At 45.7% G+C, this 71,822-nt stretch overlaps 3 protein-coding genes across 6 annotated transcripts; all 3 read right to left on the minus strand.

The window, feature by feature from the left end:
- Positions 1-8,484: 8,484 nt before the first annotated feature.
- On the minus strand, positions 8,485-26,278 carry cd82b (CD82 molecule b). 2 transcript variants are annotated; one of them, XM_030365165.1, is made up of 9 exons: positions 26,052-26,278; positions 23,557-23,629; positions 22,256-22,328; positions 16,964-17,088; positions 15,787-15,861; positions 13,599-13,697; positions 12,897-13,070; positions 10,777-10,860; positions 8,485-10,640 (listed from the first exon to the last, which is right to left on the minus strand). In XM_030365165.1, the coding sequence occupies exons 1-9, from the start codon at positions 26,195-26,197 to the stop codon at positions 10,563-10,565; spliced, it is 927 nt and encodes a 308-aa protein (XP_030221025.1). In that variant the 5' UTR covers positions 26,198-26,278; the 3' UTR covers positions 8,485-10,562. The 2 variants fall into 2 exon arrangements, with proteins under 2 accessions (XP_030221025.1, XP_030221026.1); XM_030365166.1 differs by lacking the exon at positions 26,052-26,278 and adding an exon at positions 23,922-24,089.
- Positions 26,279-26,878: 600 nt separating this feature from the next.
- Positions 26,879-55,858, minus strand: LOC115550295 (tumor protein p53-inducible protein 11). 2 transcript variants are annotated; one of them, XM_030365167.1, is made up of 8 exons: positions 55,652-55,806; positions 52,369-52,464; positions 38,591-38,730; positions 32,509-32,567; positions 32,258-32,306; positions 31,176-31,272; positions 29,892-29,993; positions 26,879-29,603 (listed from the first exon to the last, which is right to left on the minus strand). In XM_030365167.1, exons 3-8 carry the CDS (start codon positions 38,717-38,719, stop codon positions 29,470-29,472), a joined length of 570 nt encoding a protein of 189 aa, XP_030221027.1. In that variant the 5' UTR covers positions 38,720-38,730; positions 52,369-52,464; positions 55,652-55,806; the 3' UTR covers positions 26,879-29,469. The 2 variants fall into 2 exon arrangements, with proteins under 2 accessions (XP_030221027.1, XP_030221028.1); XM_030365168.1 differs by lacking the exon at positions 52,369-52,464 and having other exon boundaries at positions 55,652-55,858.
- A 9,632-nt stretch (positions 55,859-65,490) lies between these two features.
- si:dkey-29p10.4 (E3 ubiquitin/ISG15 ligase TRIM25) lies at positions 65,491-71,368 on the minus strand. 2 transcript variants are annotated; one of them, XM_030366419.1, is made up of 8 exons: positions 71,320-71,356; positions 71,035-71,289; positions 69,748-70,649; positions 69,294-69,389; positions 67,927-68,175; positions 67,431-67,453; positions 66,774-66,928; positions 65,491-66,383 (listed from the first exon to the last, which is right to left on the minus strand). In XM_030366419.1, the coding sequence occupies exons 2-8, from the start codon at positions 71,273-71,275 to the stop codon at positions 65,824-65,826; spliced, it is 2,226 nt and encodes a 741-aa protein (XP_030222279.1). In that variant the 5' UTR covers positions 71,276-71,289; positions 71,320-71,356; the 3' UTR covers positions 65,491-65,823. The 2 variants fall into 2 exon arrangements, with proteins under 2 accessions (XP_030222279.1, XP_030222278.1); XM_030366418.1 differs by having other exon boundaries at positions 71,035-71,368.
- Between the last annotated feature and the right edge of the window lie 454 nt (positions 71,369-71,822).

Genomic DNA, 71,822 nt, shown 5'->3' on the forward strand with positions numbered 1-71,822 from the left:
GACTGTTAGAAAACACAGAAACACTACAAGCAGCTTCTATGGATATGGATAAGGACGGCGTAGACCAGAGGCTTTACATTTACATTTTGCAGACACTTTTATCCAAAGCAACTTACAACGGTTCATTCACACTTTAACACACCGACAGCGGAGTCCACCACACATGGGGAGCAGTCAGGGGGAGGTGCCCAGCTCAGGGACACCTCAACACTCTAGCTAGGAGGAACCAGGGATTCGAACTGGCAACCTCCCGTGTTCAAGTGAGCCCGCTCTACCTCCTGAGCTAAGGCGGTCCCAAGGTTGCGTCGTTGCGTTTCTCGGGGGCGAGAGACTGGGGTTGTGAGTGAGAGAGCAGGGCGGTTTATGCGGCGTGATGGCACATGGCTTAATCTGCTATGGAGCAGCCCCCCCGCCGCAATTTGTAGTCCATAATAAACAAGGCCATGTGGGCTGGTACAGCCTGCCTGGTGCCAGAGAAAGCCTCACTTCTGTATTAAATATTAGATGTGCGACCGCCTTTGGCGAGACAGATGGGAGCGTTTGCTGGAGACCGCTTTGGCGGAAGATCAGAGGGGAGATAATCCTGGAGTGAACTTTTCAGGGGCCACCTCTCTTTGGGGGTGTGTGTGTGTGTGTGTGTGTGTGTGTGTGTGTGTGTGTGTGTGTGTGTGTGTGTGTGTGTGTGTGTGTGTGTCTGTGTGTGTGTGTTGGGGAGGGGTCACCTTTTTGTATATTTATGTGTGTTTACGTTCTTATCTGTGTCTTTTTGGGTTCATATTTGTGTTCATGTTTACGCATGTGTCTTTGTCAGTGTGTATGTACGCATCCACGACATGAATTTGTGCAGGTTCACGAGGTGTGTGTGTTTGTGTTTGTGTGTGTATGTGTGCGTGGTGACGTATGTGTGTGTGTGTGTGTGTGTGTGTGTGTGTGTGTGTGTGTGTGTGTGTGTGTGTGTGTGTGTTTGTGTCAGTGTGTGTGTGTGTGTGTGTGTGTGTGGGTGTGTGTGTGTTTGTACGTGTGTGTGTGTGTGTGTGTGTGTGTGTGTGTGTGTGTGTGTGTGTGTGTGTGTGTGTGTGTGTGTGGGGGGGGGTATATTTGTACGTGTGTGTGTGTGTGTGTGTGTGTTTGTGAATGTGTGTGTGTGTGTGTGTGCGTCAGTGTGTGTGTATGTTTGTATGTGTGTGCGTGTGTTTGTGTGTGTGTGTGTGTGTGTGCGCGTGTGTGTGTTTGTCTGTGTGTGTTTGGTAGGTGAAGGGTGAAGGATGGGGAGAGGGGGGGCAAGGTTGGTGCAGTTGAAGAAGAGACGATAAACGAAGAAGCGAGCGGAGTCAGGCGCATATAAAGTGAAGAACAACCGCTCTGCAGCCAGAGTGCTCTGAGCGTCTGGGCCTCTCCGGGGCGGCTGACACCTGCATTATCATAGGTTAATGAGAAGCCCGGCCCGCCGCTAGCTGCAATCTCGCTAGCCGCCGCGCCTGGGCTACCTCCGCCATCAATCAGATCAACCGTTTGGCGCCCATACTTCTCCTGACGCCACTGCGCACCACACCATACACACACACACACACAAGTACACACACACAAAAAACACACACATGCAAGCCCTTGTATGCACGCAGCCACACAAATAGATAGCCACACACACACACGAAAGCACTCACTCACACACACACACACACACACACACACACACACACACACACACACACACACACACACACTCAAGCACTCATTCACAGACCCACGGATACACACCCACAGATATGCATTTGGCCACACACATACATCCACAGACACACACACACACACACACACACACACACACACACACACACACAGAAACACACACACGCAGCCACAAACACACACACTCACACGACAATCACACACACACACACACACACGCACAAACGCACACACATGCAAGCAGTGTGTGTGTGTGTGAGACGCAGACGCAGAGAGACGCAGACGCGCACACACACACACACTAATACTCATGCAAGTATGCAGACGCACATGCTCACACCCACACTCACACCCACACACAAAGACGCACTTAAACACGCGCACACGCCCGTAGTGTTTGTGTGGGATTATTGTGACGCAGTAATGATCCTGTGATTCTGTGATCCCTCCACCCTTCTGAGTCTGGTTTCTTGTGTAAAATATGATACAAAATTATGAATCTGAGAGGCTTTGGCTGCAGCCACCGTCTCTCAACGTCAATGCGGTGGCGCCACCCGTCTCTCTCTCTCTCTCTCTCTGTCTCCCTCTCTCTGTCTCCCTCTCTCACTCACTCCCTCATGCTCCCTCTCTCTCAGCAGAGTGGAGAGGACCTGGTGTCTTTTCACAGACTTGTAGTCCTGATTCCTGGCTGTCCGATGCTGTCATGCATCAGAGTGGTCCCTCGGCCATCACAATGGATTAGTCTGACAGTGGGCGAGTGAGTTTGACAGAGACGGGGAGAGAGAGAGAGAGAGAGAGAGAGAGAGAGAGAGAGAGAGAGAGAGAGAGAGAGAGAGAGAGAGAGAGAGAGAGAGGGCTGGTGAGAGACAGAGTGAGGTTGACAGGGAGAGAGAGAGAGAGAGAGAGAGAGAGAGAGAGAGAGAGAGAGAGAGAGAGAGAGAGAGAGAGAGAGAGAGAGAGAGAGAGAGAGAGAGAGAGAGAGAGAGAGAGAGACCAATTTAGAGATAGAGTGCACATCTGTGTGCCAAGCCATTGGACAGGAAATGAGGCAGGGGGGCACCTGATGATATCCTGATATTATTTATCCATCGTAATCTATCTTTCTCACTCTTACTATCTGTCTGTCTGTATATTTATCTATCTATCTGTCTGCATATCAATCTATCTACAGAGATATATCTATCTATCTGCTTATTTATCTTTATATTAATCGATCTTGTCCATCTGATCTATCTATCTATCTATCTATCTATCTATCTATCTATCTATATATATATATATATATATATATATATATATATATATATATATATATATATACCTATCTATTGTTCTATGTATGTATCTCTCTTTTTGTCTATCTATATATATGTCTCCCTCTCTGTGTGTCTATCTTTCTATCAATCTATATATATATATAAATTGGTCTCTCTCTCTCTCTCCCCCCCTCCCCCCCCTCCCCCTCTCTCTCCCCCCCTCTCCCCCTCTCCCTCTCTCTCTCTCTCTGTGAGTGTGTGTGTGTTTGCGTTCGGGGGATGGAGGGAGGCCCCGCCCCCAGGCCGCTCGGCGGCCGTTGTGTCGGAGCGTGGCGGCGGTGGAAGAGGAAGGCTGAGGCTGCCAGGTGGGTCACGAGGTTGAGGGGGGGGGGGGTACCTCCGCTACACTCCTTCCTCTGACACCCTGAAAACAGGAAGCAGTAGAGAGGGGGTTGGTGGTGGGATAGTCAGAGTGGGGGCTGGGCTGGGGCTGGATTATACACACAAACACACACACGCACGCACACACTCACACACACACACACACACACACACACACGCACACACACACACACACACACACACACATACACACACACACACACATGCATGTACATACCCTGGCACAGAGTTCTGACACCACATTCTACAACAACACACACACACTCACACACAAAAGTAGAAACACCTGCGAACACACACACACACGCACACCAAACATACAAACACACACTTGCACACACACACACACCGACCAACACACACACACACACACACACACACACACACACACACACACACACACACACACACACACACACACACACACAGACCTTGGTACAGAGCTCTTACACCATATCCCGAACTAGCACACACACACACACACACACACACACACACACACACACACACACACACACACACACACACACACACAGGCATCAACATGCTGTTATCATCTGTTCCATGAGCGTAACACACTATCGATCCAACCACTGTCTGCTTGGAATACATAATTGAGATTAATATTTAAGTGTATTGCATCCCACCCCAAGGTCTAGTCTCAAAGAATCTCCACACATCAGCACAGTTCCAGCAGATCGCTCTAGGGGGCGACCTTCTCTCCGAGCATGTGGGGTTTCAAGTCTGTATAATTTTGATGACTTATTAAACAGACATATAAACCCGGTCCCTTAACAAGCCCGTTATGTTCCACTTCCTGAGTCCAGAACTTGGAGCTGGACCCGACCTGGGACTAGATCCTCCTCACTCCAGGACCACCTGGTACCAGTTATGACGCGACAGAGGCTGGTGGGTGGGTCTCACTTGTTCAGAGTTCACCTAGACTCTGCATAGCCTCCCCCAAACACCCCTCTTACGCATTTATTGTATGTTGCACTTAGCAGTGTAGCATCTTATCCTAGCAATCTTGTATAATACGAGGAAGGGGTTAACCTAGCAATTGTACGTGCTTGGCACTGTGTTCTATGCACATCCTTACTGTACCAACAGCGATATATTGTGGTTTCTCTTTCCTCTGACAAATGTACTTATTGCATTGTGTCATTTAGCATCTGCTAAATGACACAATGCAATAAGTACATTTGCTAATTGCCCTGAATGTAAATGTCCTACCCTCAGCTGATAGGCCCGGAGTAGTCCACCTGTAGGTGTAGGTATAGGCCTGGTTGGGCCAGATGCCTAACCCCTGAACCAGCTCCTTAAGGGACTGGGTCTGCAATCCACTGGAAGTGGCATTGGATAAACGCCACGTCTGCTAAATGGCTAGTCCTGGATGGAATGGAGGTCCCTTCATTACTCTGCAAGGTCTGTGTGTGTGTGTGTGTGTGTGTGTGTGTGTGTGTGTGTGTGTGTGTGTGTGTGTGTGTGTGTGTGTGTGTGTGTGTGTGTGTGTGTGTGTGTGTGTGCTGATGGGTCTAGCAGCAAGCCGTTTGGGACGTAGCCCACTTTCCCCCCCCCCCCCCCCCCCCCCCCAACATAAACGCTGATGCGGTTGAATATGCATACCAGGGTTGAATATGTGCGGCTGGATACAGATGTGCATGGTGCCTGCACACACATACTGCTTCTCTTACGTATGCAGTGCTTCTTTTATGTATACACATTTTCATGCATGGACACACAGACACGCGTTGGGGGGCGCACATACACGCACACATAAACTCACACACACACTGTATATTTTGAAAATGTCCTTGGAATGTATAATGCAGTTGTGAATAATGCCCTCATATCGATTCGAGAAGAGTGCTGGCATACTGGAGGTGCTATGCTGTTTTTCTTCCACTTAGCATGTCAAATCTTTTCATAATGACCCCATACAAGCCTATTCTGACCAAATAGACTCCTTCAATGGAGAGATGCAGAGAAGTGTGTTTGTTTGTTAGTGTGACTGACGATATAGTGTAGGCCTACTGTACTCTACAACAGGGGTCCACAACGTTTTCCAGGCCAAGGACCCCCAAACTGATGGGGAGATGGAGTGGGGACCCCCTACTTATATATTGTATACAATTGTGTTTGATGTTAAACTGGTCCTATAGTGCCATGTACAAATGTACCTTGTTATTTTGCATTCAATACTAAGATATTCAAATAATACACAGGTTCATATATTCATGTTTTTATTTTAAACATGTGCAAGGTACAGTGAGTAGCCATGACACTGCCATTCATAAACATAACATAATAAACTGATACCTGCCAAGATCACCAATGTCTGTCAATTGCATGTAATCATGCACAAAAGCTATTCAAATTGACAATTTTTTTCATAAAACAAATGTGGAAACGAAAATTAGCGATGTTTGCTGGTGTCTTTCTTAACACTCCGCAAGTAGTCCAGTAACTTTCAACCCCAGTGTGTCCGGTTGCTAAGCGACGTCGACGTCTATGGCGGACTATTTCTCTGCTGATCGCTTATTTTCCCGATAATGACCGGCGTTCTGTACATTATCCCTTACATAACAGCACTCTATCTCTCCAAACAGTCTTGGCTGCGCACTCTCATCCAAATATGTATTGTTTGCAGAGGAGGAGGGGGTAAATATAAAGACTGGACGAGAAACTTGTCTCTGTGCTGTCCTTCTTCTTAATTGAAGGAGCAGGCAGAGAAACGCTCTCTCCTGTTGGGCTATCATTAAAATCCAATTCCTAAAAATGTCGCAGCCAGTCCAGATGTGTCAGGTCGGCGCGAGATAGGGCTGAACGAGTAATCGAATTCAAATCGAAATTGTGATGTAATAGGACGCGGTATGCAAATCGCAAAGGCTGTGAAAAGAAAAAAAGGGATTTGTTACCGTTACTGACTGGAAATCAGTACGATTCATTTATTTTTATTTTATAATTCAATAGTTCAATAAGGAAGTTTATAATATAAATTAATCTCAACACATCGGCCTGGCAGTTTTTATGTTGACGGCTTCATGTTGTGTTGGTCATCATACTAAAGAATGATTTATTTCTTTATTAGTGAATAGTACACAACGTAAGAAACTTAATAAATTATAAAAATCGCACATTAAATCGCAATCGCAATAGTGATAAAAAATAATCGCAAATCGATTATTTTCCCCATATCGTTCAGCCCTAGCACGAAAGACATACGAACGGACGCTTACCACTTTTGTAAATGCCATATATATAGCACATTCGGATCGCATGATAGGTATAAACACACACATTGTTTTCCGGGAGATATTTTGGATGCACTGAATTATATTCTATATATCTGCTGCTGAGTAGCGTGTCTCTTGTTGCAGAGACAGTGTGGAGCTTCCTGTAGCGGCTTTTGAGATCCATTCCGGTTAGAAATCGGATCAAAAGTGTCCATGTAAACGCGGCTAGTGTGTTGGATTCATGTTAATGTGTATTTAAAGACAGTTCAATTTGTGGAAAAAAATGCATGGGGAATATAAAAAAAATGTCTAATCAACCAAAACTTTCGCGACCACCCTGCAGTACCTCCGCGGACCCCCTAGGGGTCGAGGACCCCCTGTTGAAGACCTCTGATCTGCTCTACAAGTTATGTTTTACTTTAGGATTCCAGGGTAAACCGCAATGTTCATGTATTATTTACGACGTTTCTATAGCGTTAGAAAATAAATTCTTGACGAAATGATTGATCGATTCGGAGGCTAATGTGAATCGACATGCTGTCTGCCCGGGGCTAAATAAATGGGCACCCGTCCACATCGGAGGAGCGGGAGGAGGGAAAAACCACACACCCGCACTATCTCAAATTAAGATATAAGGCCTATCATCTGGTAAGGAACTAAATAAAAATATATTTTGTGATTACATAATTACGATTGCACACACTTTCTATATGTAACTATTAGACCTATTGGTGTTATGATCGCATATTTTATTCAGAACATCAGTGTTTGCCTGTTCAGACGGGGTCTCTTGAATTTGTGCATCTCTGATGTGACGCTGTTGTCAGTGTTCTATTGTTTCATCGTGACTACACGCCCCTCAGGGACGATTTACAACTCACTTTCTATCTAGGGGTGACTAGAGAAAAAATACTTCAAGGGATCTGTGTTTCATTTAGCGTACAATTTTCTTTTCTTCTGTTGAGTCCCATTGTCGAAGCGTTCAGTGTGATCCCGCATGTGAGACCCTCGCTTGTCGTTCAGTCCCGTGTGTTTTCCCCACTTATTAGAGACACACAAACAGGGGAAAGGGGGACATTATTCACCAGTAGGCTTGCTTGACAAACCACCAGGGGATTTTATTAACTCCCCACCAAAAATCCACGCCGGCAGGAAGTCACTCACCTTGGCTGAGGTGAGGTAAGAGATGGACTTTGATGAATGTTGCTCTCAGATTGAAGTGTGTCTCTTTTGAGGTTCAATGCACCCAGTGGAGGGAGAGGGGCGAGGAGAGAGGGTGTGTAGGGGGGAAGGAGGCAGAGAGAGAGAGATAGGGTAGATGAGGTGTGTGTGTGTGTGGGGGGGGGGGGGAGATACACCGCTATCGTTATTGCAACGTTTTCATTGAAATGCAAATGTAGGTGTCAAATATGCATCTCAAAAGGTATCGAAGTGAAGCTCAAAGAATCACATTCTTACTCTCAAACTTCTTCCTTTGTTTGACTCAATTTGTAATCACTGCAGTGAGTTGTTTATGTCTAGGAGGACGCGATAAGAGTAATTGCCTTTAAATCTTTGTTGGAACAGTCAGATTGTTCTCAACGCTCATTGGTTTCATTATCAATGAATTACTATCTGATATATTAGAAGACAAGAAGCGTTTGTGGCCTCCTTTGTTTGGTTTAACCATTGATTTTAGAGAGTTTGAGACCAATTACTCAAAAATAATAACAGCCGAATCTATTCTTGAATAATAAGTGTTCTTCAATCCGACAATTGATGTTACATCGCCACCGTGTGGTCTATTTATGGATAGCAGCTTCCTAACAAACTACCTTCCCAAAGATATAAGAAAATAACCATATAACATCATATGAGTTGAGCACACTGGTTGTAGAATTCAATGTTATTAAATACTAAAATATATTTCTGTCTCGTTTATTGACAAGTCCTGATAATACAAAAAAGAAATACAAAAAGAAACAATTAACATAAAACTGGGACACGATATGGTTATTTTGCACAGGGCATAACGTAAAATAGGTGTAACAAAATACAAAACCTTCATTTTTTTTTGTTAAATTAATGTGGCCGGTTCTCAATTAGTGTCTAGTTTCGCCTTGTTTAAATACTGATTTGATAATCGGCCTATACTTTTCCAGGAAAACATGTTATTTGGATTTTCTTTAGACATTTGTGGTTTCCACAGACAAAATGCATTTTTAAAGATACACATGTGATGATCATGTCAAAAACAATGATGCGCACAGCAGCTCTATAATTAAAATACAATAAAAAGTCATAAGATAAATCAAATTTCTTCCCTATTATTTCCTTTTCCTGTTATTTCTTTTGTTTGGCGAAAAGTGTTGAATTTTAATAAATCAGTCATTACCAAAAGTGTAGCGAAAAGCCTGAAAAAAATGAAAAGTTAACTAGTTCCCGCTAGAAAAAGCCACTTCAAAAAGGAGGTGAGTTGGAATGGAGATAACAGTCTGACAAACTAAAATATCGGGCTCTGAGTTCATATTTGGCCCTCAATAGTGCTGTGGCTGCCGAGTCTGTACATCATTAAAAACACAGGAAGGGAAACACAAAACAACTCAAACAAAAGGTATGTGGGAGACCACTCTTCCCTTGCAAAAGCGCTGACCGCGCAGATGAAGGCAATAATCCCTTCGCATAGTCATATATATATATATATATATATATATACACACAGTTGAAAAAAGTGACAACATGAAAATAATAATAATAACGATGATAACTCACTGGATGCAACGTGGACACACATAAACGCACACACACACATAGTGCAGGTCTCCACGCAGATCTGGTCTGGATGCCGGAGACCGCCCAGAGAGAGAGAGCCCGGGGGGAACGCGAGGTGGGTGGTGTCAGAGGTCGGCTGGGTGGGTGCTATTGGCAGGCATGGAGGGTAGGCTGTTATGAGGCCACCAGGTAGAACCCAAGGCCTCATTCCCAGCAAGCCTTTCACACACACACACACAGCACTGGAGGTACCCCCCCGGATGTGGGGTCACAGACTACAAGGGGTTGGGGTTACGCTGGTGTGACCCCGGACCTCCACCCACTGCTCCTACGATGAAAGGAGGCGCTCTGATCGCAACAAATTTCCCTTAAACAAGAAATCCGATGTAAAATGGATTTGGTATGTGTTTGGTATGATAACGAGTTGGAATGTTCGTTTTGGAGCAAAAAAGTGCATATATAGCGTTTTGGTAGAATCGGCTAAAAACAGCCAACTTAAGAATGTGTCTATATGCACTTTTTTGCTCCCAAACGAACATTCCAACTCGTTATCACACTAAACATATCCCAGATCCATTTTACACCGGATTTCTTCTTTAAGTGCTCTTTCTGCCTGGCTAGGGAGCCAACAAGTGTCCTGAAAGCGATACAACGCAAGGATCTACTCACACGTCAATATTAACGTACTACAAAGAAAGGACGCTACAACTCTTGCATCCCACCAAAATAAACAACGACTCCTTTCATTTGATTTCTACAATATTTCATTCATGTGGCAACGTGAGGCCAACGATTCATTCCATGAAGTCCACGAGTCCAGCTGGACTGAGAGGCTTCCACGAACAACCACGCACACACACAAACACACACACACAAACACGTGCATGTGGGTGTGGGTGTGACTTAAAATAAGAAATGTACACAGCTGTCTGCTCAGAGAGGGTGGTGACAGCTGCTATGCCGTGTGTTCTGTGTATGACTGAACGGTAGAGGGACATATTTTGTCCTGGGTGTGTGTTTCTCTTTAAACACACACGCACACAAACATGCAGGGAGATAGAACACGATAGAGGGAGTGTGATGGTGTGGGAGAGGGAGGAGTTCTCCGTGTGTGTGTGTGTGTGTGTGTGTGTGTGTGTGTGTGTGTGTGTGTGTGTGTGTGTGTGTGTGTGTGTGTGTGTGTGTGTGTGTGTGTGTGTGTGTGTGTGTGCTACAGCTGGTTTGAAGCTCAGTATTTGGGGACTTTGGAGTAGTCCTCCACCACGACGCTCTTGCACAGACACATCGACAGGATCATTCCCAGGAGCTGCGGGCACAACACAGACTGGTCAACACAGCTGTCGGCACACACGGCCACACGCGCAGGTGGTGGTAATTATGACAGATAACCCCCCTCTCGAACACATCCTTGTGTGTACTCGGACACACACAGGGATACATACCTCCACGACAGCGACTGCAACACAGATTCCAAGAATAACTCCCATGTTGTCAAGGAGCCACCCCTCCACGCTGCTTTCACAGCCCTAGAGAGAGAGAGAGAGAGAGAGAGAGAGAGAGAGAGAGAGAGAGAGAGAGAGAGAGAGAGAGAGAGAGAGAGAGAGAGAGAGAGAGAGAGAGAGAGAGAGAGAGAGAGAGAGAGAGAGAGAGAGAGAGAGATAGAGAGAGAGAGAGAGAGAGAGAGAGAGAGAGAGAGAGAGAGAGAGAGAGACAGAGAGAGAGAGAGAGAGAGAGAATGCAGGTTTAGAACATCATCGATAGCGGGTTGACTGTAGAGGTGACTCTCTGCAGGATACACTGCCGGCTACAAACACAAAAACAGTTGACTGAGGGCATAGGGTACATTGGTACTGAAGAACATGGTCTCCCCAAAGGTGGATTAATTACAGATAATGCATTCTAAATCACTGGCGCCGACAGCCCAGTGCCAACACCGCGTGGACATTGAACAGATTAGTCCATAAAGTACTGCAACTGGTCCAATTCTAGGGAAACAACGCTGTTTAATAAGAGTTGGACCGGCTTGTCTTTTTTTATTGTAGGAAACAACTTCTACCAAAACGTACAACAAACACAAAACCAATAGTCTTCGTCTACGCTGTTAGTGTAAGCGGTGCTGTTTTATAATGACTGGAGTATCTACTTGTGTATTAGCAACCAAGTACATGGACTGAAGATGTAGGCAACAGATCTGTTTGATCTGATTTGATTGATGGGTAAAAGGTATTATACAAGGGCTATCATTGGCTTCAGTACATTAACTGATGTCTCCCTGATCCAAAGCAGGAATACATTTTGCATCTAGTTATTTGGTTATCACAATCGGCCTATGCTAGCATTTTTCCACATTATCTTGTACTGGAATGTAAATAAATTTTGCTTGCGCCCTGCCCTGACAAACACCTACACCCAACTAAATAATGTTTGCCAAGGTGGCCGGTTCCAAACTGTCAACGGCTAACTGTCAAAGTGTGCACGCACCTTCACATAAACAGATTAAAAAAAAAGGTTGAGGAAGGGAAGAGAGATGAATGCAACGCGACTGACGAAGGGGAAACAAGGGATTAAAATGACAGAAGCATTTACACAAGCACGCACACACACATACACACACAGACACACACACACACCAAAACGAACAGCACAGAGGGGGATAGGTTCTGACGGGGTTTTGAAGTGACTGGAGCTCCAACATCAGGCCTCAGATGACGGGCGCGGGAGACAGAGTTGCATGCTGGGAGTTACCCCACGGACTGGTCCAGTCATGTCCTACTACGTGTATGAAGGCATGCGGCAGCAGCACACTCACCAACAGACAATGGGCCAACGTGCCAAGCGTTAATTATATACTGGTTTCGTGTTTCTTCGAGTTGCAGCAGGACGCGATTTTGATATCAATAACGGACGTTCACGCTCAGGGTTTATCACTGTGCCTAGTTCTTATTTCACACTTCCTTATCATTGAGACCATATCAACGTGTCAATTATTTGGCACATGCACGAATAACACAAGAAGAGTTGATGAGAGACACACAAACACACACACAAGCACGCACACTAGTTTTCAAAGCACAGCGCTGCAAGTTTTGCATGCATCGCTTTCTACTAAAGGTCCAGTACAGGAAGTCATATTCAAATAGAGACTTCAGTGGAAACAACAGTGACTAATTAGATTATAAGATGCCAGCATCTGGAAAACGTACAAATTTCCTCCAGCGTGGGCCCTTCGCTGTCAGTTATAAAGCCTTAAATAGAATACGAAAATAGATTTTGGTGAGTCAGGATTTTGAGTAGCATTTTCAGAACATCCAGATATTTCTAAGCTTACATTTCGCAATGAATATCGGTCTATCCATCCTAACTAAGTGACGCTCTCAAATTCAGTGTCGGAAGTAAAGCAAAGAAAACTCTCCTTTGAGACCTCAGGTGTCTGTTCATCTTTCTTTTCAGGCCATTGTAAGTCGCTTTGGATAAAAGCGTCTGCTTAATGCCCTAAATATAAAGGTAAAAGTAAATGAGAGTTGAAGCGCGTGATTTCACGGGTGGTGTGTTGGTCGTTTACCGTTTCGAAGACGGGCAGCTTGGCAGAGAGGCTGTCACACAGGCCGCTCTCCGCCACCGATGTGCCCGGCTGAGTTTCGTTGCGGCAGGAACACGAGTACATGAAACCAGTGCTGTTCTTGATCACCAGGTTCTCCGACCAGTTACCCGGGCCACTCCAACCACAGCACTGCATCTGTGAGGGGGAGAGGGAGAGAGAGAAAGAGAAAGAGACAAAGAGAAAGAGACATATGCTTGATTACATAAAAAACATGGATGAAGAATAAGTACAACCGAAGGAGCAAAACTAAACAGAAAAAATATTTATGTATGGGCATAATAAAAATTTGCTCCAGATTGTTGGGAAAAACAGGCGTTCTCCTGGCGGTGGCTAAGGCTGAAGACTGCCACAGGCCAGAGCCACACATGGCAGGAGACCCAGAACCAATGGGACTGAGGGCTGGAAGTGAGGGATAGAAAGCCTGGAACTCAGCACTCTCACAGGGCAGACCCTTGCTTGTTTACGCCCCGAGCGTCAGCAGGTCCGAGTTTGGGGATATTACTTGGTGTGTGTGTGTATATGAATGTGTGTGTGTGTATTCCTGTGCGTGTGTGTTAAGGGCCCCAAAACGGCTGCCCTCCATCCACTCTTCTAGGCAGAGTACCTTCGCATACATCTAAACCTTTTGAAGGCAGCGAGGGCAGCCTTGTGGACTCCACTCACCGTCTTCTGAATGTAGTCCCAGGTTTGGTCCGTGGTTTTGTTCTGGCCCGTGTAGTTGACCAGCATGCCGTTAATGATGTTGGAGAGCTCCGTCTTCAGCTGGAGGGACACAGTGAGGGCGGGGGGGAATACGGTTAGGATGGGAAAAACTGAGCAGTGTTTGGGCTGCTTCGACGTTCCGATGGTAATCACTGTAATTAAAACGCCTCCGTGCAAACAGGTACGCTCTCACGGACGAGCCCGGGTGTGTGGAGGGAAGCAACACGGCATAAAGAAAAGGGAAGCTCCAGTCTGTGTACAAATAAAAATAATAAAAAGTTGCTTGCTGCTTTGTTGTTTTATGTTTTTATGAATCGAACCCGAGTTCCGGCGCTGGTATCGGCGTGACATCAGATGGAGCCCTGCTCAGGGGACTACGCTGCATCATGAAAGCCTGCATGGCGGCTCCCCTGTGTGTGTAGGAAGGGCCAGGGTGGGGCCAGAGCGCGGCGCTGCCTCCCCCAGAGCCGGGAGCACCTCGCCCAGGCCCAGCGTGCCGCCCTGCCCTGTGGTCAACCCCAAGTACAGGGTGCATGTGCTGCATCACATGCATGTGTCCTTTCCCTTTCCCTCTCTCTCTCCTACACACACACACACACACACAATCACACACACACACACACACACGAACGCACACATACTTGCACACGCACGCGCATAAACGCCCAAACACACAAATGAATCATGCACACACATGCCTAAACATGCACACACACCCACCCACACACACACAAAGGCACAAATTACCAAAAACACAAACTAACACACATTCATACACCCACATGCGCACGCCCACATACACACCCCTATTCACACAAAGAACCAACAAAAACATCCACACCCACACAGACAGGCACCCTGCCACACACTGTCGGACAGAGTGTAAAAACGCACACACACACACACACACACAGAGCGTCAGAGGAAAGGTAAACATGTGAAGGGCCCAGAGCGGCCCGGCTGCTCTCCCCTTATCACGAGTTCTACAGGGTGAGCCGAGCAGAGCCAGGCCCCGGGCCCCTGGCTCACAGAACCGGCCCGAGGAGTCTGTGTCTGTGTCTGTGTGTCTGTGTGTGTGTGTGTGTGTGTGTGTGTGTGTGTGTGTGTGTGTGTGTGTGTGTGTGTGTCACCTGGAAAAACCCACATATACTAGCTTGTGAGACAGCGGGAAAACCTGTTGCGCTGAATAAGCGTGAATCTCTGAGCTCTCTTTTTGGGTTTTTGGGTACTTTCAGAGCAGGAGCTGCATTTAACTCTTTATTTTAAAAGGGGCCCTCCCGGAGGGGTTCATATTTAGAATTTCACTTAGAGTAATCCCCTTCCAGAGCCAGGTCATACAAGGTCAGATCCGTACCGCTGAGTAAGAGTATGAATATGAAACAGTCAAATCAATAGTTGAGTCACTTCTGCCAACAGGAAACCCAGAGGGGAAACTCCCGGAAACTCCATAAACCCATTGTTCCCTCATGTCCCCTGAAGGGGGCACCATCTCACCGGACACCTCAGAGTTCCCCCCGGTGTTTGACTATAGGTGGTACGGTAACCATGGCTGATAGTAGACATGCCAACCAACATGGCCCTATTAAGACATAGGGTTACACAATAAACAATAGCAGCGCTAGCTTCAGCGAATTCTCCTCACAATGATTCCCTCGCTCTCTTTCTTTAGAAACGCACGTTATCCGGATACCCGCTGGATGAATCAGCGCTCGGTGAATCAGAGGCAGGGGGGGATTCCTGGCAGACATTAGTCCTGGAACATGTCAACCGACGCCAAGCTGTGTGTGTGTGTGTGTGTGTGTGTGTGTGTGTGTGTGTGTGTTAGGATCCAGTGGTCATAACAGTAGAAGATAAAAGGATGCAGCAGAAGCTAGAGGGAACTCCTAACAATCCATGGGGAAAGAAGGGACATCTCTTGGGTTTCCTCCTCTTCCTGCTGACTGTTTTGAAGTTAAGAGTCGCTGAATAGCCGACAGTGCACCTCTCCAAGGCTGTCGCTCCACATCAGGGAGATGCCAGGCCACACGTTGTGATTCTCAGCGGATTGGGATTATCCAATAGGATTGTCCGGTTCACTTCTGAATGAACCTGGAGGGGTTCATGCGGGCCGTGTGTGTGAGGACGGTGTGTGCAGTGGACGGCAGCTCACCTGTTCCTGCTGGTAGTACACCAGCACGCCGGCGGTCACCTGGGCGATGAGGATCAGCAGCAGGCAGGTGAAGTACTGCGGAGGAGAGACAATGGATAGGATGTCACATGGTATATAGTACACACACACACACACACACACACACACACACACACACACACACACACCATGCGATGGTGTTAAGAGCCTTACACACGCACAAACAGCTTGAAATTTCAAACACCAACGCAACTTAATGTGTTGGCATGTGTGTTGTGTTGCGGCCTATGGATGCTGCTGGCCGTCCCCTCTCTGACGTGTTACCTCCCTGCTACATCTGATGCCCATTTAGGGTCGTAGCACATGGGTTGTCTCGTCAATTTTTTATTCTCTGAGAGCCCTTTTGAGAGCTGTTACCCCCCCCTCCACCACCACCCTTTCATTTTCATTTGCCATTAATCCTTCTTTACGGATGCTTTGTCTTACATTTTAATCTCTGGGGCACCTACGTAGAAAGACGATGTAATCTGTTAAATATCCTCCAAGGCAGAGCGACACTGTCCACTCCGACACTACATGCCGGTGTGTGTGACAATGTGTATGTATGACAATGTGTGTGTGTGTGTGTGTGTGTGTGAGACGGAAGAGTGTGTGTGTGTGTGTGTGTGTGTGTGTGTGTGTGTGTGTGTGTGTGTGTGTGTGTGTGTGTGTGTGTGTGTGTGTGTGTGTGTGTGTGTGTGTGTGTGTGTGTGTGAGAATGGCAAAGCTGCTACTTGTGTGTGTGTGTGTGGAGGGTATTTGGGGATAACATAAGGGGTGCCAGCTGGCCACTGTCTCTAAAAAAAATTAGGTCACTATAGATTCTCTGTGAACCACTTGCAGGTCAGAACCCCAACACACACACAAACACACAAACACACACAAACCAGCTTTGGTTGTAATCATCCAAGGTGTTTTAACACAAAGGCCTAAAACTCACACACACACGGTTTCACAAGTTGTGTTTAAAATGCCATGCTGAGGTGAGTCACTGTGAGTCACACTTGGCTAATCGACGTACGCCTTTCCTTTCGTTACTCAGACAGGTGGGACTGGCTAAACGCACATGTCTCCCCCTGGTCTATTTACGAGCGTCTCTGTAGCCAGCTGGCCCGGCGGTCTCTTTACGACCCCCGGGGGTCTGAGACGAGGTTCTCACCAGTCCCAGCAGACATCGGATCTCTAAGACGGCGCCGATGCAGCCGAAGAAGCCCATGGACATGGTGAGGGCGCCCACCCCGATGAGGATGTAGGACGCCACGTTCACCGTGTCCGAGGAGTCCTCTGTGGAGAGGGATAGAAAGGGGCGGGAGAGAGATATCAAACACAAGGTCTGGTGTTGGAGTCAGCAGGCGGAGAGCACGTGATAATGAGCATAATGCAAAGAGCACACGCACGTCGAGGCATTTCGGAGCATCAGTTAACAGTTTTGCATATGAACCATGAGACACACAAGATAAACACAAAACACACACGTAGGGAACCATCATTTGAGTAGACACTTTCATTGGTATTAAAGTATATATATAAAGTAATAAAAAGCAAAAAAACAAAACAAACATTACCGTATTTGAGTGTTAGGATTGTTAAAGTTTCAGTGTGTAGTATTTAGTGAAATCTAGCGCAGTAGACACGGCAAAATGGAATAAAACATTAATAATAAACATACATACTGTAAGTATGTTTCAAAAAATATATGAATCACATTAATTAAGAATTGGAGTGCTTTCATGCCCTTGGAATAAGCCCTTTATTTTACATAGTAAACAGTTGGTTTCACCTCACCTTTCACCCTACTACATGCCGCTAAATTCTAGTCACTGCGCCTTTAAGCATTGTGTCCAGATAACACTAGATCCATTCTGGGGTCTGGTGTTATCTGGCAAGACTCTCTTGCCAGATAAGACTCTCCAGGGCCCCAGGCTTTGAGGGGCAGCTTGGACGCAGGCTCCACGGTTCTTGGCCAGCACCAGCACCTGCACCTCGTGGCAATCACTTAACACAACACCCCGTCCCTGACCGCCAATTCACTTCGGTGCACGCACAACAACTGCCCTTCCATCAAGTAACACAGTGTCACTTTGGCTGGCGCGCAGACAGGACGGAAACGGATTAATTCATTTCAAATCCCTGCTTCGTCTGATCTGATTATCCTCCCAGCAATCAGAAGATGAGTTCTTTTTGTTTTATTAACCTCGCTGACATCCTAAAATGTCCAACACCTGTAGCCTCCTAGCACAAGCCTTTCTGACCTCTGAAGTGGAGCTATACTGTGGCATGACTGAAATTACATTCACTGCCACATGGGCGTCTTTATATCAACATACACACACACGGCCACACACACAATCACACACATGCATACACCCTTCTATATAGGTTTAATCAAAGCAAGGGGTACTTGATGTGGTGGTTGGAGTGCAATTGCCGGCTAAAAAGGTCTTGCTGGCCGCCAGGGCCCTCCACCTCGCGTCTAAGTAGAGAGGGATCGTATAGAGCATATGTGTGTATACGTGTGTGTGTGGGGTTGCAAGGTAGCATTTAAGAGGAACAGTGAACCATGTGATCTATATCTAGCGTGCTTTTGCCTCACTTTGAACTTTAAATGGCGCCTGGGTGACTTATGCATGTGCACAGCAAAACCCCGCCCACCTCACATACACAAAGTGAACATGTAGACATGCAAAACTAGGCTGCTTTATGACTAGAATCCCAACCCCTCTCTCTCTCTCTCTCTCTCTCTCTCTCTCTCTCTCTCTCTCTCTCTCTCTCTCTCTCTCTCTCTCTCTCTCTCTCTCTCTCTCTCTCTCTCTCTCTCTCTCTCTCTCTCTCTCTCTCTCTCTCTCTCTCTCGAACATCTGTGTGTCGTCTGTCTGTGGTGAAGCTAAAACACAGCCTTCTTCTCCTGAAGTCCGCGCGTGTGCGCCACGTTTATGCACTTCTTGTGGCAGGTTTCCACCTCGCTGTTCTGCTGGCCAGTTGAGGAAAGGCTCCGTCTTCTACCGTCTCCGAGGAAAATTTCCATTCGGAGAGGTGAGACAGGCAGTGCCCTTTGGAGAGGGAGTCGGTGACAACTGTTTGGTGAAGCAGCGCCTTCTGTAAGCATGTCCAGAGCCACCTTACACACAATCTGTAAACACTGCTGGGGAAATGGAGTGGCTTCAAATATATACAGATTACGCCACGCAGACTAATTTCCAACGCATTTCTGCGGTTTAGATCCAATAAGCTTAGGATTTGCCCGCCCCTCATGAGACACCATTTTGGAGCGGTGGGTGCTTTAAGAAAGGATTTTCACACAGTGTTTCTTCACACACTACCCTGGCCCCGGTTTCATTGGTTTGAACACAACGTCAAGCCATGTTTTGGCGAGTGCCGGCTAGACCAAATGCAGAAATGTCAGGGCGCAGCAGAGAGCCACCAAAGCCCCAGTGCTGATAAGAGAAGCACAAACAGGTCGTTAGCAGAAAGAGAAAGAAAGAGTTGGAGAGAGTTGACCTTTTCTGCCGGAAAATAAAGACCACCAAAATCCAAACATTCCCTAAGTTTCCCCGGAGTCGTCATGGCAGCAGCAACAGGGCTCTATTAATACAACTCACCAAGAATGGAAAACTCTTTCCCCTGGTTTCAGTCTCTAGCTATAACTTCACAAGGAAAACCCTGAAAGTCAATAAACATCAGCTCCCTCCTGCTTTGATCCGTGCTTCCGTGGAGGCTTCTAGAACAGGAGACGGGACTCCAGGGACCAATAGGAGTGCAGGAGAGCACACACCCTGTTATACAGAGCAGAGCGAGAGCCACTCCGACTGTGATTAATCATTCTGGGTCCGGGGATGAACAGCCAGACAGTTTAATCCAATTTGAAAGAAAATGAGAAAGCGACCGGAATATAACCACTGCTTCACAATTAGGAAGCCTTTTGTGTCACTCCGAACAACACAAAGTGTACTGTTCCCCGTTAGATAAATAGAAGACATCAAAAGGTGCTAGGATTTCCTTTTACTTTTTACTTGAGAAAATGTTTACGCAGCAGAAGTTTCAGGAGTTTCCGAGTGGGAAAAAAACAGATAAAGCCGACAAACTAGACAAAGGAGAAGGCCAGAGGAAAAACCTCACAGGCAGTGAACCTGGATTGAAGCCAGCCTGGAGGAAAGCAACCAATGGTGGGTAAAACAACAATAAGCGGTCAGGGCCTTCAGACATGACACCATGCTGGGCAGTGGCCCCGTGCTACAGGCAGGCAGGCCTCAGGGATAAGGCAGGATCCAGACCCCGTTGACCCTGGATGTGGTCCACAAAGGAGGGTCTGCTTGGTGCCCGTAGTGCTGCCATGAGAACACCCAGCGTTAGATAAAACCTGCATGCTTGGTGGATGAAGGGGTGAACAAGGGCCGGAACGGCTTACTCTCGCTATCACAACCGCTGAGTTGGGCAAGCTCAACTCACGAGTGCGCCAGTGGGTTTGATCGCTACGTGTCATTCCTTCTCTCTTTCAATTGTTGCCGATTGTATGTTAGTTTCTCTTTTCCATGAAAATGCCATGTCCATTACAAACACACACTCATTAGTCCAAGCGGGGCGGATGTGGCCACTTACCAGGCCCAAATAAAGAGGGCTCTCAGCCTGAAAGCACAGATCTCGCTCAATCTCACTTCTCCAGACACAATGCACTCGCTGACGGACGGATGGCCTACAGCAGCGCTGAAGGGAAAGTACTTTGAGCGTGTGCGCCGGATTTAGGGAACAACCTAGTTGAGCGCAAGAACGGGTGCGCTCCCGAAACAGGGCACCCAGAAAAAGAACCGTGTTTTCAAAATTATGCGTTTCACTTCCAGACGAGAGAGCGAGAAATAGAAACCTCTTCTTCTTGCTTTGGCACGGAGAAAGAGAGGAGCGAGCAAGAGAGAGAGACGGATCACAAATAAAAAGTGCTTCTCTCAGCAGAGTTCCATCTGTTCTCGGGGCACGTTGAAAGCATTTGGGTTTACGAGAGGGGAGAGTCTGGAGTTTCTGTACACAGCGCCGGGTTCACATGAAGAGACCCATGCATGCGAGGGAATGTGAGAATGTGAGTTTGATTAGTTTTTTTTTTTTTTCACAGCTTTCTGCTCCGATGGCTCTCGCTCAAACACAAGGGGCCCGTGACACACAGAGAGAGAGAGAGAGAGAGAGAGAGAGAGAGAGAGAGAGAGAGAGAGAGAGAGAGATACGGAGAGAGAGAGAGAGAGAGAGAGAGAGAGAGAGAGAGAGAGAGAGAGAGAGAGAGAGATACGGAGAGAGAGAGAGAGAGAGAGAGAGATACGGAGAGAGAGAGAGAGAGAGAGAGAGAGAGAGAGAGAGAGAGAGAGAGATACGGAGAGAGAGAGAGAGAGAGAGAGAGAGAGAGAGAGAGAGAGAGAGAGAGAGAGAGAGAGAGAGAGAGAGAGAGAGAGAGAGAGAGAGAGAGAGAGATACGGAGAGAGAGAGAGAGAGAGAGAGACAAAGAGAGAGAGAGACAAAGAGAGAGAGAGACAGACACAGACAGAGAGAGGAGGGAGAGACAGAGACAGATGAGGGAGAGACAGAGACAGATGAGGGAGAGAGAGGGGTGGGACCCACCTGGGAGCCACCTGGAGCAGCCAGTATAGGCTCTGTTTATTTTTATTCTTGTGGCGGGTTCACCTCTTCCTCCTACTCACAGCTGGAGGGGAAAGTCGAGAAATAGATCAGATCTGACAACATCTTCTACACAAGAGTGGGACTGTGAGGAGGACCACGGTCTGGGGGCAGAGGGGGAGAGGCGAAATAGCGGTTGCGTGCACGGCCAGAGCTCACTTCTGTGAAATACCCTCAACACGTCATGAAACAAAACAAAAAAAACAGTGGCTGAGACAACATTGATTGATGAGAGGTAGAGGCCCAACAGCCTCTTCATCCTCTATGTGTGTGTGCGTGAGAGAGGCACTAGACGAAACAGCGTCAGACTATCACAGGGCCGCTATCAAGTGCTTTAGGAAGTCGTCCGTGTTCAGCTATCGGTATCATCTTTGATTTACTGCAAACATTCCTTCGGCTTTATAGCCTACTTCCTTCAGCCGTGTGGGAAACAGGCCAATGGGAAGAAACCCCCAGAGTTAGCCCCATGGGGGACGGCCACAGCGGTGGACTCTCTCCGTTGTACTTTTTTTTTCTTCCATCCGGCTGAACTCAGTCACTCAGGCAGCATTGCCGATGTGGATGCCAGAGTTCGTGATTTGGCAAATAGGCGGTGCATTCCAGGCACAGAGGAGAGAGAGTGTATGAGTGAATGGGAGATATTTTGTGTGTGTCTTTAAACACACACGCACACACACATGTAGGGCGATAGAACAAGATAGAGTGAGTATGAGGGTGTGGGAGAGAGTGCGTGTCTCGGTTCCAGTGTGTGTCTGTGTTCCAGTGTGTGTGTCTGTGTGTGTGCTACACTACTTACGCAACACTGCCATGAAGCTCATGGTGTCCAGGCGCACCCACAGTCCGAAGCCCATGATGAATCCTCCGAAGATCTGCCAGAGACACACGGAGTGGAGATCAGAGCAGTGCAGGATCACAATTATCTGCTTTCAGACATACATAACATTACTGTATACACATGAGCAGGGGGGTGGGGGGGGGGGGGGGGGAGTTGTATTGGTTAGGGTGTTCGACTCCCGGCCAATCCATTAGCAAGATACCTAACACACTAAGTGCTCCTGAATTGGAGCTGCATCTGTTGGTCTGTGGTCTGTCTCCTACGTTCGGTCGGGCCCCCCATGACAACAGTTCGAAGATGTTTTCTTGCTCAGTTGAGAAGTACTACAAAAAACCTACAGAAACCCAGAGCAACAGCAGGATTAAGGCTTCTAGAAACGGAGTATTGTGTATTCCACGGCATACTAGTGAATTAAGATAGTGTGAAGTAAAACGAGTGCATTTAATCTCCCTACCCTAAATACGGTTCGGACATTGGAAACCTGTGTTTGGGTGGCTTGGACGGATCAGTAAACACATCCACTGAGCCACGTGGCTGCTACTCCCTTTCCCCTCCGGTACTACTCCCCCGTACTAATTAAAACCCTCCCTTAACGTGTTCATTTAAATGCCTCAGTCAACCCCCACCCCTCTAGCCACCACCAGTGTATCAACTTCCTGTCCCGCACAAGCCTCCCCGAGTCTTCCTCTAACCAAACGCCGACACATTTCAGACCAATAAACACACAAACACACACAGACACACATGCTTCCCATTAGGAAAGCAGTAGTGGGGCCACATCAAAAGGTCTGTCTGAGGGTTTAACGGCTTCAGACACTGGAAAAGGTCTGGACATCATCATCATCGTCATCATCGTCCTCCTCTTCTGGTAACTCAAAGGTTTTCAAAGAGAGGAGTTGATGCGAGGAGATGGAGGGGTAGGGGGTAAGGAGAGGATGGGACAGACACAAGGCCTTTTCCCATTAATCAGTAGCGCCAGCAGGTTAGGTGTGTCTGTGTTAAACCCACATGGGTGGCATGGTACGTCAATTTTCCAGGGTCTGGCGGTTTCAAACCACCGTTTGCAGAGGCGGAAATAAAAGTTGAGCGACACACAATGGCCAAGCCCTATCTCTGCTCATGTTGAGGCAACACGGAGGCGGAGCTATGATGTGGGGAAAGGAGCAGGGGGTGTTTGAAACAACGCGTGTGTGTTCGCGTGTGTAAGCACACTTGTTACAGGTGAGATAGTGATTCGATGTTGAGGGACTGTGGTCACTTACGAAGAACAGGAGGTTGAAGAGGAAGAGGAAATATTTGGCGGCCGTTATGCATCCTGTCCCCATGGTGACAGATCTGCGGAGAGATAGAGAGAGAGACCAGAGTTAAATACACAAGCTGTTTCTTTACTCTGCAAAGCACATACAGTACAGAGCATCTGTCACTCATAGAAAACGCTTTCCTGTACAGCATTTGATAATGTTTTACAGCACACACACGAGCAGGGGTTACAGAGAAGCGATGGGAGGAAATCAGACGACACAAGGAGAGAAAAACGAGATGCGGAAGATGAGCGATATCTCAACCTCAAAGTGGGGATAGTGATTAAACAGTAGTGAAGCACACAAAACAGCAACACAACACTAACTTGGTTTTTAAACTGATGTTTTCTGTCGAAACAGTGCACACCAACGCTTTCCATATCTCTTGTTTTGTTCCCGAGAACCGAAGTGAGCTCCGCAATTATGCAAGAGCCCGTGTTTGTGGGCATGCAGAGCTCTCGAAATGAGGAATAGTCATGCTGAGAGGTTTTAACTTGTGACATTGTTGTGAGCTGCTCCAAAAGGCTGATAAGAGTAGGTGCGGTTTTCTACGTCACATCTGTTGACAACTGATCTCCTGTACAGCTAACTGATGTCAACAAGATCTGCTCTGATTGGTTTATCCCTTGAGCGTGGGCGCACACACAACTTATGATAAACACCTACATGTGCTCGTTCCAAGAACACTCTACAGACAAGGCATAAGCCAAAAGCAGACGTTTCGCCTAACTGAAAAAAAAAAAACCTCTCATTGTGGTTATTTGAGGACACTGAGAAAGACCTTCGAGAACAACTCCCTAAAGATCATATGACACAGCTATAAGCATCCAACTCAAACCTTACGAGCTCAACGGTGAACACAAATAGGGAACATGTTCAAACTGTATTCACTGACTCAGACGCCTGGCTCTTTGTGGCTAGGTTGAAGACTATGCTCTTTGGCTGATAGCCAACCACCACATCCAAATACTTGGTAACCGTGTCAGTCACTGATAGCATCCGTCATACCAGGAAAAAACAAATCATAGAACAGACACGAACCTGGTCGAAAGGTTTAAGCTAAGCTAGAGTCCCTTGAGATGAGGATAATCCTTAAAACAGATTGTTTGTTTACATGTTAGCAGCAGTGGCATGTGGGTTTAAGCTTAGGTAGGCTTTTTTTTTTTTTTTTCGGAGACATAGAACTGAGAGAGAGGCCTTGACCATATGTCCTGATGGGAAATGGTACAAATTATATAGTTTTGGTTTAGTTTCTTCAGGAAAGCTATAAACGTTAAGGCTGGCCTGGAAATGATGGGGGTGAGCAAGCCAAAGACTTGAACTGCCTGTCATCGCAACTGCTGAAAGAGAAAGACTTTTGGAGTCACCACAACACACCTTAGCTGAACATGTAATGTAGATCCAGTTTACTTATATTATATTATATATTACATTGTTAGAACTCTGTTCAACTGGTAGCATTTTTTAACCTTAATAGATAGTTACTCTAGTTTAATAAATACAAAAAATTGTTCCGGTTACATTGCAGTACTTGCGAGGAGTTCAACGAAAAACTGGATTGTCCAAATTTCATAAGTAATAAACCAGTTTCTATGTCTTGTATTGCCGTAGCTGGCATTAGGTGTTTAAACTTTATGAATGTGCTTTAAAATCAATACCAATCCAACAGATCTGTGCTTGTTTGAAAAAATAATCACAAGACAATACACAATGCAACAGTAATCTGTGTGTCAGAGTGGGGGGAAAGACAGGATTAGGCTGGACTATAACATGTGGTGGGTGGAATCAACTGTTGCCATAAATCACCAAACTGCAGCCGGTAAGTGGTAACAAAGTACAAAAAGAAAACAGTAGCAACCCATACATACATTCATTCAAAATGACCCACTTGCACACGTGATCCCAAAACAATCACCTTACACTAAAAGTCGACATAATGGCCAGTCAACCTCAACATACTTCCCCTGGTAATAACGGATTATTACACTTTGAGACTTGAAGAACCGGTCTCTGACTCCCATACTATTGGATAGCACCTCAATAGAAGAGGATCTGGATAATGGGACATGGATAATGGGATGGCCCCTAGCCCCGTCCCGTCTAATGATCCACCAATCGCTGGCTCGCCTAACAGTAGACCAGTCCGACCTCATTTAATCTAAACGCTGAAATGCTGTATTAACCCAAGGGTTCACCAAAATACGTTTTTATAATAGCAGACATAAAACAGTAGTTCAAAAACCCAACCTGGTTACACCTCTTTTAAGTCAACATCAGGCCTGACGTTATACAGGACCGAGTCGCGTCACAAAGTAAAGATATTTTACGCTCAGAAAAAGTATTAAGGGATTAAAAAAAGGCGCTAGAGCCACAACATCGCATTTATCAACGCTTTAAATTCCATGTAACATTGCAAGTCTTTTAAGATATAGGAAATACAGCCTCCGATGACTTACTTTGTGTGGATCGTGGGAAGAGCGGCTGTGGACGAGCTGACGTCTCCCGTGTGGCTGTGCGAGCGTGTGAGTAGGTGTGGAGTGTCTGGTGCTCGGGGGGAACATGGTAGGAAGTGTGCATGGGAAAATGAACACACCCCCACCATACGGAAGACAGGAGCCTTCTAGTTAACCATCTCCTGTCCGAGGGAAACGTTGCATTACATTGCATTACATTAAATTATGCATTGCAAGTTATAGTAAATCTATTCAGTGGCTCTGACTGTACTATGCAACAAAGTGAATTAGATTTATATTGTCGATTATTTTACACATGATTTACACTTCCTTCAATACTTAACTTAGACTTAAACACAATGTTTTTAAAAGTAGTATTACATTGGACCCAATAGATTTTGCCATATAAAATGCAAAAAGTTATTTCCCGTTTCAGATAATTCCATATCTTCCATCCAGTTCACAATCTCGTGGTGTAAACTGTGTGATATAGAGATGATGACTAGAGAGGCTCCTCCCAGTGTGTCAACACCCAGAAACAAGACATGTGTTTTGGTGTTTAGATTACCCTGAAATGAAATACTACACAATTCTCTCCATCTGAAAAAGGGGATAGTAATTTTCCTAGCAGAGTGCTTCTGATGCCTGTTTGGCATATTAGTTATACATTAATAAAAAGTATGGTTATATGTTGCTTTAATTTGTTACTGGCCCTTAAACTGGTTTTGGAGTATAAACACATTTGTAATATATTGAAAATAAAAGTCATACACCCAGTGTGGACATAGCTATCAAGAGCACTGCAAAATAAACACAATAAATTCAAATCCTTTTGAGAGTCTACAAAATAAACAGTGGTTTTCTTTATTTCAAACTAAATACTGGAATTCCATATCAATCAACCATTTTTTATGTGTAGTACAATAAAGACCAAACACCAAGATGCTACATTATGAAACAAATCCACCTGATTTGTTGCACACAATACCCTACCGACTGGATTCACATCAGAACTGATTAATCAAAATAATAAAATGGAGCTTGATTAATCATAGATTTGACTCTTGTCAATTTGAAAAATAAAAAAAACGAGGGGCACAGATTAATATCCCAAAATGAAATAGGCAGGCCCATATGGGAGACCTCTCTCTTCTTTCAATCCTGAAGAGGAACCGACCCTCCGATCCCCTGTAATTTAAACATTACATTAGGGCCGGTCGATGATTGGAGACCATGGACGACATTTAACTCCGAGGCATAATTATGCCATGGAGGGACAGGGCGGGCCGGCCGGGACGTACGATGTCAGTCAGACGACCCGTGTGTGTCTAATTAAATAGCAGCCAAAAGAGAGTAATTGCTACCCTGTAGGAACATGGGGAGACTTCACCCATGTTCCTCCTGTCCTGGGTCGGCCCCGTGCGCTGGATCAAGTAGTAGGCACGGCTGCCTTGCTCGCAGGAGAAAACTCAACCGCAAACCCACAGCTACCCTGAGTTGAGGGAGTTAAACCCAGTCCGACTACTCCCTTTGAGCAAAGGACTGGCAGTTGAAACGACCTTTGTGTTCAACATGAAGTCAAAGTCCAACTCTGGCTTGGTGCGCTGTCCTGTCCTGCTAAAACATAAACTTGCTGGGATGGGTTTGGAGAATGGGGCTATATTGGGAGGTAGTGTTTAACAAAAAAAAAGTAAAAGTAAAATCACTGGAGAACACTGTTAGGAATAAAGCACATGTTTGCAAGAAGCTTAATTAACACAGCATAATATTAAATTAATAAAGATATTCTGCGTTTCATTTCTCCAAATCTAATTTGTCTACTCACTACCATTACATAAACAGTAGATATTCACCACTTCTTCTGATAATAGTGTGGTTGTGTCGTTGGCTTTAAACTCCGCTAAATATCTGTATACAGTGAAGTACATGGCATTCCAAATATTGTAACATCTAAAACACAAATGCCAATCAAATAGGTTTAAATAACAGACTCCTGCTGACACAAAACTATCAATAAAACAATTTCCAAGTGTGATTATTCAGACTGTAAATATACAAATTCCCTGTTCTGCCTCAAGGGACACCAATGCGGTATTATACTGTATTGTACTTACATATTTACAGGAAATAAGAATGTTTCTTGAAATGGTTTTAAGGCAGGGCTTAAGATATGTGGTGAGTGAAAAAAACAATGCTACATGAAAGGATATGGAACTAGGATTCAGCATGCTCGGCTTGTGACATTAGCCAATATTGTTGTTATAAAACCAGAATGATCAAGGGCAGGCCTATAATCTTCTGACCAGTTTAATACATTTTTGGACGCAGTTTCTTTTGATACAGCCAAATTAAAAGCAGCTCATCGATTAATTGTAGAACTTGTTAGATTAAGAACCTGCAAAATATGTTCAACATTTTTGTATCAGACCATTGGATCTGATGCTACTTTGGTGCTTAAATATCAACAAAGACCTTTGTCTGTTTGGACCTCATTTTTGTTTTACAGGAGCTATTACGTTGCATTTGAGACACATCTATTAGAATATGCACTGTCCATATCTGTGTATGGTTTGAAGCGTTGAAAGGGAAATGGGAGAACGGTTGTTTATGCTTTATCTTAGTGCCCATAATAATACTACTAATCTTTAACACGGTCAATGGAATACAAACATTACAGCACACAACAATTGGTCTTCGAAAAATGCTGCTGGAAGCCATGCTTTTGTAAAACCAGTTTCCAGCCAACAGCTCCCAGTAAACATGAGCTCTGGGACAGAACATGATTATTGTTGTCCCAACCCAAAGCCAGAGCGAAACCGCTCAACATTCTGTGTACAACATAAGCCATTGGACCCGCTATGCAATTACGCCACGTTCATAGCAAACTAAATGACCAGGACAAAGGAAACTTCGATATAAACATCTAGCAAACGCTTTACAACATCAAACCTAGGCCGGGGACCTGCACAGAGGAGCAGTGTGTTCGCATTGCTCTCATGGTCCACCAAGAGATCGTTCACCATGACCATGAGGTCAAACGCCACCTCCTGATCAGTGCCGTGCTGTGATTGGTGGCGATGTTGAATTGGGCGTTCAAAGTCCCCCCCAATGGCGTCGGACCAGAAATCATCCAAGCAACACTCGTCTGTGTGTGTGGGTAAGTATGTGCGTGTGCGTGCGTGTGTGTAGTTGTGTTTGTGAATGTGTGTCTAGGTGTGTGCTTGAGTACGTGTGTGTGCAGGTGGGTGCCTACCTGCGTATGTGCGCACATGTGTTTGTGTGTAGATGTGTGCGTGCAAGCGTGTGCATGTGCGTGTAGGTGTGATCAGGCATGTGTGTGTGTAGATGTGTGCGTGCATCTCTGCGTGTGTGTAAAAATCAGCGCTCAACTGTGTCCTCCACAAGCAAAGAGTAGGCGGCATCACATCTTCTTGTTCCTGCGTCCCAGGTGGTAGTAGTAGGCCAGTGTCACCACCAAGAACAGCAGCCGGCTGAGGAGCAGGAGCACCGCAGTGTTGGGCATGACCCCGAGCTCCGCCAGGGTAATGAACGTCACTAAAAACACACAAACACCGGGGTAAACTGCGATGCTCTAAAATGACCACCAGAGGGCGGTAGTAACACGTTCATTAGGATCTGGGTGTTTGGCAACAGATGCTCAGAATAGAGCCCGCACAGCTGGACTAGTGGGGATGGAAATACACGGTGAACAGAGGGAGAAAAACACACTGTTGTCATCCCAAGAATAAAAGTAGACCTAAGAATAAAAGTAGGCCTAAGAATAAAGTAGCCCTAAGGGGCCCTAAAACAATGGAAAATATAGATTGGACAAGGTTTATTCACCTAGAAACTGAATAGCAAAGTAGCAGGCTTCGGTGAGCAGAGTCCACTGGATAATGACCTTCTCGGTCGTGTAGACCCCGTTCCAAATGACGAGGGACAGACCTGGAGAGTAGGTCAAAGTTCAGACAGGAGAGGTGGGATGGGTTAGGGAGGATGATGGGGGCTAAATCAATACAATCACACAAAGCATGTAGGAAGCTCAAACAGACAAGTGACAGTTGAGTGTAATAAGCAAATTGGCTCTTTTCTCTCATTCAGTCGCTGACTGGCTGCCTGGCTCTCATTAAACCCCTCTCCATCGTTCTCCTCCCTGCTCATTTTCCTCTTCTGTTGCTTTTGTCACCTATCACGAGGCATCATGGCCCAGCAGGGGGGGGGGGGGGGGGGGGGGGGCTGACAGGTGGGCGGGCCGAGGAGATTATATCCACTTCCTGCCACATCCCACCTGCATGGAAGATGAGCCCCCCCCCCCCCCCCCCATCCCCCTGATTCCTACTTCCTTTCACTGTCTTGTACGGGTTCATCCGATGCACTTGCTAAATCACGGAGTTCGCTGACATTTACAATAACACTTTCGATAAATATAACGAGAAAATATTCCCCGTCGCTTGATTCACCGCACGCCTCATAACACCGGTGTGAAAGCATGCCTCGTTCTGATTCAAGTGCGTTGCATCACTCTGAGCGCTGGAGCACTCCCTCATCACCTTGTGATGTCCGTCACCTCCACTCTCGCTCCCAAAGCACTCCTACACACTGGTGCATTTCTCAAACTCTCCAACACAACACAACCCTCCTCTGCTTCTTCTTCTGCATCTTCCACTTACACAGAGGCGTCGCAAGCGCTCCGCGTCTGACTGATGGGCAAGTGCTGCTCTTCCCCCGGCAGGGGATTTATTTCAACGCCATTATAGTAATCACACACACGCATCTCCCGCCTCCCGCCTCCGCCCGGGGTAGCAGATTGGCGATAATTGCCGTGCAGTTATGAGCACCTATTGCCTGCGGCGGGTCGACAAGCCGAGAAAATAACAACCCGAGGTACAAATGACCGCGCCTTGCCCAAATTGCGCTGGCTCCCGGCGACGCAACAGGGGCTGAAGAGGCCGTTGATTCTCAAGAGAAATGGGTTCAACACGGACTATATATGCGTGCATAATAATAACAACGATAAAAAGGTGCCATTTTTTATTCTAGCACTTATTCTCTACGACTTTGGGAAAATGTCTGTCCCTGTTGGTCTGTCTGTCTTTCCGTTGGTCTGTCTCCGTGTCGACCACTCACTGAGAAGGGCCCCGCCGTAGAGCCGGATGGAGATGTTTGTCGTCGAGAGCTCCTCCTCGAAGACGACTTCGTAGAGCTGATTGGGGAACACCAAGGCCTGTGTAGAGCAGGGGGAGGGGGGAGGGAGAACACACAGTACAATGCGTCAATGCCACGACAGGGACCATTCTGTCTCCCCTCAACTGTAGTTGCTTTTGCATCCAGAAATACAGTGGCATTTACAACGGGGACAACGTCCCGCTGTTGGGAGTCTGTTGGCCCCACAGCCCCCCCCCCCCCGGGCCTACACCCCCATCTAATATACACTGAGAACATTGAGGCTCAAGGTGGTGCAGCAGACAAAGGCAGAGCTGTTTCACTGGACCAGATGTGCGCCCGAGATAGGTCAGAAGAAGCAGCAGCAGCACACTGCTGGAGCGCTGGGCCAGTGTCACTCTAATAGAGGCCCCGCCCCCGGCTCCACCCAGCGCCTGGAACGCAGTTGCCAGGGGAAGGATGGTCATGATTTCAGTGCAGTGAATGGGCCACTGTGTAGGGGTCGGCGGGAGTGGTTTGCCTCGTTCCGTTTCCACTCAGAACATGCAGTTTAGATGGTTTGTTTAGATTATATAACCTCGACCGAAGGGTGACGCCTAACTTGAATTTGTTAAGTGAAGGATTTCACCGATATTTTAGATTCATTCTAAATGAGAAAAAGGCTTTTTAAGTTATGGTCAATTAAAAGAGAAACAATTTTCACACTCTCAAAAATAGATTCTGGTTCTGCATGTCTAAAGGTCTCTTACAAATATTATTTTCCAAGTGTGGCTCTATCTTGTAGTTACCCTCTTTCCCGTTGCTTGCGCTGTGTTTCTGCATGTTTGGGCTAGGTCTACCATTCCTGGCCAATAATGTACAAACATAGAAATGATTCATGTTGTAGGAGCAGCGGGGGCTATCAGAGTTATACAAACATTACAAACTCATCCATGTGAAACAACAACAAACCGACAGCTTGTCAGGGGTTAACTTTAAGATTTAAAGGGTGACCAGCAGTGGTTATGTTCACACACATTAGCACACACACACACACACAAACATACCACCAGTGCCATGACAGAGAATGTCACTGCTGAGATGAGGATCCACAACCTAGAGGGAGAGAGAGAGAGAGCAAGGAAGAGAGAATAGAGAGAGAGAAGAGAGAAGAGAGAGGAAAAGATAACAAGAGTTAATACAGAGAAATAGATACAATAAGCTCTGAAGTTATATCTTATATATATATATATATATATAAGAGTTGTTCTAAAAGGGTTCTGAGACGGAGTGAAACAGAACAGAGAGCAGATCTCACCTGATTCCGAAAGGCTCCCTCACTGTATACTTAATCTCATTGCCCAGCATCTGACTGATCTGTGAGGGCAAGAGACAAAGAGAGAGACACAGAGAGAGAGACAAAGAGAGAGACAGAGAGAGAGAGACAGAGAGAGAGACAGAGGGAGAGGGGAAAGCAAATGATTCATATCAGGAAACATTTCACTCTCCGTCTTCACTTTGTTTGAATCTCATCCGTCTGCCCGGATGTATCAGAGCACACAAAATCCTATAATCCTGCGGAGTGTTTTCTGGCTACAGCTAAATCCAACGTACATTAATATACTCTATCTAGGCCTCTTGAAGATGCTGAAAGGCAAAATGGTCAGACTCCGGCATTAATTAGCGACATTAAACCTGAGGACAAGAACATTCCATCCCAGAAGCAACGTCTTCTCCATCCCCGGTTCAGCCAGGGTCACAGTTTATACATCTCTGAAGATGATGCAAGGAGGGCCGTTTTGCATCCGTCCCGACACGCCCGTTTGCTTCGGGCTTCAGACTCACACGCGACTCTAGCCGCAGTGAACGATTGCCAATGATTGACCGGTAGATTGCTGCAGCCCATGCTCTGACACACAACCGGGTTAGTTCCTTGTATTGAGAAATGCAAAAACACATCCTGTGTTTGAAAGAAAATACAAAAATAATAACCTACAGCTGAGGATGGAACTTCTTTCCTCCTCAGATGAAAGCAGCAGCTGAGAACAACTCCTAAAACTCATAAAAGCTGCCTGCCAAAAGCCCACACATAAATTAACAACATTCATTAAGTCCCTATCTGACCATCAGCCCAGCCCATGATATATCGGCATTGGCCGCGCCCAAGTAATCATCAAGTTACCATAAGCCAATTAAAAGCCCGGGAAATCCTGCCACACGTCAATAGAATGGCGACAACTGAGACCGGGTCAATATACTTCATTATTGCCGTTTGAATTCAATTCAATTATCTACAAATCATTGAGTTAACGTATTGTCCCCATTGTTGTCAGCATATCTCCCTATCCATCCCCAGGGCCTAATTACTGGCTGACGGAGACTTTGAAACACCGCCAGGGGCCCAAAGCACATATTAAAAACCCACAAATATAAGGCCACAGGAGCAGCTGTGTGGTCACATGACTTGCTGATACATGGCATTTTGACATTTACTTCTTAAACAGACCATTTAATCCGAAGGGATTAAGAAACTAGGCTAAGAAACAACCATTGCAAGCATACAATATAAATTGGAGTAATTGCCTGAACAACTGGGGTGAGTGAATCAAAAAGAAAAGATTAATCGTCTTAATTTTTTTGTGAATCAAAGCCAGAAAAACAAAGCCGGGTCCAAGTTCAACATCAGTTAATATAGAACCAGTGGAGATGGAGATATATATATATACCGATACTCGACTAGTCTGACAACAGATCAGTAGGTGCTGCAGTAACTAGTTAAACCTAATTGCTCTTTGGTTTGGAGAAGGGGAGAGGGTTACTGCCAGCTTTCACAGTTCTTTAGCTGGACTGGGAGTGATACAAAAAGCCCTGTATGTCGAGGCTGTGCATTGAATGTAACAAGATACCCGGTTAGAATCCCATGATGGAGAAGGCTTTTATTTTTGCTTTTGGTCGATGTCAGCTCTGATCTGTGGCTGGTTCCGTTGGATGGCAAAAGTTCTGTATTAGGATGGGGTCAAACTCAGTTTGTTCCTCTCTAGGGTGATCGTCGTTACAGGGACAGAACACAGTCCCAGAGAAAGTACAAAGAGAATAATCTGGTTTTACGCGTAAACAGATGCCAACTCAAGGAACAATGTACAATTACGGTGCAATTGGCTGCAGCCAGAAGAGCATTCATTAATTTTCCAAGTATACAATGACATTCGTTTTTTGGGGATATTCTGGTCTAATTTAAATTCTGTAAAAAGTAATTTTCTGGTTGGCAGATTTGCCATAGTTCAAAAGGTTGCTTCCTGAATGAGGTACAAATTAATAAAAAAATGAGGAGGAAATGTGGAGGAATAATTTATTGAATTGACCAAAACCATGAAAAGAACCTGCTTTCCTATCGTTCTCTACCGAAGGGGAATACTAACTAATAATTATTCTGAATACTCCCATCACATGAATTCATTGATGTTTAAGTGATAGATTCTAAATAAATGACAAAAGTACCAAATACTTTGGTAAATTAAGCCAGTCTACAGCTGACCAATTAAACACCAAAAATATCCCCAACATGGAATGGAAATTGTGATAGAATTGCGTCAGTTTCACCCACCCGCAGAGTCGTTTTTTTTAATGGCATACATTTGCAAGGGCCATCATGAAATATAGGGCTGAGACAAATTACCTTTTCCGTCACGATAATAATGTCTGATAGTCACCAAGGCTTGTCAAGGTTTGAGCTAAGCCTTGACAACCGACACCAAGAAGCCAGAGTCTTTGGTTGGGCAGGAGCAGGCTATATGCCATGAGATCCTCCATTATGCTACAGTAAGTATGGAGTGGCTACAGTAATCCAACACTATTATCCTACAGGTAGCAGTTAACGGTTAACAGTTTAGCTTACAGCAGCACGTTTAAAAAGGCATGGGGAATTGATTTACGGATACTATCGACTTGGATTGCGTGTGAACATGTATGTTGAACATGCATTTGCTTTCATTAATTTGCCTTTGGGGATTAGTGTAATCTTATCTCTGCAAAAAACATAGATTTATACATTCTATTAACAAAGTGCGACATTCATAAGAGCATTTATTTTGTGGTTTTATGTTGTCTGCTGGCCAAAATGTAGGAAAATATAAAACAGAAACACACAGAACGTAGGAGATTTATGTGAAAGTAGAATAAGGTATTTGAACATGGAGCAACCTCATCCAATGAATGAAAGATTACAATTCAAGGTTATTTCTTAACATTTAGGAAAATATATAAACTTTTTTGCCTGAAATCCTACGCATGCATAGGAACCACGTTAGTTGAACTACTCTGTCTGGCTAAATAGATCCCTCCAGCCACGCTACTATCAGATGGCTGCCTCTGACGGGAGCCCATAAATATTAATGACAGCCATGAGAAATGCACAACAGGAACCGGGCCTGAACCGAAGGCACAAGTCCGGCCCCGGGGGGCTGTAGAGCGAGGAGGGAAGAGGAAGAGGAAGAAAACACAAAGCCACGGTGCTTCGTCAGAGGAGTAAGCGCTGCAGTTCACTCACCAGCACCAAAAGGAACGTTTTTCTAAATAAGGACCCGCTGAAACGCGTCCCGTTTCTACTCTGAATCATCGCTTTAAAATCTCCTCCCAGTCAGGGAGAACGGACTTCAATAGTGCCGATTAGTCACAATCACGGGTTGTAACTTTGATGATTGATCATCGTTTTAGTCGCGTTTCAAGTAGGAATATCAGATATCTGCTTCTTAAAGCTTTTAATATGAAAACATTTGGTTGCACTTCTCTGTTTCACATCAACATCAAAGTGAATATAAATAACCACGTAAAAAACTTTTACTCGGCTGCTTATCAGACAAAGCGACTATTCATTTGGCTCTGGTAACTAGAGACGAGCTATTATCAGTGACACTCAAAATCAATGATTAATGGATTACAAACGACACGTTAATTGCAGACCGTCTTAGACTTTAATCATGGATGTTGGATGGCTGGGGGCTACAATCTTAAATTAGACAGTGCCTCTTCTCTTGGAGAGACACAACAATCATCATCATCATCCTCATCATCAACATTATGACACGCTACCAGGTAAAACCAGTTCCATGACCCAAGCCGCGCGGACAGCAGGTTGCAAAGTGTCAGCGGTCGCCACCGTGACAAACCAACAGCAGACCATAACTCTGTCCTACCCGCTGGACCCTCGCGGCGGGACACGCGCGCGCGTGCTCCCAGGGCCCGGCGCGGTCGCTCTTATCAGCACGCAGAGAGAACCGCCGTCACAGGAAGACAGACGGGCAGAGGACTGCTGCAGCCCTTCCTGGCATTGTTTATAGAAGGGCCCCCGGGCGCCGCCCAGCCGACCCCACCACCCCCCACCCCCCCACCCCCCCCAGCCCAACCCCCGTCATGCGGTCGCACGCGTCTAAGGGATGTGTGGAGGAAATCTGGGTTTTTATAGTGAGGTGAGAGACTGTAGTGCCGGTAGTCCGCTATTACCGGCGTTGTCCTCTGTCCTTGTATCCCCTCGTAAGGACTGGTCTAGAACCGAATCGCTGGACCCAATAGATGGGGTTGCGCTTCATCGATACAGACACTCTTATTCCTACACGGTCTGAATTTGAACTGCGTCTTTGCATGAACCACAACTTGGTTAGTAAGAGCCCATGAATCATTTAGTGGCGTATGGAGGATATGGGCAGGCAACTATTCCTCTTCTATCCATCTCATCGCATGGTGACTGGGAAGCAACAAAACCATAGAGACTAAATCCGGGAGGCCATGAAAGGGCTCCACTCCGCTCCAAGGCCTCTCTTGGTAAACATTGCGAAGAAGAAGACAAACTCATGACCGAGAGATGAAGAACAGGAGCCGGCATCTCATTACTCCCCCTATTCTCTCCTCTCAGCTTCCCCTTCCTCTACATCATGCATTATTCAGAAATGTGAGAGCAGCCCTCCAATCTCTTGTACACTTGTCCTCAAAATGACATCGGAGATGGGGAAAGAAAACCGCAAACAAAGAGGGATCTGTGGAAGTGTGCCATCATTGTTTGTGTGTTCCTTGCCGATGTGCAGGCTGTGGATCTGTGATGAAGGAGCATGCCCTCTCCCAATGGCTGTGTCCACATTAAATCAGAGGTGACGGGATATTAAAGAGGATTGGGATGTCCAGAAGGGGGCATGGCCAAGCGGAAGGTAACCTCACAACGGGGCCAATCACGTCACTAGGGCTGTAACGATACGCGTATCAAACCGAAAATCGCGATACTCAAAGCCACGATCCTGTCTCGCGGTGTGAGAAGGCAGAAGCGCGATATGCCCTTTCTAACACTTCGGTCAAATTGTCTGATTGAAATTTGCTAATAATTTGTCTAAATAATAGTCTGCTTACAGCGCCCCCTCCTATCGATGCCGTAAATATGTGACGAGATGCCCTCTCTGTGATCACAGCTCTCCGTGGCTACGGATGATTGCATTTCTCCACAGCCGTCGAAGTCCTCATATGCGATATGAACGACATTTATCCAGAGTGGGCCAAGCGCGAAAAAAAATTGCCTGTGTGATCCTGTTTCTATTGTTTTGTGTGATTTGACTGGCAGTTTGTCTGCTTATAGGTCGGAATGAAGCGGCCACCGATTATTGACAGGATGGGTACTTTATTCTACCGGACTCGTTCGCTTCTTCACCAGACACACGCGCTACCGCTCGCTCTCCTCGCTCGTCCACTCACTCGCTGACGTCACTCACACACGCATACGCACACTGCCATTCTCGCGCATACACATGTGCTACTCGTAACACTATGCCTCGTTATTGCGACGCTCATGTTTTTCCTCATCTATTGAAAGTTAGGCTATTAAACATGTTGCATTCTATACGGCCTGATTATGTCATTATTTAAGCTACATAGCCTAATAAGAAGCGCTAATAAGGATATTTGAATAAACCAACCAAACAGTTAAAGGGGCCCTATTATGCCTACCAGCAAAAAGCATCCTCTGACTGCAATCTTTGGTTATTTCTTTATTAATTTAGCTATACTTTAATAGTATTCTTTCGGTTCAAATCTGTTCAGTGTTCCAAATTATTTGTTATTAAATGTTACATTAAGATAATTGGTATTTAAGCGTTGTTTAAATAAAATGCTTTTTAAATTTAAAAGAATCGTGGGATGTATCGAACCGTGGGTCAAAAATCGTGATACAAACCGAATCGTGAATTTGTGTATCGTTACAGCCCTACACGTCACACACACTGAGTCAATATACCGGCTCGATGGTGGATTTTCCTTTAGGTATGAATTTAAGAAATGTAATGCATGCATGAATAACTTATGAAATCTGATGGATTTCTGTGTGCAAACATGAGTGTGCGATGAGGATATGAATGATGAGGGACCTTGGAGCGGTGGACCTCGCCGTCGTCATCCTCTCCCCCCACTCCCAGGATCTTGCGGGTCTTCAGGCGACTAACCAGGTCTGTCTGGCTGTGCTTCTTCATCAGTGGAGGGTGCAGCTTGTTGCTCATTGTGCACAGATCTAGAGCAGAGCAAAGACAAATGGTAAATGGTGAATGGACTGCAATTATATAGCGCTCTTGAAACCAGTGGCCACTTAACGGGCTTTACTTTGACCCATTAATGCACACATTTACACTCCGACGGCGGTTAACCATGCAGGGCGACAGCCAGCTCGTCGAGAGCAGTCAGGGTGAGGTTTCTCGCACAGGGACACCTTGGCACTCAGCTAGGAGGAACCGGGGATCGAACCAGCAACCTTCCGGTTATCAGCCAACCCGCTCTACCTCCTGAGCCACATGCTGCACAGACTAGACAAATATCTAGTTTTATACGAGTCAGATTTGAGTCAAATCTAACATACAGACCTCTTTTATAAACCAAACTGAAACATTTAAACCAGAGTTTAATTATTCTGGCCCTATGAAGCTTTGAGGGATGGCGGGTACATGGAAGAAGTAGCAAAAAGTTGGAGGTCTGAAAGAAACGTTCTGGGGCAGTGAGGGGGAAACCAAAGAGGATGAATTGTGTGTGAAGGATACAGGTTTGGTAGGAACTGTGGGGTTCATCTGGTTTTCTGGAGGGAGAAGAGGAGAGAGAGAGGGGAGAGAGGGAGGGAGAGACAGGGAGACAGAGACAGAGGAGAGAGCGAGAGGAAGAGGGGGAGAGAGAGATCTACCCATCTCCTTTTAACTCTCCTGCAGGGCCTGACATGCGAAACATAATTATAGCAGAAGAGTCTGGATAATAGATGCCAGACAGATAAATAAAACATGTTTTCCCAGTCAAGCTGAGGGGAAGCGTCCTCCAGGTACCCCGAGGGCCAGAGGTAGCTGCAGAAAGTTCATAAATCACCACACACACTAATTTCGAGCTAGCTGCACTGAAGTTCCTCACTGTTCAAAATCCATCAGGTCCCACTCAATATGAGCGCACACAGAGAGACTGTGGTGTGAGACAGATTTCCATGCGGGTCATGGGGGTACCAACCTGTGTTCCAGTTTCTGGACTAAACAGGCCTCACTCTGAGGGTCATTAATCTGCCCAAGCTACGTTTCTCAAGATAGTCCACTGCTTGTTGCATTTCCTACAATAACTAGGCAGAACATTGGTCTCACATGGCTGTGATATCTGCATCATGAAGCCTGTAATCCAATCGCTTAAAGTATTCATGGGAGCGACTGTGGAGGACATAAGAAGTGATAAACAATGACATGACTATGTAAGTAGTCACGCTGAGAAGAGTCTCATGATATTGACAGCAAAGCCCTTAAACACGAGTAGACGTATATGAAGAATTTGTTTCAGAATGAAATGACGGCGGTCATGATTTCTGACACACAGACAGCACTTCAAATTGTGTTATCATGCAAGATCTTTATTCGTCACACAGTCAAATGACAGTGGCAATTCGTACAGGGTTGTGCAAAAACAACAACAGCATTTAGACTTAAAAGAAGCAGCACTAATACAACTACATTTTCTTGTGTTATTGTTGAAAATAAGAAGCAACCTAACTGCACATAAGTAATCTGTGCGCGTGCGTGTGCTTGCGTGTAACTTGATGGAGCTGTTGGTTTCAGTGTTCACAGTGCTGATAGCCTGGGGAAAGAAACCCTGCATCGGTCTCTGCGTGACTGAGGAGGCGCTTGCCAGACCGCAGCAGGAAACCTTCAAACGCTGGGGTAGGCTCAGGTTCTGCAGGGAGGGGCGGTTCAAAGAGCGAGTTCAGCCCAACGCGCTGCTCTCTGCGGAGCCCTCCTGCCCTGAGCGGAGCTGTGGCTCCCTGTCTAAACGCTCTCTGCCGCTCCAGAGGACACGTGTTGAAGGAGCCTTAGGGAGACTCTGAACTTCTTCAGAAGCCTGAGGTGCTAACGAGGCTGCCTAGCCTTCCTCGCCCGAGTGTCTGTGTGTGTTAAACGCGTCAGATCCTCTATGTTGTGGACTCCCAGACATTCAGAGCTGCTCCCCTTTCCACCGTACACAGTCCCATTGATCCGCAGTGGTGTGTACGGTCTCTTTTCTTCTGCTCTCCTGAACTCCACAATCAGCTCCTTTGGTTGGGTGACATTTGTGAGGAGGATGTTTGTCTGGGGCCAGAGTGACAGCTCAGCCACTTCCTCCGGGAGGAAGGCACAGATGTAATCCTGTAATCAGCCTCCCAAAGCATTCAATGACGACCGAGCTGAGGGCCACCGGTGGGTAGTCATTCAGGCATGCTGGAGACGCACTCTCAGGCACAGGGATAACAGTGAGGCACGCTGAGGCAGGTGGGGAGGGAGGACTCAGCCGGGCACAGGGTGAGTAGTGTGGTGAACACCGGGCCGGGCTGATTAGCACAGGTCCTCGGTCCTTGCCCAGATACGCCATCTGGACCTGCAGCCTTCCTGCCGTTTCACACTCGTCGGAGCCCTCCTCGAGTCGCGCTCTGTCACAGAGAGTGGGCGCCCCCCCCCCAGTGGTGGAACTCTCTCCGGCTGCTCTATAGCTCACCCACACTAATCACCTGTTGGTATACCGGGAGCAGAGTCCTTTAACAGACCCCCTTCCCTCTGTTAAACTAGTGCTTGACCAACGGTGCCATTTGACCAAGATAGAAACATAATATTGATCCGTAACAAAAGCAGGTCAATTAATTTGCTCTGCGACAAGGATTGTTACTGAAAAAGTGTGAGCGTTTAATGCCACAGACTGTCTCTGTGGGCTGGTGAAGAACTGCTAGGTCTGACAGTGCCCTGGAACTATTGATCAGAGGCAATGAATAAAGCCCGGGTGGCTGATAGGAATAGGGAAATTGTTAAAAAAGGACGACAGCATTGACTTCATTATAGGATTTGGTTCCCGGCTACGGAACAAACGAGAACATTTCGGCACAAAGTATTTCCCGCCATGTGCACTCAATACGTCCACCTGATGCATTCACTTAGATCAGATACCATTTCAGCACGGCCACGTTCCATTCATTGGTTTAATTGGACTTCCTAGGTTCTTTCAGTTGCATCAGCAACTGAAAGAACAAGCAAGATCAAGAGCAGCAGAACAGAGAGCCTCTGGGTTTGAACAGAGAACCTCCTTAGGAGGTTAGCCTCCTACCAGTACTGCTCCTTTAATCCGCTCATCCACACCGAGGGGAGCTGATGGTAAAGGCGTCTGAAACATTCCTCCATGAATATGCCTTGCACGCACAGAGTCTATTTGAAGTTCAGCGGAGTTCCATGGAACATGTGTTGGGCCTTCTGTCGCCGAGTATGCCACATGCAGATCCCACGCGTCCAAACACCACAGAGAAGCCAGGCTCTGCATCCTCTGTAGCATCTCTACCGCAGAACGACAGCCGCAACCGTAGAAGGAAAGGACAGAAGGAGCAGGGCAGTAATCCGGGGGAATCTCACACACACACACACACACACACACACACACACACACACACACACACACACACACACACACACACACACACACACACACACACACACACACACACACACACACACACACACACACACACGGCATTGAAAAAAATTGACATTGGGAGTTTCCTTGACTGCCATCACGTCATTGTGAAATGATTTCCGCTGTGGACCAGCACATTTTGATGCGACACTGGGTTGCAAACAGACCCACACCCAACAAAAAGAGGAAACATTGGTCCCCCACGAGAAGAAAGAATAAAGTAATTTTAGCACACCGACTCTGAGGCCTGTTTTAATGCAACAATGTATTTGAAATGTAAATGTAGTTACGACTCAATACTAAATAAATTACCCCAGTCATTCCCACAATAAAGAAAAGCTGAAAACATAATATTATGGGATGCAATGGTGGTGAAGGTAAGGAAAGAGGTGACGACACAAGTAAGACCGTCTCGAAAGATTCCTCCCAGATGCCAACGCATGCACATCCGTCTCCCCGCCAGATGGAGAGGTCCTGATGCAGTTGCCTAGCAACACAGCTAATGGGGAACGGGGGCTTAGTTGTGATTGTTACATAGTGTTGATGAGGTCTTTCCTCACATTCCCGGGCCGTCATTTTGCCATTCTGCATAATGCCAGCGTGAGATAAGAAATAAAAAAGGCTTCAATCTGTATTCAATCTGCTGGAGTGTAGGTGTGTGTTCGCAGGAACGGGCCAAGTGTGAAAACAACAATTATTTCAAGGTTCATGGTTTTATAACCATTGCCTTGTGACGCATCCAAGGAATTAGTGTTGAATTGAAAGTGTTGAATTCAGTGATGAAATGCAAGGCCGTCAAAAGGTGTACGGATATTTTTTACCAGTAATGAAAGAGAGATACCAACAGAAGGAATAGGGGTAATTCAAAGGAAGTAGTATAATAAATGATTACATTTCAAAACAAAGGGGTTTGATGGTATTGAACAGCAAAACATCACTTAGTAGTAATATCCAACTCCTAGAACGAACGAGAAACAGCAACAGGGGACAATATGTGATGTCAGGCAATTCCCAAAAAACACCGCCATTAATTGTCAGAACAATCAATTGAAATAATTTTCTACAGAAGTCAGTCTAGGGGTTACAATGAAAAGTATTCGAGTATTTCCTCTCCTTAAAAGACCCTTTTGGCCACCTACACAAGCAGGTGATGACTAAGGCATCTCCAAGGGACACTACATGCATGAGGATTGTAAAACGGCTTCAATGGCTTTATGGAGAAATGTCTGCATGAGTCACAGGACCGACGACATAACCAGCTGCGGATGTAGTCAGTAGTCAAACCATGTGTTCCCTTTTTCTCTTTGACAAGATTAAGCATTGTCTTGGGCCGGATGTGAGGATTAATCTGCTTGTGGTCCTTCCAAAGAAAAAGGGAAATGTACCTTCTATGAGTTCAAGGGAACAGGGTTTAGTGAGAACTGAAATGTGCCCTCTATTAAGGCTAACTGTGTAGCTGTAGGGAAATGTATCAACGGAGCCAGCCATGGGTTGTTAATTAAGCAAAGCCTCTGCAGAATGAATAATTATAAAGAGCAACCCACATACATAGATACATACACAAACACATAAAGATGAAAGATTGTAATTTAAATTATTGCCATGGGTGAAGCATAAAGCAGCTTCCTGAGAAACCTTGTTACAGAAGACCTTTGCCAGTTTCTTCCCATTTCTTGTTTAATTTTCTTGATCAAATGGGAAAATCCAACAGGAGCAGATAGACCGATAAGTATCTCTGACAGTGTTGGGGGAAAAAACAAAAGCTGGGGGGCTGAGAGCAAGGATAGGGGTGAGTGGGTGAGCACAAGGACAGTGTTTTGCTCATAACAAAGCAGTCTCCATGGCCTAACCTGAGCAGCCAACGTTGGGTGGTTGGCCCGGTCAGAACAAGACAAACCATTGCTCGTTTGATTATATAATGCCTTCCTTGGAGACAAGTCACCTAAACGTGGGGTTCGTCTGGATCATATCTTTCAAAAGTTTATAAAGTGCGGCAACTTAAAAAGAATGCCCTGAAATAGTTGAAATTGTTCCTAGTATTGGAACATCTCCATACGCCTCCAGTCTGCAGGCTTAGTGTTCAGTGAAAACCGGAGAGCTGATCGGAAACACAACCTCGGACTCGAGTCCAATAAAAGAGTACTAAAATAAAACAGAGACTGAATATTGGGATGCTTGACAGTTGGAGAGGAATTGACAGAGGAATTATTTCCAGCAGATGGTATAGTATCTGGGTTTTATTTACGCCTGGCCTTTTACTATATACAAACGAGTTGTTCTATACTTTTAGGTGGATAAAAAAAAACGGATCCCTCCCTGAGGCAAAGCAGACCACCTTGTCGTGGCCGGGGCTGCAGAGCACCACAGAAGAGGACAGACACAAGGCCGTCTGCAGGGGGAAAGGGCGTCCGCTTGTCAACGCTACATTATGGTGTTTAGCTCAACACTGCTGAATCCACTTGCCCTGCAATAAACCACACAAAATTATTATATTTTGATTAGGGATTACCCCAGCCTCATCTTCTTGCGGCAGCAGAAGACCGAATCCGGCTGTTGTTAATCGACTCCGGTGTTAATGATGCACAGGACAGTGTTGGCCTGGTCTTTGCTCAGCAACGCCCGTTTAATAGCGAGCCTGACAGTTATTGCGAGGGCTTGTAGTCAAACAAACAGATCCAATTAAGTGGATGGCTTCAGGACGTTAATAACTTCATCAGGCATGTCCTTTATTCATTCAGTTCATTAGTGTGGAGGAGTTAATCAGAAAAAAATGTGGCTGAGTAAAGGACGTCACGCACCACAGCCCCCAAAAGCCCCCGGGCACATCTGGGGGCAACTAAGAGGCACATCCGTGCACTCCTCACCTGTTGGCGAGCCAGAGAACATCCCGTGCCAATTCCCCACAATCATGAACAATGGCTTCCCGAGCCGTCGCAGGAGCTTAGCTGGATGGATGACGACGCCGCCGCCGACGGGGCCAGGGTTGATGACACGGCAGCCCAGCTGGTCGTTTTTACCACCACCCCCACCTCCACCGTCCGCTTAGCCCTCAGGGCGGGGGCGTGCGGGGGGGGGGTCTCTGCAGCCTCCTGCCTTCGAACACCTCTACCGACATGTCAGTCCAGCTCAAGATTAAGGCAATGTCGTACACCTCAATGTACAGGTCAATGTTGTTGTTGTTGTTGTATAGATATAATGGATTCTTTGTGACCGCTGGGGATGAAATATTGCTTAATTGCTTTGCCGTGTTGAAACTGCCCTTGCCGAGCGCAAATAGCAACCCACATAAGCAGAGAGGAGGATGTGTTAATTATGAGGGTTAATCTACTTAAAAACTGTGAGGTGATAGCACTGTAGCACGTTATTTACAAGTGTTGCCGTTCAGCAAAGAACAATTGGAATTGCTCCAACATTAGACACTTGGATTTGGATCATAGTAATTTCAAAAAGCAAACGTGAATGCCGTTTCAGATGGGGCGCTGCCACAGCCGGTGCCAAATGCATTATTAAATGTAGGCGACAACTACTTCCAGTGGATTTGGACTAGCCACGAGTAGCGCTACGTAGCCAGCGCTGCCGCCGCAGCTGCGTCCGAGTTGGCCGCCTGTGATTGTTTGTGGTTTCCATCTTGTTTGAGCTACAGCTCCCCACGGCAGGTCTACTAAACAGCTAGCGTGGGACTGGCTGGGGCTGGGATGAGGTAAAACACAAGTGACACTTCCTGCACACACACAGCTGGGAGGTGATTCATCCTCACTACAAGACAGAGGCCCCCCCCCCCCCCCCCCCCGAGAGGTAAAGGCACACGCTGCTACACAACACAGGCCGACAGGGGAGAGGAGGTGAGAGAAGAAATCACCAGTCTAATCCTGCACGTTGGGGACTACTGGTAGAGGCGTGAAGACGCAGAACACAGCCTTCTCCTTCTGTGCCGTGAACAACAAAACCGAGCCGGGTGCCACAGGAAGGTAGAATCGTGGCCGCACACGGGGGTGCGCGCGCGCGCACACACACACACACACACACACACACACACACACACACACACACACACACACACACACACACACACACACACACACACACACACACACACACACACACACACACACACACACACACACACACAAACGTGCAGCCATAATTACGTTATATATCTGGTATTATTTTAAGCTCATGAGCAATAACATAATAGCAGCCTCACAGAGAGAGTGGAAAAATAATAATACAGGCTTAGTGTGTGTGTGTGAAGTCAATCCGTCAAGGGCTGCAGACAGAAGACCTTATTGTTAGGCAAATTCTACCCAGGACACTGGAGGGCTGGGAGATTAGTGTATACAATCAGGGAATGTATCTGTGCTACTACTGTATGATTGATTACCAGTGTTATTGTCCGTAGGGCTCGGCTAGCAAAGCGAACACCCCGTGGTGATTAGCTAGAGGTTCAGGCACCGGGAGAGGTCAGATGTTGGTTGCCATTGGTAACAGTCAGTGAAAGTCTCATGATTCATTGATTTAATGAGACTTTAATGATGCGGAACACATTGGGTTTTTTTGTGAGGGTGGAAACTTTTTTTTTTTAACATAGGGCCGTTTTCACAAGTGGGAGAAAACCAGGTGTAGCGCATAGCATGGGCCTGTTTGATTTAGGTATTGCACTGCAACAGTATAGACACAAATAGTCAACTAAATATACATTTACCATACCGATGCTGCGATAGACTTTTCCCTTCTATTGACCACCTGTAAAAAGGGTCCATTAGATTCCAGTGTCTCAAATTTCTGGGGTAAAACAAGCAAACTGAGAAGATTCCTGTGCATGAGCAAATTCCTGGTCAAATCTAACCCTGATGCCATATTAGGATGTTCACGTGTTGTTTGCATTAACACTTCAGCGACGGGGTATTCAGAATAGGGGTCTATTCTTCTTCATCATACTTTAAAAGAGCCCAACGTCAGGAATTATAATAGCCTGCTTGGTTTGACAATCACGAGGACAAAATTAACTAATTTTGTAGAAATCTGAAACAATGAATAATTACTCAGAATTTCTAAAGCGTTAAGCAGCAAATGGTTGGTAATTGTACTTTGAAACAATATGAAGCAATTTCATTGGATTTGTGATGATTAATTCACAGATTAATCCTTTCAGCACTCAATAATAATAATAGCAAGGCATTGGTGCATAGCTGTCTATTTGCAGTAGAGCTGTACCATATGCCATTACTATTGCATCAAGATGAAAGGTTCCACTACTATTTTTAGACTAATGGCTAACCCAAGGCCGGACGTGTTGACAAGTCCATGGCAATAAAACTCTGGAAGCTCATTTCAGATAGAATCTGGTCCACGAGTGCGTGACCACACACACATTAGTGTGAAACCTAGAGATAACCTGGAAGAACAGGTGTCACGCTAAAAAAGGCGACTTTAATGGGAAATAGAAGTATGACAAATCACATTATGTTGGGCAACAGTCCTATAACCCCATGGCATGGCCTTAAAACAAACAGCATCGATAACAGAAAGGGTGCCTTTAAAAGCACTCAATATGGATTCCTGCCTGCGAGCGTGTGGTGGGTTCAAAGCGAAGCAGAGATCTAAGCCTAATAAAATAAGGATACGCTACTTCAATATGAGCCCATCTGTGGTACAACACACTTAACAGTTGTACATCGAGTACAGGATGTTTGGTTCCCATCATGAACACAAATATACACACAGATGGACGAGCATGATTTCATCCATCAACTGAATATCAGTGAAGTACAAGTGCAATGAGCATTTGAGTATTGTAAGCATGAACTCTAAAGACATTAGCTGATAAATGGATATAATTCCTTGATCGTTCCATTTGTTCTATTTGAGCATTATCAACCAAAACAATACCACTTTACCCAAACTAGGGTATACACTGCCTTTATAGTTTCACTGTACTAGGTCCATTATTATCAGGTTGTGTTATCTTAGCTGAGTACCCTCTTCAGTTTAATGGAGGCTCATTTACAACAACCATTATTTGTTCAGTCTCCTCTTCAGCTTAAATGGTTTTGAAATTCACAATTTCTTGTAAAAGTGCCACAAGCTCGAATGACAGGCCAAGAAAAACATGCTTGGGCTTCACTCCCTTGACACACACTGACGACAGAGAGCGGAGCATCTCGACCACCCTGGGAGCGACACAAGCCACCTGTTGGCTGTCGATTCTAGGGTCTGCAGTACGTGATAACCTGGACAACATCCATCTCCTTACAAACCCTCCACCGAGCCGCCATCTTCTCAATTAGGTCAGACTCCCGCTGCTACGGCTGGCCGCGCGCTGCTTCGTAATCCCCTACGAAGCTATTTGAGTCTAGGCGGGCAGTTGAAGGAGAAAATTCTTGCCAGTTCAGGCATTCAACCGTAGTGGTGTCAGCAGGCAAGTTTATCATAATGGGATTGACGACGGGAGAGTTTGACGGCTCGACGAAAACCGACCGCTCACTGGAGATATAAACCGTCCGGTGACCTTCTACTGCGAAACGCTGTCGAAGATGCCGAGGATTCAGAAAACAAGTCGTTTGCTAATGAACCCGGTTTACTAAACTGACACCTGGTTGCTAGGCGACCAAGTTGGACGACATAGGGCCTTCGATCGAGGGCACACTTGGCATGATTGCAAAGATTTAATTTCCTCGCTAAATGCCAAAAACCCTGGCTGAGAATATGATACGAGTCCCCTGGCTTGGCGTGCCGGACGCATCGCATTAGCGGCTTTAGTCTCACTCATGTCAACGCTAGTTAAAGATTCACATTTCCCTTTTAAGACATAACTGAGGGTTTTCTTTACAGTGGTACACATGTTAAGTTATTACTATATGCGGTATATATATATAGATCTCTTATGGCTCAGAGAAAACAAATCTGACAAGGTTAACATTTGTTCAGGCGCATAGGCATACAGATTGACGGATTACTCTCCTACCTCCTTACTAATACCAGCCATACTCTTGAACTTTGTTGGAAAGCGCAAAATAGTTTCATGTGTACATTAATTATGATAAAGTCCCTATAATCATAAAAATTAAAAAGATGGATATTTCATTCGGATGAACCTTGATGTAAGGACATATCCCTCTCAATTCTAAGGCAATGTAATGAGACACTTTGGCAATGAAACAATCACACCTTGAGCCTGGGCATCCTTGGTCATGGAGTGTTTGTCTTCTTATAAGCCTGGCCATCTAGGGAGGCAGTGGAATACTTTTCCTCCCTGAGTTCCTCTCTTGTCTTCTAGTTTCTAGGTTAAGGAGGACCTGGAGGACGAGCCCACAAATACAATTTCCGCACACCGATGTTTTTTGTTGTTCTAAATTAAATGAGGTTAGATAGATTCAAAGACCATACCGATATTGCAATGCCATCTCTGTATTCGGCATGGATTCAAGATCCCCATTAACACAAAGCATGCAGCGCTGTTGTGGCTCAATTTGCAACCAGAGTTTCCCAAATGACCAATTAAGAGGTTGAAGTCAAGCTATAAGCTGTTCAACATCAAATAGTTAAAGTGGTTGAGTGGTCTTTATGTGTAGTTGGAGGTGCCACAACACGTGTTTTCATATCTAATTCAGATTGCAATCTCTGCCCTGTTCAATCCCTGTTGGATGATGGAGGGAAAAAAAACATCATCCCACATTCCTGGTTTGCAGAACTATATTGCACACCAGCAACAAACGTCAACACCTGCGCAAATGGTTCTGCTCACATATTATCGAGATCTCCACACACCCCTCCCCCCCTCCGCAAATAATCAAAGGTTATGGACGACAAAAAAATCAATAGCAGAGGCATCTGTTATTTGCTTTGTCTGATCAACGGAGGCGATGTCCTCATCACTGTGTGCAGGTATCCCACACAACAAGACCAAACAAGGCAGTATTGGGATATGAACTGCGATATGCCTAGTTCGAACCCGCCTCAACTATTCCCTCCTTATGAGATTGCATTTTTATAGCCCCTCTACTGTGGCTCAGAAGAAAATACAAAAAAAAGGTGAAAAACGTGACGCATGTTGAGGTGGGTGGGCAGAAAAGACGGCTTCCCATACTGATGACTTTATTATAAATACTGGCTCACACTCCTGAATATCGAGTGAGTGTATGTGCAAGTTCAATGAAAGGAAATACAATTGCATTGCTAGCTCCCCCTGCATTCACTGCCTAGGCAACCTTAACAATTTCAGTCAGACAAAGCATCAAAGAAGACTGCATTCTTGTTCTGCTACGGAAGAAATCAATAGTGCCTCATTCCTAATTAGACCTGTTTGTATTCCCTGAATGCCTGACAGCCATCTTAAAAAAGCTGCCACATACAACCAAAACACAACCTCTTAGCAATACATTATCACTTATTTTCCATTGCCACCCAGATTGTCAACACTTAAATCCTGATCATTGTATGCAAATTGACCGAGATTGAGCATCTGGTTAAGTGCTTCACAATGCTGATATGAGGGGCTTGCAGGCTTTGTTTACACTCAAATATCTTGCTAATCAGGTTATTTTCTTTTCACTCAATGAGTGGAGGAGGTCTGAGGGCTCAGTAGTGTTTACATGGAAACAACCAGGTGGGAAAGAGCCTAAGAGAAAGCAGCCACTGCATGGCTTTACAGGGGATAAGCAGGAGGAGCTAGGCTTTCCTTTGTTACCTTGGCATGGACATGTTTAAGGTGATATTATGGGAATTAGGGTGTTGTTGATTAGACTAAAAGCTTTTGACACAGTGGAACCCTATCTCATCAAAGTGCAGTGGAACCCTGACCATCAAAGTGCAGTAGAACCCTGACCCATCAGAGTGCAGTGGAACCCTGACCCATCGGAGTGCAGTGGAACCCTGACCCATCGGAGTGCAGTGGAACCCTGACCCATCGGAGTGCAGTGGAACCCGGGCCCATCAGAGTGCAGTGGAACCCTGGCCCATCAGAGTGCAGTGGAACCCTGGCCCATCAGAGTGCAGTGGAACCCTGGCCCATCAGAGTGCAGTGGAACCCGAGTCCATCAGAGTGCAGTGGAACCCTGACCCATCGGAGTGCAGTGGAACCCTGACCCATCGGAGTGCAGTGGAACTGAATGTCCAGACAGACATTCAGAAATACATTCCTTTGAAGACTTTACCATAACACGCGGTACGCGCAATCATTTCCGAACGCAACCGAAGCAAACTGCGGACACATTAGCGGCCCCGCAGAGCAGCCTACCCCCCAGAACAGCGGGAGCCCAACGCGAGAGATAAACCACCGCTGAGCTGCTTCAGTCCTCCTAGCAGCAGTAGGTCCATTAAGGGAGGGAAAACCAACGGGGCGGATCTGGCAAATGCCGTCCTGACTTGAACAAGACACAGAACGATGATGTGGTTCGCAGTCAAACTATGTGACCTACATTATGTGAGGACATGCACATTGCATTACCCACATAATAGTTAACCGTTAGCAAACACATATTCGTTGATCGTTTATGTGTTGGGTTTTATGTGTTTGTCAACACATTATAATCGAGTCAAGTCAGGGGTTTGGAGGCAAAAATGAATGATTCATAAAAATATTTGATTGGATACTCTTCACATTGGACTAAATGCCTTATTTGTCACGGTTCTCTGTATGATGTTCTTTCACCATCTCTGGTGTTCAAAAGAACACACCTTTTTCATGTTTTTGCATGTGGCAGTGCAGACTTTCAGATGCGTCACAATGACTGGTATAAAAATTATGTTCATGCTTCACTCTAGCTACCCAATAAAAAGAAGATATGTGTCGGTAGAAAAATCGATCAAAATTGTCACTCTCTAGTTGTTTAACCATTTAGATACTTACCAATGAGAGCAGGGCAGCAGCCCTAGAATATAATACACTGCAGTGTTTTAAAACTCTTTTGTCGGGACTCTGGCCTACTAAGCCCTACTGTGCTATGAGTGGAAGCCTCTCCTTCGAGCTTCTCTGGTGCTCGCCCAGGCAGAAACACTACGCTGTTGTACTGTGTACCAGTCATGACAACGTTTGACCTGGCATTCAAATGCCCGGGCATAGTAACACAGCACTGAAAGGGTACTTTGTCCTAAACGAGGAAGGAGAAATGTGACACCACATCTCCAAGAACATAATAAAAAAATGATGGCTCACACGACCATGCAGAACGAGAGACTAAATTGGAAGCCAAATAAAAGTGTGACTTACAGGGTCGAAAGGCTCGCAGGCAAAGAAGGATCAGGGGTTTGCGCCTAGCTCCTAACCCCTGCTGCTGGTAACTCTTTGGGTTGACGTTATTGAAACCTGTCAAGAAGATGGAGGTCAAATCGAATTAGAAAACATATTCCAAAAACCTGGTCAAATACTACAGTACCCCAGCAGAAATCCACTATTTTTGTTGCGAAAGGGAATGGACAAGATGGCCTTAGTCTAATGTCTTCCCTGCCACATTGGTTGCCAAGCTACACACCATGACCGCACACGCCAGGTGGAATATAGGAAATCAAAGTATTCTCGGAAGATGGGGAAGGAGCCGAAACACAACACCTGCCACCGCCTGAGGGGATACTTTGGATCCAGACATTTCTTTCCCCTTCACTACGCATCGACAATCCAATCGCTCATCCCTAGCAGAATTGCGGCCCCATCCTCTCGACACCCTAGCCAGCGAGTAAAGATTGGTGGCCCTGGGAGAGCAATGAAACACCAATATCTACAAAGACAGCCGATCAACACATCACATAGTCCGTGACTCCCATTGTGGTGGAGGCCGAGGCTGAGGCACATCTGCCTCAGCCTCCCCTCATCCAACCGCTGGGACACACTAGCACGCCCGCCATGCCAAGTTAATGAGTCGAAGGAGGAACGGGGGATAGAGCCTTCTTCTGTGATAGGACCGCTGCTGGCCATAGCCCCCAGAGAGAAGATGAGAGATAAACCAAAAAAACTATGTATAGCCAAGTAAAGCATTCCTTGGCTGAAGAAAACGTGTCTGTTGCCATATTTCTGTTTGGCTCCAAAGAACACAATTGGCTTTGTTGTTTTCAAGAAAATTGGAAAAAAAAAACTAAGAGTTCAAAGACGTGCCGTTGACACGATGAGGACACGTGACTAGTTACCGGTCCTCTTCGTCTTATCGGGAAAACAAGATGCAGAATAGAAAGGAGCCAGCCTTCTAGGAACCTGGATGTTCAGTGAAGTGCTGTGGCCTACCGTGTCTCAGCTCGGACCCAAAAACGTCTCAGCTCAAGCGATAAGTTTACATTGCAAGGACCCAATCGTCTGTCACATTGTAAATAGCTCCAGACAGGCCAGACTTCAAGGTCTTTGTGCAGTCGGAGATGGCTAGTGAGAAGGAATGCTACTTATTCGCCTCGCGATTAAAAGTTAAAAAGGGAGTCACCATCTGTTTGGGCTCGCCCACCTGCTGAATACAGGGACCCCCCAGAGCTTTGTGGGAGATGGCCGACAGCTAGTCTCTCTCCTACACATTTTTTTAAATAACTTCTTCAACCCTGACTGAAAGGTACTGTAGGTTAGATTCATAGTATCGACTGAGAGAGCGCTGAATAGAGCAGAAGAGAGATTGATTTTGGGCTTAACACAAAAATAGTTTCGGCCATCACTACCTCTACGTTACTCTACCATTTAGAAATGTTGCACAGCTGTGATTGAATTCTGAATTTGCTTATACAGAGGAAGGCAAGCTCAATTTGAAAACAGATATTCTCACGGAACATTTCATTCACTAACATCCTACGGCTGGCCTAGGCATTTCCAAAAAATGGCACCCTAATTATTGTTCTTAAATCATATCTACAGATAACTGGTTATAATTGGTTCTTCAATGCATATTCAACAGGATACATTTGGAGGTGCTTGAGAGACTAGTCAAAATAATGTTGAATTGAGAAGCCAATAGTTCTTACAAATCAATTCTACATCTACCTCAGCATTGAGAATGAGCTGACCAGAACTATAGCTACTTTAATGGCTGTTATTTGTTTTATTCCATTAGTGATCCATTGGTTCCATTGTCTGACGTTAAAACAACATAAAAAAGGACAGGAAACTCAATTGGAAGTATCTTTAAAACAGACGTCTACCAAACAGCTACCCATCCATTCTATTATAATGACACAAAGCTCCAATTCAGTCACCATGGGCACCCAAGACATAAAAAGCTTTAATTGGCTTTCCATTAGTTGGTCCAATAAGTATAACTTTGGCAACTGCATTCACGGATTGCAGAGGATGGATCCAAAAGATGACAACTCAGCTAAAATCTCGATAATTGAAGAAAGAAGCTTAGAAGGCAACTTTGTATCTTTGGTGTTACGATCATCATGTTTGTCATTTGACCATCCATATATGTGAATACAACATTTACAGGAACATATTATCAGCAATGTTGAGCAAATAAAAACAATTATAAGCTATCAACATGTTTTTTCGTTTCGTTTTTTGAAAACATTAAAACATGTTTGTAACTGTTCTTCAAATGTTGTTAGCCTATATGGTTATAAAAGAGTAGGCATATATGGAGCGGTGCCGGGTGCTTCTATCTGGGGAAAAAAACACCCACGTCTGACAACAAGCAGATACCCACACACCATCTTATAGTACTATATCAAGCATCTCACCACTTTCATCTCTGTAAGATTTAGATCGTACTCTCGCTTTCTTCTCTTTCAAGTGATGCGTTTTTTTTGACATTCTTTCAATCTGCTCTTCACTTGAAAGTCTGTGTGAAAAGCAGGCGTTTCTTATTATCATTCAAGCTCCTCTGAAACAGTTGCTGTAAACGAAGTCCTCTTGCAGCTCTGACAGCTCCCGCGTTTTACACCCTCCGAAATGTCAGTAATCGCCACAGGACATAGGCCTACACACGCACACGCACAAGCATACATGCGTTGTTTATTAAAAATAAAACTTAAGGAAGATGCCTCTTTTGAAATAGAATGTAAGCTTTTCGCTGTTTCAGCCAAAGACCGATTTTATTTTTCTTCACTCCCACATTCAGTTGCGAAACATGAGAACTTGGAAGAACGTTACAGATGTTAAAACCCCTTCCCTAATAGCCTAGGTTTAGGAGAATAAACATGTTTTCTGGATTACGCTGTAACTTTGTATCGTAATTGGGTTGCCTGAGTGATTGGTGGGGGCCTAAACGTGCGTCAATTGTTAAATTGGTCGTTTAAATTCAATTCAGTGTTGGTTTAATTTCGCATAGCCAAGCACATGTCTCAAACAAAAGTAGGACCTAATAGAAATACTTTGTCGATAGATATTTCAATATAGCAAAGATTAACCTCCTCCAACGTATTTTGTAACACGTTTGTCATAAATACTAACTTCCTGAGACCTTTAATATATAAAAAAAACAATTCAACAAGTCATGCGTCTAGTCCGCACCAAAATCCAGGTCTGGTGGAAGCTATCACGAACGAGTGTCAAAAGCGAATACAATAAAAAAACTGAAACAACTTACGAAGCAGGAGCTAGAGTTGCAGTTTTAGTCCAGGGAAGTGAGCGCGTAGAAGCGTGTTTCAAGCGCGCACATTTGATAGGTTTAACATCGCTCCGCTGAGTGCTTCAAACCTCGGTCAGCAAACAATCCGATGGAGCTCCGCCGCTGGGCTACCGTAAAGACATGCGCGCTCCTAAACGCGCACATGGACATTTGGACATTTACCGTAACTTGTAGGTACTAGGTACTATAGCCGCTTTACATTTATTCCGAGGAACTATATTGTTTATAGTTTTAATGCAAGCCATTAACCAACTGTAAACCCTTTCGCAAATGCATGGTAATACATTAAGGTGTCAAAGATTAAGCCGTCAACGTGTGGCATGCCATCGATGAAAACATTTCCTTCAGATAGTCCACATTTCATTTGAGGCTTAGCAACAGACAACACATATGAACTGTGTGCCAAGCTTTAGGAATAAGCATAGAGGCATGGCAGGTATGACATTATTTTCACGCACACTCACGCCTGTCAAATTTGCTACTTATTCATTCCATGCCCCAGGAATCCAATCTGACATCATTTAAGCCTTCACCGATTTTCCAAAATCCTGTGTGTGTGTGTGTGTGTGTGTGTGTGTGTGTGTGTGTGTGTGTGTGTGTGTGTGTGTGTGTGTGTGTGTGTGTGTGTGTGTGTGTGTGTGTGTGTGTGTGTGTGTGTGTGTGACTCTCCTTCTCTATGCTCCATGTGTATTCCCCTCCAATCGCGTGTACAAACAATCAGTAGTCAAACAAACAAACAAACAGTGTGGATGAGCTCACTCGCTTTAAATGAAAGTCTAAATGATGCCTGGCTCTTATCAGCTCCCCTCCTATAGCCGATAAAGCTCTTCAACAGCATACATCTTGTTGTGACACAGACTGCTAACAGAGCTTAGTATTTATTTTTCATGTATTTATTCGTTGTTTGGTTCAAATGTGTTGTTATTGGTTTCAATATCACATACTGCAAAATGTAATGGCCCATTCTCTTTAAGACAACAAAGATATTACTCTGCTTTACTCTTCTCTTGTGCAGACGTTTAGTTTAACCAGATTCAAAACGAAGAGCACCCCCACCAAAGTGCCTCCACAAGCAGCTGGAGCTTAGACTGAAGCAACTATATGTTGTTGTTTGTAGTGGATGGAAGGTTTTAACTTAGCCTTAACTTAGCCTATTTTTTTTACCAACTGTAAAATCTTTCCCAAATGCATCGTAATGCATATTAAGCTTTCTAAGGTAAGCCACCAACGTGTGACATGCCAAAGAAATAGACATTTCAGATAGCCTACAATTCCCTTCATCTCCCATCAAGCTTAGCAGCAGACAACATAAATGAACTGTGCGCCAAGCTCTAGGAATGAGCAGGGAGTATGACGGCATTATTTTCACACACACTCACGCCTGTCAAAACACATTCAATCCAGACCAATCTAACATCATAGATGTTAACATCGAGATGTAGGCCATTAAAGAGCTTTCCTATCATTCTGTGTCATAACAAAATGGAGGCTATTGAAGAGCTCTCTTATCAGTCTGTGTCATAACAATATCTGGGCTATTAAAGAGCTTAAATAGCTATAGGATGGGAGCTGATAAGAGACAGGAATAATTGAGTGTGCATAACCACTGCCCTGTGTGGTGGGGGGTGGCGGGGGGCGGGGGGTCAGCTGTAGGCGGCCGCGGTGGTCATCATCATTACTGGAAGGAAAGCACAACACCGTCTATGATGATGAAATGGTCTTCCTTTGAAACCGTGGCAGTTAGCACCCACCGCAGCCACTAATGGCGAGCCAAGCGTCAGGGAATAACAGAGGAGGTATCTGGGGACCAGGAACAAACCATTTGATCTATTATACAGGCAGATGCTGAGGGGAGAAGCTTAATGATGATCAAACCACCGTTCAGTGTACATTTTCTCCCTGTGCATAAAGTTTCCGGGCCGCTGAGATATAGGTATTTTTGTTTCCTTTCATCTCTAAACAATGCCGTGATGTACTGATATGGTCACGCTGGCTGTTCGCAGCATTTGCCTTCAGACAGACAGAGGACAAGGTTTACTTTAGTGGCTGCTCTCTCTCTCGAGAGACCCTAGCCAGCTGGGCCCTGGGTCTGTCTGTTTATCCACCTGGGACAATTGTGGTCCCCTTGAGGGCCAGCTGTGGGTATTTATTTCAAGCGTTATTAAAATGCAGTGGCGAATTCTCTTTCAAATGTCTCTCTCGCCTAGATCTGAGTCCACTATTTTCATTTATTCACAGTAAAACCTTGGAGTACATCATGTAGTCATTCCTGTTCAATGATATGGCCTGTAGACATGGGGAAATATTGCTGTACACGTGAAGGGAAGGGGATTGCTAGAAAGCAACATTGAGTAAAGAAGGGTCAGGAATAACACCTGAAACATTAACTTTTTAATTTTGCTGTATCCTATATGTTAGCAGCATACCAAGCATGTGTTGTATTAAAATACAAAGCTGTGGTAATTACAAAGGGCACGCAGAACTCCGGCGGGGATGAAACTATAGAGTATCTAATCTGGTCTCCTTACAGTAGGCCCGACAGTGACATTGGTTCATTCCACGTTTGATTAAATGTCATCTCAAGTCGTGCCATCTTATATCAAGGAACACATAGCCCTTGTTTGTTCTGGGAGACAATCAGGCTTAGTGACCCATCGTGTTGCTTTAATGAATATTCGAGAGCATCGTGCCTGATCTTACCGGAGAACATGGAACTATATATAGAACTATAGTGTTTGTTTGATGTCAAGCAGCGTTTGGCCCATGGTGTGAAATTAGAGATGAAAGAGCGAGGGAACATGGTGTCCGACAGGCTGCTTTGTGTAGGGTGTCAATAGGTCGGGCTTATCAGAAAACTCCATTAAAAAACAGGTGACTAATCCATCCTATCTTGTGTCGGGAGGAAGGGGAGGTTATTATTAATTTGACTTAACGCACAAACACCTGAGCATCCTGCGGAAGTTATGACACCCGTCTCTGATACGCAATGTTTTACGAGCAATAAAATGCTATCGTCAACCAAGGAACCGATTTAATGGCCACCCGCCTATTTCTTGGTGCTTGGAAACAGCATTGAATGCAGGCCTCGTCATTATTGCGTCATAGGCAACACTTTCCCTTCGGCGACAGTACACAACTCATGGCTATATGATGTCCTGACTCTTGCCGGTTAGGGTACATGCTGCTTAGGAATCGGCGCAGAAAACGACTTATTTGACAGCTGATTCGAGCCGTCTCCTCTCCTCCCATCATTGGTAGCCAATAGGCTATCCCGCATTAAACACTAGGGCCCTCCATGCCTCTAAATATCATTCAGCGGGACATTGCAGAGATTTTTTGCCCTGTTTCTTTGATAACATACAAGTCAGGCAGCCTTCTAGCGTCAGGAGAATTTCCTCCTTTGGCTAGAAGGAGTCTGAATTCATAAAATGGAGATAATCTACTCAGGATATGAAATTTTGGGTGGATGGATATTTCTGTAGAATGGTGTCACAAGAGCAGCCGTCAGAAATCCAATAGAACAATAAAGTAGGTGGTAAAGTAAAAAAGGCATGATGTGAAGAATAATTTAACAAGCCGTTGGGAAATTAGCGAGAAAGTTGATTATATTACTAGACCTACAATCCATATCAAAATGAACGTTGAATTAAACCCAATCAGGAAAAACAATTAGAAGGATATTCTTACAACAAAGCCTCCATTTTAAATGTATGTTTTCAGCTTGAGTACGAACCACCTTACAATACAATTATTAACCTCATGATAAAAAATGTGTGTGTCAAGGCGAGCTCATCCTTGTGTCCTGTTTCACTCAATAATCAATTTTGTCAGGATATCAAGATCAGCAGGGGCTGAGCCAACAACAGTCCATCCAAGATGTGTTCCGGAAGATGCCTGGATCGATTCACTCCTTATATCCATCTGACAGCCAGGTCAGTGTATTGACGCCAAACGTGGGAGTATCAAAAGTATCAAAAGTATTCTCTCTATTTTCGTTCTGCTGCTGAACCAAAATTGTGCGGTCACAAGACTGAGGAAGAACGTGCGGTTAGGCGGAAGACAGAAACTTCCTTCACACACACACAAACACACACAAACAAATACACACACACAACCACACACACACACACACACACACACACACACGCGCGCACACACACGCACACACACACACACACACACACACACACACACACACACACACACACACACACACACACACACACACACACACACACACTATGTAGCAGAAGCTGTTTTTCTTGGGGAGGGGGTGTGTTGGATCGAATGAGGGTGTCTGTATCTCTGGAATATCACACCCAGTGCTTGGTGCAAAGTAAATCCAAACATCCCCCTCCTTTATGACAACCCTGCTGCTGCGCTGGTGGACTAGTCATTCAGAAGTCTTAGCTGAACAACTTCTGCTGCTGGGGGTCAGGTGTTAAGCGTGCTTGGAGGAGCATCTGAAATCAGGTAGAATATCACTCACAGAAAACTACAAGATACTTTGGATGTTACTGCACGCTCAGAATTGTATCTTAATGTTCATGGCACCCTTGAAGACACATTGAGCTAAAAAGAAAGACAGTAGGGAAATTGACTGCATTATGAACATATGGATAGCTTGCATTAAAACCTTTCTATCACAAGAACAATTTAGACATCTTGTGGTAAGTATCCAAGTATTGTAACGTGTAGAACAGAGCATTAATACACTCTCTAGAGAGTGCTATAGCGAAATTAATCAGGTGTGTGAGGTGTGCGAGGTTTGTGCGGACTGCGGACACATATTATGGAGACAGTTCTCTGGGAAAATGTGAATTTCTAATGATAATGACTCAAATAGCATAGACAGCCAGATAACAGGGATGACTGCGAGAGTATGTTTGTGAGAGAGAGAGAGAGAGAGAGAGAGAGAGAGAGAGAGAGAGAGAGAGAGAGAGAGAGAGAGAGAGAGAGAGAGAGAGAGAGAGAGAGAGAGAGAGAGAGAATGGTACATTAACAGTAAAAAGAACATGAAATTTGATGAGAACGAGTCATTCAAATTGCAATGTTCTTCAGAAGGTTCTCTGTACAGGAAAGAAGAGTTAATTATGCTTTTCCTGTACAGACAGCCCCCCGTTCGTTTGTACTGCTCACTGTAAGATACAATTTTTAATTACTGCGATAAGATGAATGTACATTCCTGCTTTTGAATCACGGGAATTCGGTCATCATAAAAACTGCATTTATTGAAAGCCAAACTCAAACCGAATAACTGAATAGTCAGTTTAATCTTTTTCCAAATACCATGGAAATCAGGGGGTGGGAGGAGGGGGAGGGGGGGTAGGAGGTGGAGTGGGGAGGGGGGAAGTTAGGGGGTGGGGGGGGGCACCAAGCATGGAACCCTGTGTCTCCGCATGGAATCCGTAGCCTTTGGGAGGAGCAGGGACCTTTGGGAAACGCTTAGACCTTTGCGGCTGACATTTAGATAGTGTGTCACAAACACCAAGACGCCTCCCCACTACGTCTCCACAGGGCACTGTGACGAAGCATAGGATAAGATGTGCTTTACTCTCCCCGGGTTTGGGATTTGGGATGGAGGTTCTGTCTCACAGCATACTGTATATGTTATACAGTGGATTTTTATTTCATTGAAAATATACCTATTATTTGAAATGATCTCAAGCGACTATCATGGAAGATATCAGAGGTATGATTCACACGGATGACACTTTTATCCAAAGCACCTTAAAGTGAATTCAGAAACGTGTGTTTGAGTAGCAGATAGAGAGGTGGGGCATCTTACCCAAGGACGCCTGAGTAATTTCCCCAAAACATTGCTGTGTCTTCATCTGCCACAATAGTCAACCCAAGGTTGACCTAATGTTAACCCGGCACCCACTCATCCCACTTAAAAACTGTGTTTATTCCAGCCAGGCGTTCATAGCAGAGGCCACATGGAGGAGAGTGGTGTCGAGTTTCTACAATAATCTCCATATCTAATGAATGCCAGAATTCCCCGCAGCCACCTGGTGGATGCGGTCTCCCGGGCACGTCCTTTGGCGTGAGTTTACCTTTGCGAGGTTTGTCTAGCCGTGACGATTGGTTGAAGACTCAGTTCCAGTGAATTATAAAGTCACTAATACAGCGAGCCCAACCTCACAGCAAAATGGGAGGTCTTCCCAGAGCACTCTGCCCTCATCTGTCCAGCCTAATAATCATCACTCCTTTAAGTCAGAGTTTTTTGTCTCCTAATATATCGTATCCCTACAGCTAGTGAGTTGAGTTTCTGTAAGGTGTATGTGTGTGTGTGTGTGTGTGTGTGTGTGTGTGTGTGTGTGTGTGTGTGTGTGTGTGTGTGTGTGTGTGTGTGTGTGTGTGTGTGTGTGTGTGTGTGTGTGTGTGTGTGTGTGTGCACATACATGCTAAGTCTATGTCGATGTGTGGCTGTGTGATCCTGTATGTTTTGTATTGTATTGTCTCCTCTCATACCGTTTCGTAGCGGCACTTGAACGAGAGCAGAGAGAAGAGAGGGATGCCCTGAAAGTTGGGTTTTGACACACAAGCAATCAACTCCCAAGTCCCAAACCCAATTCACACATCCACCCCCCCCCCCCACACACACACACACACACACACACACACACACACACACACACACAACCACACAGCAGAAGTGACACGGAAAACCCGTGAACGTGATAAGCTCCATGCAAGCACACAGAACAATTGCCGTATCCGTGGCAACCAAGTTTACCGCTTAACAATAGCACGTCAGCTGAAGACCCGTGCGTCTGCTTTTCCACCAGTGTGCCCTTAGTGTGTGAGCGTCGCAATCTTTCATCTGAGCACTGCTCACAGAAACCCTTCAGTGCAATAAAACAAAATATAATGAAGTGAAGAAAACCCCAAAAGACCAAGGTTGAGCTTTTACTTTGAGTTTTTTAGTAGGGTGGGGGGGGGTGATTAGTGATGGGGAGGTAGCAGCTTTGTTTTAAGTGCCCCCAGAGTAACAGGTGGTAACATTGCGGTAGAACAACTTACCGAGTGGATGGTTGAAACGCGACCTCGGAACTGAGCTGGGCTACCACACCCCCTCACTACTGGACTGAGGCGAACCGAACCGAACCGCACCCTCCGGTGGAAACGCCATCGCCCAGTCTGGGGTCCATGGGTAGGCCTTCAGCCATCTCTGAGTCACATGGCAATTATCTTTTGAAAACTCCAGTAGAGGTCACGTGAAAGGCAGCACAATGGACTACCATGGAGAAACCAGAGCACCATAAATGCAATGTTAACCTTGGTTTGATGGACTCTTTGAGTGGCAGCTTAAGGAGGCCTATCAATTATGCCTTCAGATGTGTGGCTTTGCAACTCGCATCAGTCAGTGATAATAGCATATCATTTAAAGACACTGGTAACATGGCAAAGAAAAAGATTGGAATGGATCATAAATAGAAGAGCAATGATTGATAGACAGAGGCTTAACAAGGCAATGTAAAGGATTTATGAGAAGTGCATTTACAAAAGGGCGGGGGAGTCTTTTCTTATAGACGAGAGATACGGCCAGAGGCACAAAGACTAACCTTTGAGGCATCAGTATAGTGGGACATAAAAAGGAATAACAACTCTGACAGACAGGAAGAAAGTTACAGGAAGTCCCTGAATGGAATCTATCTGCCTATCTATATATATATCTAGATATATGCAGGCAAGTATAGCCACATCAGAATATCTTTACACAGAAAATGAAGCTGAAAGGGTGAGATAAATCACTGATCTATTTGAGACTGGCTGACATCGGGCTAGAAAAGAAGCTCTTGTTTCTGAAAGATAAGGAGGCATCCGTGTTGAATAGGCCATCCTGGGAGATGACAGTAATAAGCCCGCAGGGACAGGGATGAAGGGAGGCAGAAAAGACATATCCAAAGATAGAGTAATGAATAAATTACTGCAGGTCAGGTCTAACTTTTGGAGGTTTTGGGATGAGCGATGCCAAACCTGCACAGTGTCTTTGGGAGTTGGAATGGTTCACCAAACACCAGCTTGCAACACAAGGCTGGGAAACCAGGCAGAGAGAATCAGTCAACCGGGCGATTGCATTCAGGCCAAGTTAATAGACATAGTCAAACATCAAAATTGCTGGTGCAATAAATTCTAATGGGGTGTGTGTGTGATATGATCCCTTCAGTAATAAATGATTCACCAGGTCATTACACTTCACGCATCACATTATATTCACACAGACAGGGGTGTTGATAGCTTATTCAGCACCCATAGGTGTGTTGTGTACTGACAACAGACTCCTCTTGTTGCTTGCCAGTCCTCTCTGATATGTAGCACTCTACGGCTCAGCATAACAATTACATTTAGAACTTTTAGCAGACGCTTTTATCCAAAGCGACTTACGCTTTGGATATATAAGTATATATATATATTTGTATATATATATTGTATATAATAAATATATAAGTATTTATATATTTGTCAGAAGAAAGAGAAACAACGAAGTATCGCTGTTAGAAGGAGGTGTCAACCACTTACAATTGCAAGGTTAACCCCATTCCCCGTATGCAACAAATATGTACAACATACAATTAGTGTGTACAATAAATGCCCGGGAGGTACAACATGCAATAAGTGTGTCCAATAAGTGCCAGGAAGTACAAACATACTATAAGTACATAAGAAGGGTGTTTTTTAGGAGAGTAAGTTAGGAGGAGGGGCGGTTGGGGTACAATTGAGACTTAATCACAATAAATATACTGGTATAGAAGGTTTTATTCAAAAGAGTAACAGCACTGCCGATGCCAACTATACGTCTTCACGTTTCTACGAGAATTCGAAGGATTTATTAGAGACAGCTGAATATGCTGCCTGGGAATCACGCAACAGGTGGTCAGACTGCTTTCGCTTCTGAGCGAACCCTAACAACACAACCGAGTGGAGAGGAGCTCTGTGAGAGATTTCATAAAAGACACATTTCTGTGATTTGCAGGAAAATAATACAAGGATGTAATTAGCCTACTTACGAGACCCTAAATTCTCAGCGGGACTCCTCCGATCTAATAATCTAAGAAATGTCCGGAATCTGCACTGCTTGATTCAACAAGTGAAGAGAGAGGAATGCGGGGCAGACAGGATTTGGGCATGGTGTGGCGCGCAGGGCTACATGCTTGAAGTCATTGCTATAAATCTAGTTTTACACTGTAAAAACAGGGGTAAACAGGTATTTGAAGGTAGAGGAAGCCAAGGCAGAAGGGTATGGAAATGAATATACTGTGTCTAGTCTACCTGTGGATAAAATACAATAAAAACGGAGATGCAATGCATTGATAAACACTGGCGCTCTATCTCATTGACTGCAGTGTTGGCCAGTTGCCTCTGAACATCTACATTGTTTGTAGGCAGCTCTAGTGGCCAGCAGTCCTTCTACTGCCCTTAAGAAATCTATAAACATGACTGTGGTACCCGGTCTTAATGAGGTCACCCACCGAATGAATTACTTCTGCAGCTCGTGCGGGAGAGAGGGGGGGTGCCGTTCAGAAACACTAGCTGTTTGTATCGCTCTGCGAGATCTCGCTGACTGTGGTGTTTGGTCAGTCTGGGGCCCATGGATGGGAGGGGGTTGGGGGGGTGTAAAGTTACAGACACAATACCGGTGTCCGGTCAGGTGGGATAAACGATCGCACAGCGGGCCGTGATTCATTGGGCTGACCTCTCGCTCACCTCTGCCGTTTTTTTTGTGACACATGGCTTTCATTATTTTCAGAGGGATCGTGTAAAAAGTGAATGAAACTCAATAAAAACACATCTTTTAGGGAAATTATTTAAAGTTATTTGAAACAGAAATATATTGATTTCCACAATGATTTTAAAAGCTTGATACTATACGTGAAATGTGTTATGGAAGACACCGCACATTACAAATACAAATACATTTCTTTTGGAATGTAGTAAAATGCTGCTGTGTAACAACTTATTTGTATGAATTAAATGCTTGCACACAGAATTTGACAAATTTTTGAACAAAATGTCAAAGAAGCATACATAGGCCTATTCATACAGATACAAATTGAAAAACACATAAAAGAAAGCATCACGATGCCCTTTTCTCAAAGAGCCACACGGATGTCGTTCCCCCTCCCTCACTCGGGGTCTGACATTTTGAACAGATCACAGATGGTCAGCTGTGCTTTACAGACAGAAAAAGCCGGGTACAGCGGCTCAGCAAACTCCTGCTTGTACGTGTGAAGTAAGGCTAGGGCGCCCCCTGGTGTCACATTGAAGAACGACAACACGCCCTCGTCACAGTCCAGGAACACTCCTATTCTCTGCAGCCGCCCCACTGCCACCGAGGCAGACGCTCTGTCGTGCATGGCCTCCACCTTGCCCCGCTCCGCTCCCAGGCACCAGGAGAAGGGATTGAGGCCCAGACGACAGTTTCCCTTCTGGCCTTTTCTCCCGATCTGGGCCTCAGACACCCCCACCTTCCACTGGCCGGCGTCTTCCGAAGACACCTCCACCTCCCAGTACCAGCGGCCCTGATCCATGGCTTCGGAGGCCAGGACTTGGGGGAAGGAGCTAAATCGAGCCCCCTGCTCTGAATAGGCCTGCTGAACTTCACCATAGGACACCTGTCTGTAGTCGGGGGACAGCAGCAGCTTGGGGTGGGCCGTGTCTGCGTCCAGGGAGGGAACGGTCCCATCTGCACAAATAAAGACTTAAATTAGACCCAGAACTGGGGGATAAGTAATAAATCCACTAGATGAAGTATGGAGAAAAGAACGACGGAAGCGATGCACTATTATTGAGTCTTAGAGGTGCTGGAGGTAAGAACCAAGAGTTTTAAAGACGGAGCAGGAAAGAGTATGATTTTGAACCTGGAAACCCCCAAAATATCAGAACGCATTTCACTCACCAACAGCTGACGAATGGCTATACCATTTTGTACAAATTACACTCAAATAACAGCACACAAATCTTAGCTACTACAACTTTAAAAAGCAAACCAACCAAACTATCAGTGGATAAGTGACAGAGTCGAATGTGGTGGGACGTGATAAGGAAGTTAAGGTGTTAAACAGTAGTGTCTCACAGAGCAGTCGTAAAGGGTCTCTCTCGGGCAGGGAGATAACCAGGGTGTTCAGCCTCTTCTCCGTCCAGCTCTTCAGGCAGTGCAGCCGGGCGCGGTCCACCTCCTCCTCCTCCTGGGGGTCCAGGTCCACGACACCGGGACCAGCCTCACTGAACCTGACCGGGGGGGGGGGGGGGGGGGGGGAGAGCAGGGTCAGGGTGTAAATGAGGCGAGGAGATGGGGGTTTTGTATGCAGCTGCAGGTGCTGCGGCGCTACGTGACAATGAGAAGTCGATTAAATAGATTCTTGTGGAGATATGCAGGAGCACGCTTTGTGTTGAGTGAACCGGGTGCTTGTTGTTATTCCTGCTTTGCAAATCAGCCAAAAATATACACAGACGGTGATCATATCATCCTTCATTTCAATAAACAGTTGAGGTTTTTAATCACTTTCTTCTGAATAGCGGTTATTGGATTATTTGACAGTAAAGTTCCTCCGACAGTAAAGACGCTAAAGTTATAAATTAATTTAGTCATTTCAAATACAGGGTTATAGCTAATAACCTATCATTATACATTTAATTAAACGTTATTTAACAGATCTAAGAACTACACAACATGGTCAATTGACAAAATGCATGTGCAAACATCATAAGGTATATGACTAAATCAGCTTACATTTGGGTGATCTTGCTGTACTCCTGTAATAAAGAAAAACATAAAAAATGGCATTTAAATTATGCGTTAGTGAAATTAATAAATAGATAACTTGCATTAGGCAGTAACCCCCTAAATGTATGTCCAGACACAGATGCATTTTGACTATAAATATATATATATATGAATATTATTGGGTTTGTTGAACATCTTTAACCAATGAGGAATATCGCCATCAGATTTTCAAAACCTTGCCAACTAAGAATGGGTTCACTCCTGGCACTGGACTCGAGTGGCTTAAACCTCCTCCTCAATAGTCACAACCATCGCCTTCTACCACACCTGCCCAAAGCTACGGAAAGGCAAATCAGGCCTGTGCTCCAAAACGCTGTTCTGGATCCAGGTCTGCACGCTTCTGCTAAAGCTCCATGCAGGAGCCATGCTGCTGCATGACCGTATTCTGGCCCCCGGGTGTGCACTCTACAGCTCAAGCTCCATGAAGGGGCCCGTGTCTCACCATGATGAAGGCCTGCTCCTGGACCCGCTGCTCCCCCTTGGCATCGGCCAGGCCCTCCAGGGTGTGCAGGCCCTTCTGGACACACGTCAGGGAGCCTTGGAGCCTGCTGAGGTGGCCCTCCAGGCCCCCGACGGACCTGGCCTCTTCCTGGACCACGCACTGCAGGGCCGACTGCTCCTCCTGCTCCAGGGCCTCCCTCATGGCAGCGTACTGCTGCTGCACCGCCGAGCGAGCCTCCTCCAGCACCCCCTATGGACCGGGAGGGCGAGGGTCAGTCAAGGCCATTGTGCTTGCTTGTTTCCCGTCAGGTGTTTCCTGTGATTCCTCTGGGATACAGCAGTTGTTCTCAAAAGAAAGCAGAACTTCTAGGGGGAGACTGCAGTACACAAAGCTTTAGGAAGGGGACTTTTTTTAGGGGCTACACGCTATTGACCTGGTTAATCTGTTTACATAGATGTGTGTATATCCCATTAACATTATCATTAGGGGTGTAACGGTACATGTATTTGTATTGAACCGTTCCGGTACGGGGTGCAAAGTTCGGTATGGAGGCGAACCGAACGAGTTTCCATACGGACATATTAAATAGAGGACCGCATGTGTGGAACATGCTGCAGCCGCACATGCACAGTTGCGCACACCGTGGCGTGACGCACCTAACAGTAGTACTAGCGACCATCATGGCCAATGCTAATGCCGCTAGCGTTGGCAACAAGCCAGAGATTGAGGACCCTCCCGCGACATTAAGGTCTCCTGTTTATTATCCTGCAGATAATGTGGATAAGCTGATTTTTCTGGCAAAAAACATGAAGATTGTGTTCATTGTTGCACATTAGATTGAGAAAAGATTTGTTTTTAAAGAAACAGTCTGAGCCTTATTCATGTTATTTAAACTGAGCAACAACTTGAAACTGTTTAGGGTTGCAATTGTTCATTGTTGCACATTAGATTGAGAAAAGATTTGTTTTTAAAGAAACAGTCTGAGCCTTATTCATGTTATTTAATCTGAGCAACAACTTGAAACTGTTTAGTGTTGCAATTGTTCAATTTTGCACATGGCGAAAATATATTTTTTAAAGAAACAGTCTAAGCCAATGTTATTTATTTTTATTTCTACATTTCAGCTTTGTATTGTCTAATGTTCCTATTGTTAAAAGCACAAAAGTGTGTTATGAACAACAATTTATAATTTGCATTTTGTTTTCTTACTGTACCGAAAATGAACCGAACCGTGACCTCAAAACCGAGGTACGTACCGAACCGAGATTTTTGTGTACCGTTACACCCCTAATTATATTGCATTGACGCTGAAGCTATGCCCCTCACAGACTATACCACACTGTGTAAATAGACAACGCCGTGCTCACCTCGAAATCCAGTTTCTTCTCCCTGAGTCCGGCCAGTCGTTGGATCAGTGTGTTCTCAGACTCCTGCAGCTGTTGGATCTCCGCCTTCAGGTTGCCCTGGTGATGGGAACGTACGCAACCTTTTAAAGACACGGTGCGGCCAAATCGATCCATCCGTGAGGACATCGCATGATGCACTCTAGCCAATGTAGACAGCTATATCTTCTGGGAAACTGATCAGAGCTCTTATATTATATTAATACCTATATTATCAGAAAATAAATTGGAGAGTAACATTTTGCAACTGAATATAAGAAATGTAATAGTCCCTTAGATGAATTTACCATTAGGAACATTTGAAAAACCGAGAAACACACAGAAAATGATCAGCATGCATCATTCACTAATACCACCAGGAATGCAAAATAAAAAGCACCCAAGCAGGACCCCCCCCCCCTGTCCCCCCCGTCCTCACCCTGAGCTCCCGCTCGGCCTCGCGGATGCTGACGCAGGCGTGGTCCCGGTGGGAGCCGATGACGGTGCACACGGTGCACACGCACACGGCGCACTGCCGGCAGTAGATGCGGCTCATCTCCTGGTGCTCGGGGCAGCGCCACGCCGACAGGTCCTCCAGGGGCGGCACCAGCGTGTGGCTCCGGAACACCGGCGAGTCCAGGTGGGGCCGCAGGTGCTCGGCGCACATGGAGGCGCCGCACACCAGGCAGGTCTTCACGGCCGGCTGCTGGGCCCCACCGGCGCAGTAGTGGCAGGGGACGGGGGGGGTCGGGCTGGCGGTCGGACGCGGGGCCATGGGGGAGCGTTGGGGATATGAAGGGACGGGGGGCGGGCTGATGGTCGGACGCGGGGCCATGGGGGAGCGGCGGGGGGACGAAGGCCCAGGGGAGAGCCTCCGGGTGGCGGTGAGTTTGGGGCGGTGGGCGAACAACGGCGAGATCCAGCTGACGCGTGCCGTCCCTCCGAGGTCAGGGGGCGGAGCCGCCAGAGCGGGGACGAAGGCGTCCTCTTCGCTGCTGGATCTACTGGAGTCGTCCATCGTGAGCACTTCTTCTGGTTCCGTGTCCGGCTTGGTGTGCCGGGCGGGAGCCTCTGAGGCCTCTTCAACCGGCTCCTCGCTGTGGTCCGATGACCTGTGGTCGTCATCAGGGGACGGCGGTGATTCGTCGCGGGCAAACGGGACAGGCGGAGGGGTGGTTGTCGGGGCCTCTGGCGGCTCATTGGAAGGCGCCACGGGGTGGGGACGGGCCACGGCTGGCCGTTTTGGGTCGGGCCGGTCGTCCACTGGAGCGCTGGCTTTTCGCTTCCCCAGGTAGACGTTGGTGAAAGGAGGCCTTTCCCATTTAGGGTTGCTTGATGTTCCTTATAGAAGGCAAAAAATTGTAGTTGGGAAAGGTAAATCTAAATCTAAATCTGAAACTCGAGAAGCATGCTGTACGAACTACATGCTACGATAATTAATGACTTGTTACAACCCTAGTATGTCACATTTCTATCTCAGTATCAAGTCAAGTTATCAAGTTTTGACTTTATTTATTGAGTTCCAGGCTGTCGTCAAGGAAGCATAAATTGATATCAAAGTAAGTAACAAGAAGGGTAATAATAAAAGCATGAAAAAAAATAAACATACGTACAACGAAAAAACAAGTGTGCAATAGAAAGGCAACAATGCACATTGTTATTACCAATGAACTACATAGCAATACAATACATCATACAGCACATTATAGAACTATGCACCATCTACCTTGGGGGGGGGCTTGACCCGAGGAACCCGGCTCCGTGGCGCTCCTCGTCCCAAAGGGCAGTGTGTTGTAAACAGTCTTACATTTCCACTCAGGACACTTGTATGGTCCGGACGGCGTAATGCTCCACAGATCCCCAATACAGCGTCGGCAATAACGATGCTTACATTTCAAAATAATCGGGTCCCCGACCAGCTCTTTACATAGAGGACACACCGATGGTGTATCTAACACAGCACCCATTTCTTCATGTGTTTCTGTTTCTGAATTACACTTCAGATGCGGACCATGGACGCCTGCCTAACCGATGTTTTGTTATTTCCGCATTCGCAATAGTTTAGGGGAGGAGCTACGTTTGAATTAGCCCCTCTCCCCCCTCCCCTACGCTGGTGTTTGCTCTTAAAGGTGCAGACACTTTGACTGCGCTCATTAAACGCTTCCGTTTGTTTTTCTCATCATGTATACCTTTTTATTATAATCGTTCGAATAAAGAGCATGGCAGTCGCACCACTGTTTTAAACTTTGCTTATGCCATGGTAGGGTTTACTGGGTTGGTTGACTGCCACCATTAAAGGCTTCTAAATCGGCTTGATCCAAATACCCAGACATTCCTTCTCCTATGGTGGTCCAGGCATGTGACAGACCTATTGAAAGATAATTTCTCGTAATCATAATTCAAAGTGGTTTACCCCTGCCTATAGCATATATATGCCCCATATATATTTCCAGAATTTCCTGCAACCGATATATAGAGCGTCTTATCTTCTATGCATTTCTATTTATATTGTGT

This window comes from Gadus morhua, chromosome 9 (assembly GCF_902167405.1).
Source record: "Gadus morhua chromosome 9, gadMor3.0, whole genome shotgun sequence".
Lineage (NCBI taxonomy): Eukaryota > Metazoa > Chordata > Actinopteri > Gadiformes > Gadidae > Gadus > Gadus morhua.

What these genes read in the sequence shown, in the direction of transcription:
- si:dkey-29p10.4 (XM_030366418.1), bottom strand. Translation starts at nt 71,275, where the DNA reads ATGGGTGCTGTGTTAGATACACCATCGGTGTGTCCTCTATGTAAAGAG. An exon ending in GGGTCAAGCCCCCCCCCAAG is followed by an intron (nt 70,650 to 71,034) that starts GTAGATGGTGCA and finishes GCCTTCTATAAG; the next exon opens with GAACATCAAGCAACCCTAAA. An exon ending in AGAAGAAACTGGATTTCGAG is followed by an intron (nt 68,176 to 69,293) that starts GTGAGCACGGCG and finishes CCCGGTCCATAG; the next exon opens with GGGGTGCTGGAGGAGGCTCG.
- LOC115550295 (XM_030365168.1), bottom strand. Translation starts at nt 38,719, where the DNA reads ATGAGCAACAAGCTGCACCCTCCACTGATGAAGAAGCACAGCCAGACA. An exon ending in AGGGAGCCTTTCGGAATCAG is followed by an intron (nt 32,307 to 32,508) that starts GTGAGATCTGCT and finishes CTCTCCCTCTAG; the next exon opens with GTTGTGGATCCTCATCTCAG. An exon ending in TCTCTGTCATGGCACTGGTG is followed by an intron (nt 31,273 to 32,257) that starts GTATGTTTGTGT and finishes TGCTCTACACAG; the next exon opens with GCCTTGGTGTTCCCCAATCA.
- cd82b (XM_030365165.1), bottom strand. Translation starts at nt 26,197, where the DNA reads ATGGTGGGGGTGTGTTCATTTTCCCATGCACACTTCCTACCATGTTCC. An exon ending in CTTCCCACGATCCACACAAA is followed by an intron (nt 23,630 to 26,051) that starts GTAAGTCATCGG and finishes ATCTCTCCGCAG; the next exon opens with ATCTGTCACCATGGGGACAG. An exon ending in TCTTCAACCTCCTGTTCTTC is followed by an intron (nt 22,329 to 23,556) that starts GTAAGTGACCAC and finishes TGTCTCTGGCAG; the next exon opens with ATCTTCGGAGGATTCATCAT.